This window comes from Sorex fumeus, unplaced genomic scaffold (genome assembly GCF_029834395.1).
Source record: "Sorex fumeus unplaced genomic scaffold, SorFum_2.1 ptg000054l, whole genome shotgun sequence".
Classification (NCBI taxonomy): Eukaryota; Metazoa; Chordata; class Mammalia; order Eulipotyphla; family Soricidae; genus Sorex; species Sorex fumeus.
In genome coordinates, this window is record NW_026606111.1 from 11,596,661 (window position 1) to 11,668,749 (window position 72,089).

The following is a 72,089-nucleotide window of genomic DNA, read 5'->3' on the forward strand; positions in this document are numbered from 1 at the left end:
GTTTGTTCCTGAGCAAAGGCATTGGCCACTTATAACCACATCTATTAATCATTGGTTCTTTTCACTCCTGGGGTTATAAGAGAGTGTAGTCTATAGTGTAAAAGAGTGTAAGTTTCACTTGGTGTAATTCTCTCCTTTGAAGGGAACGAACCAGATCAACCGTTCATCTGTACTTCAATTTTCAGAGCATACGGAAAAGAAGATGAAGGTCACCAAGTCAATATACTATAATCACTTTGACCACTGAGATTTGATTGTTGTACTGGGATTGGGAAAGAAAAACACAGAATAAACAGTAATCTGTTGAAATTTTTTAAATGAGCATGGATTTAACTGGTATCGGGCTTAGAACAGTAGGCTCAAAGGAAGGTTGAGATTTAGAGAATATTTTGGAAAAACAGTCAATAAGAACTGAAGCAAAACATGAGGATTAAAAATAACTTTTATTACTACTTATTTAGATATTTCCATTTAAAGACAAAGTTTATGAGTGAATAACCAAGAAATATACACCGAAGATCTCTCAAGATAATTTCCTTTGTATAAAGGCATACTGCATTCTCTTCTATCACTGAAAGAATATTTAAGAAGAATATTCAAAGAAGGTTCAAGGTCCAAGAGGAGGAAGAAAAAATGAAGGGAGGTACAAGTCAGAAAATGAAAAGTAATTAAAGAATAAGGCAAAGAATATTAAGTAAGGGAAAGAGGAGCAAATGAAAATAGGCATGGTATGGATAGGAAAAAGAAAGGAAGAACGATGGATAATAAGTATGAGGAAGTCAAGAAAAAAATGTAAAATGAAAATAGTAGAATAATTATAGAACTCTGGGTTTCAAAGTGTGATCAGAAAATTTTTGGAGTCTCTGAGACCTGTTCATGGGTCTATGAGCTCCTTCTCTGTTCTATTCATATGTATTTGAGATCATGCTTTATTCAGGCTGGAGCCATTATACTTTATTCAGGCTGGAGCCATAGCACAATGAGTAAGGCACTTGGCTTGCATGCGGCAGACCGGGGTTCTATTCCTCCATCCCTCTCGGAGAGCCCAGCAAGCTACCGAGAGTATCCCGCCCGCACAGCAGAGCCTGGCAAGCTCCCCGTGGCGTATTTGGTATGCCAAAAACAGTAATAAGTTTCACAATGGAGATGTTACTGGTGCCCGCTCGAGCAAATCAATGAGCACTGGTGAGCACAGTGCTACAGTGCTACTTTATTCATGCATCTTAATCCAGCAACACATTCAGAAGGTTGACTATGGAAGCACATATGAGAATTCAGTTATATTTATAAGCTGTAGGCATTACAACTTTGCAAAAATGACAATAACTTCTATGCTTATAACTATACTTCTTAAAAATGTAGATGCATTTTATTACATGTATCCATTTATTTAATGTGAAAACCGTCATTATTTTAGAATCATATTTTATAAACTTATTGTTTATCATGGTCACGGTCCTCCCATTTTTCATTGACTTGCTTGAGCGGACTCAGTAATGTCTCCATCATGAGATTTGTTGTTACTGTGTTTGGCATATCGAATACATCACAGGTAGCTTGCCAGGCTTTGCCGTGCAAGCGAGATACTCTCAGTAGCTTGCCAGGTTCTCCGAGAGGAGTGGAGGAATCGAACTTGGGTCGGCCATGTTGGCTGCATGCAAGCCAAACGCCTTACCCGCTATGCTATAGCTCCAGCCCTTATTGTTTATATTCTCTAATAAGGGAAATATTAATATATTATCAACAGAATAAGAACTTTGTATTACTAAGTCTAAAGAGGAAGATGAGGTCCAGTGTCCAAAAATTTTGAAACTCAGTATTAAAGAAACTTTCTGGTTTTACTTTCTGGGAGTGAAGATAGATGGTCGGCAACTACACCACCTCCGCTTTGCTGATGACATTGTTTTAATAACACCAAACATCAGCCAAGCGGCACAAATGCTGGCCGACTTTGACCGTGAGTGTGGAAAGGTAGGACTACAGCTGAATCTTACGAAGACAATGTTTATGAGAAACAGCCTTGTTCCTGACGCCCCATTCGCTCTCAATGGAACGACCATCTCCGAATGCAACAGCTATGTGTACCTAGGTCGAGAGGTCAACATGAGAAATGACCTGGCACCCGAGCTGCGCAGGAGGAAGAGAGCGGCTTGGAACGCCTTCAAGAACGTCGAAGAAATAGCTAAGAGGACGAAGAACCTCCGGCTCTGGGCACATCTCTTTGATTCCACTGTTCTTCCTGCATTAACATATGCCTCAGAGACCTGGGCCCTACGCAAACAAGATGAGAACGCCATTCAGGTCTCCCAAAGAAGAATAGAAAGAGCTATGCTTGGAGTAACACGTTTCACTCAAATGAGAGAACGAATCCGGAGTTCTGACATCCGTCGACGATCAAGGATCAGGGACGCTGTCTCATATGCCAAGGTGTCGAAAATCAGATGGGCTGGTCACGTAATGAGATTTAAAGACGACCGTTGGACTAGAGCTGTTACCGACTGGATTCCACGGGATGTCAAAAGACCGCGTGGCCGCCCACCTACCAGATGGTCAGACTTCTTTGTCAAGATCATGAACGATCAGTTTGAGGCCCTCCATGTTCCCGGAGCGAAGAGATGCCATTGGGCTACACTAGCACGCGACAGGGACAAATGGAGACGTTACTGGCGCCCGCTCGAGCAAATCGACGACTAACGGGAAGTTAAGTGATTAAGTGATTAAGTGATCAATACATTTTACTAAGCTTCTGTTCATTTGGAAAAATATATTATCATATGTTTATTTAGTAATCATTTAGTGATCACATTTCTAAGCAAATGATTCAAAGTTATTAGATAAAAAGTAAAATACTTGGATTGTCAGCCGTTTCCCTGAATCTCTGCCAAATCAAAGTCTATTTACTGAATGTGTCCAGTAAATATAGGAATAGAACCAATATCACAGAGTATTGTGTTTTCTTTTTTTGATCTTGCCTGCTTTAGTGTTCCTACTGGAAATGATAGAAATATTTTAGTATTTGAAACACAGAAGGAGATCAAATAACTGAGGTTAACATGGATGAGTGGACAGAAAATGAAGAATCATGTGCTGCAATGGAAGGCACTTTTGCATTTCGAAGTTGAGCGTGGTGTGTTAACCTTGATCTCCTAAAACTACAAATATTTACTCTCCAGTAAACCAATGTACCTTAATAAATTGTTTTTAAATCAATAAAAACAATTTGAAATGTTTATATATAGATAAAATACACATACATACATATTTATAATATAAGTTATATTTGTTTGCATACAGACAGAGCCCGGGGTGCTTAGAGGTTATTCCCACCTCTGAGCATGCAGGTTGTGCTTAGAAGTGCTCAGACTATTATGTGGTTATGGAGATCAAACCTGAACCTCCATCATGCTTTGAACTAATGAAATCCTTTGAGCTATCTCTCTGGACCCTGAAGTGTCTTTACCAATAAAATGTTAAACAATTCAATGAAAAATTTTAAAGCACTGTAACACTGTAGCACTGTCCTCCCATTGTTCATCAATTTGCTGGAGCCGGCACCAGTAACATCTCCATTGTGAGACTTATTGTTACTGTTTTTTGGCATATTGAATATGCCCCGGGGAGCTTTCTGGCTCTGCCATGGGCAGGATACTCTTGGTAGCTTGCTGGGCTTTCAAAGAGTGGCAGAGAAATCGAATCCAGGTTGGCCAGGGTTGACCATGCGCAATGCATATGTAAAAATATCTTAAAATGCCAAAGAGAGAAAAAGAGAGAGAAAGAGAGAAACAGAGCTGAAGATAAGAATTTATTTAATTCAAAGATTTTAAATATGGTAGAAATTCTTTAATATAAGAACAACAATTGATATTTTCTTATTAAATGTAGATATCAATAGAAAATTTGGCAATTGGAACTATCTATGTAATTATGTGACTAAAGGCAGACCAGCAACTATGAACCTAAATAAAATTGCTGTATATCAAATTTTATGGTGAATTTTGCCAAGAATATATTTTGATACTATTTTATAGAGCCTTTTGTTCCCTTAATTATTATCATAATGATCCCTGAAAAAATGTATTTGTCATAAAAATAGGTACATACAGCCACCAATAATGCCTTTACATTCAGATTTACAAAACCAGGTAACCTCCTATTCCGTTATACTAATGGAATGTTAGATTTCATTTGTGCAAGCATTCATTTTAAGCCATGTCAATGAACTTTTCCTCCCAAAATTATTTATATTTCATTGGCTTATAATAATGCAATTTTCAAGTAGCCTACTAATATTTGATATATGTGTATGTAGTATATCTTTAACTTATTGCCATAAAAATTATTTAACAAATTTACCAAATTTACCACTGCATATAATTGTTGTATGTAGATGTAGATGTATGGGATAACACTAACTATCCAAGTTCATAACAACTTTCAAGTGTTTAGTACAATATCATTAGTCATAGTGACCATGCAGTACATTGCATCTTTAAAACTTCTTTATTTTATAACTGAAAGTTTGCACCCTTTCCCAAACACTCTTATTAATTCCAACTTCCATGCCCATTCCTTAGCAGCCACCAATCTACTTTATATGAATTCAACTTCACTAATCTTTAAAAATATAGTAATCAATTAAATATTTAAATAATATATTTTAGACATATTTTAACATATCATACTTTTGATTGATTTTGGACAATAAAATCATTAACATAGTAAATGATCAAAGGGAAGAATTTTAGAATTATAGAAAGATAGAAATCTATTCTTAATAAAGGTAGGTTGCAAAATATTCAATAAAAAATGACTAGCTGAGGAATATATAATTTCATAAGATTAATTTATAGTAACTAAACTAAAAAATGCAATTCAAAATATATTATTTTAATTCAAGATAGCTCCTTAGCATTCATAATGCATTCTTTGCTTTTTCTTTAGTTTCATATATCTTATTTAAAATATTATAAAATTTCCATAAGCAAAAATTTACTTTGTATTGTTTTCACTAAATTGTTGAGAGAATTAATGAATTTTAATTTTGAGGAAAACAATACAATTGTTTGGCTATATTACAAAGAAGCTATAATTGGGAGAGTAATAAAATTATTTTTAAATAAATAGTTACTAGTCTTCTCATTAATTCTCACTATTGTGGGAAATTTTCTTGTTCTTCCTTTTTCTCTGTCTTTGTTTCTCTCTCTTTTGCTGTATTTCTCTCTCTGTCTCTGTATCTCCCTTTTCCTCTATCTCTTTCTCCCTCGTCGCTTCCCTTTTTTTCCTTACCTCCATCTCCAATTCCCACAATTTCCTCAATGATGACATGTGGAGATAAAGGTTCCTATAGTCTAAGAACAGCCAAAGTCACATAGTTAATCTCACATAAAAAAAATCTGCTTCATGTAAACAACTGTATTTTTTCTTGCTTTGTAATGTAGTTCATAACAGCAATTCAAGAGACACCTGTTTTTGGAGGTGGAAGATTTAGCTGTAGAAACTATTTGTTTTTGAGTTTATAGCTTTTTGTTATGAAATTGGTGATTAATATTACTTATTTATAAAATCATGAGGATTAAATTTCAAAATTTATTTCTTTCTCAGAGTTATTTTTCTTGCTTGAAAAAAACTTGAAAAAATAAAAATTGAGGTTTAAAAAAATGAAAAATAGCCCATTTGACTTGTGCAAGTAGAATGTAGCTGTATCAATGAAGGGTTATGGCTGTGGTTCCTCACCTGGACAGTGGAGAGCCAATGTTATCTGTTATAAGCAGATTTGTAATTTTTATTCATTTATGTATTTATTTGGGCTGGAGTGATAGCACAGTGGGTAGGGCATTTGCCTTGCACGTGGCCGACCCAAGTTCGATTCCTTCGTCCCTCTTGGAGAGCCTGGCAAGCTACGGAGAATACCCCATCCACATGGCAAAGCCTGGCAAGCTATCTGTGACATATTCGATATGGCAAAAACAGTAACAAGTCTCACAATAGAGACATTACTTGTGTCCACTCAAACAAGCCTATGAACAATGGGAGGACAGTGCTACAGTGCTATTATTTATTTACTTAGTAATTTATTTATTTGCCATAACCGGTAGTGCTCAGGGTTTATCCTTAGCTCTATGCTTGAGGAATACTCCTGGCAATGTGCTGGAGAGCATATGGAATGTTAGAGATCACTGTCACTGTCCTCCCATTGTTCACTGATTTGCTCGAGCGGGCCCAGTAACATTATGAGACTTGTTACTGTGTTTGACATATGGAATATGTCACGGGTAGCTTGCCAGGCTTTGCCATGCAGGTGAGATACTCTCAGTAGCTTCCCAGGCTCTCCGAGAGGAAGAGGAGGAATCGAACTCGAGTTGGCCAAGTTGGCTGCGTGCAAAGCAAACACCCTACCTGCTGTGCTATTGCTCCAGCCCAGAGACCAAACTCAGGTCAGTCATTTGCAAGATAAGCGTTCTACTTGCTACCCTACCAACCCAGCCACATAAGCAGTGTTTCTTACACTTGTCTTTTTAGTAGTGAGCAGTGATATCTCCCTGATCAAAAAAACAATTTCTTGTTACTTAAAATATTGCTAGAAAATATTTTTCTAAATATTCTATGCTGTTAGCACATATCTACATATTTTGTGACAAATAACACATGCTTATTATCTTTTTCATCAATTTAGATATTTGTTTATGGTTTAGGTTGATCTTCTTCTCCAAGTATCACAAACAAGGCTGGCATCAAGGTGTTTATGGGACTCTCACCTTCTCAAAGTCCTCTTTTTGATTATTGTATAGATCCTTTTCTTGGGGAAGTATGTTAGGGTTCCATATCTACCCTGACTCAAGAGCCTGTTCAACAAAAAGGCAACTTGATTTCAAGGACAGTAAGCGCATCTACTCATAATTATCCTTTACTTCTAATTTATCATTTCAGTGACTCCTCTGTGGCTTGAGTGATAGTACAGCATGTAGGACATTTGCCTTAAATGCAGCTGGCCAGGTTCTATCCCTGGTACTCCATGTGTTTTCAAGAGCCTGCCAAGACTGAGCCTTGAGCACCATTGAGTATGTCCCCCCCATTAAAAAAAATGTCTCCTCTCATCAGTTCGAACTTGCTTTTGATTTATCAGAAATTTAGTATATTGGAAATCTTAGTTATACGTGTAAATTCTGTTTATCTTTTTTTTTCATATGAAACAACCTAATCACTGTGGAGGTATCACTATCTTATAGGTCACATGAACAACTTAAACTGAGGCATCATAAAACACAGTCAGGTTACAATACCACTGATTTGATATGGAGTTTGTCTTTCTAATTATTTCACTGTTTATATGTCACTGTCCTCCCATTATTCATCAATTTTCTCGAGCGGGTCCAGTAACGTCTCCATCGTGAGACTTTATTGTTACTGTGTTTGGCATATCGAATACGTCACAGGTAGTTTGCCAGGCTTTGCCGTGCAGGCGAGATACTCTCGGTAGCTTGCCGGGCTTTCTGAGAGGGGTGGAGGAATTGAACTCGGGTCGGCCATATTGGCTGCATGCAAAGCAAACGCCCTACCCACTGTGCTATCGCTCCAGCCCACTGTTTATATGTAGCAGTCATATTTTGAGGAAAATGTTTTGTGTCTAGGAGTAAGCCTTGGTTATATTCACAGTGCAAGCACCCTTTTAACATGCTTAACATATAATGGAAAAAAATGATCACTTATTTATCTCTAAAATCATACATGCAAACATAACTACCAAATGAAATATCTAGGATTACTTTGTATAGTTAGTTGCTATTCTATTCTATTCTATTCTATTCTATTCTATTCTATTCTATTCTATTCTATTCTATTCTACTCCATTCTATTAATTCTATTCCATTCCACAAATTAACTGCTTCTGGACTAAGACAATCATTGATTAAATCCCCTTAGAAATTACTGTTGTGAGAAAGCTCTCTATGCATCATAGCTCTCTAAAGAAAAACAGACTAAAAATACAGAAACAATCCTAAAAAGAGGTAATATTAGGGAAACTGATCACATGTGAAAGCAAAACATCAATAGAATTTGTAATGAATGTAAATTCATGTAAGATATTTCTTAAAAGAATGGAAGGCATATTATAAATTAATACTGTGCTATCACACTATGGCCACACTAGAATTTTATTGCATAAGCTGTGCCAAAGTTGATGTGTCTCTCTTTATTCCTCTTATTAGAGTAATTTAAAATTGTGCCTGAAACCTTGTCTCATTTCATTTGTTTTATCTTACCATGCTTAGGAATACAACATGAGTTTTGGGAACTGGAGTCATAGTACCATGTGCATAGTAACTCTATCAGTTGTCTGAAATTCAGATTAGAGTTTCAGATTTGAGTGCAATGAAAAGTAATTTTAAAATGTCAATCTTTTTAAATTCATTAAATTATGATACTTAATTAACATCAATGTCAGTGAAAGAAAAAATATGCAAGTGTTCCTAAAAGCTGTTCATATTCAGTAAAAGTTGATTGATAGAAGCCTATTGTTTCCCAGTGCCTGGTAATGTTCCTCACTGCATTTATTACCTGAAGATTTCACCAAATACCAAGATATTTGGAACTCATGAAAAAAAAGCTTTGTTATTAGAGAAAAGCATGGTTTTATAAGCAGATCCAGTGGCTCTCCATATCCACCATTGAGTATGTATCTCTGACTTGATTGATTTTGACACATTCTTTGCCAGTCAGTTTTATTCATGTTCACAGAGTCCCATGAATAAAAATCAGAATGTATTTGTTGGTTGGCATATCGGAACATACTAAGGCTTAACTTAGAACTATTATTCATTTCATTTCTATATAATATGGAATGCTAATGAGATAGTAACTGTTATTTATTAATCTAAACATGCTTATCCAAAATAATTTGAAGTGAATTCGCACTTAGTAATCTATAAGTATATGACAAAAATAATTATGGCAGCAATAAGGCTAAACATTTAAAGAATAAAAACCTGCTCTCATGTAAAATAGTGAAGAAAATATGAATCAAGTCATCTCTCACAAACATGATATTTTTACATAAAATACAGTTGTTTTATGATCTTTATTAATAAAATTTATAAATTTCTGCAGAATAAAAATGCATAAGATAAAACATCATACAGTTCAGATTAGTTATAATGATTAATTTAAATGTATTATTGCATAATTTCAGATAGGTTGGTTATAGTATTCACAATAATCCTGTGACAAGATACAAAGTAGAGAAGAGAAAATAAAATAAATAAAACTATAATGTACTTATAAGCATTCACAAACTACAAGAGATTCTTTTATTTGGCTTATAAGTAAGACTGTTTATCAAGTTTTTCAGCATCTCACAAAAATGCTTTATTTCTGTCTCTGATCCTAAATTCTCTTAAAAATATCAAAAAAGAATACAGCTGTAGAGAATAGGATTAAAATTTTTAAAAAGCTAAAACCATAAGCAAGATAACATATAAACCAGAAATATTAGTCTAACTAGATAGAAAAACTATGAAATAGATAGAAATAAAAGCTTCAGTTACAATATAATATTAACCAGCAAACAAAAATGTAATTAAGCATAGAGCCAGGTCCAGCTCCATAAATAGCTATCCATAATCATATACAATTGGCATCTCATTATTTTCTATTAGGAAAAGAAGAGTAAATGAGAATAAAATGCAATATTATATGTCTGATAGAACTGAGCTCCTAATTAAGTCCTCAACTGAATTAGTATCTCTCTTTCACTTTTTCTTTATTTCTCGTGTATAGGCAGTTTAAAATGCTTTGCATAATTATAGTCAAAATAGATGTATTTTTGCCTGTTCTAAAGAACATGAAGTTTGGCAAGATATGAGAAACCCAAACTGCAGCCAAATCACTGAATACTTGAATTGCTTATATCAGTAAGAAAAACCTGCGTTCTCTTAAGCAAAAAATAATAATAAAATAAAAATGAAATCACACATTTGTAGTCTCTTCTCTGTCAAGCACATAGTTTACAGCAACAACATTACACATTAAAAATATAATTTTACTGACAGAATTTTGCAGGCAGTAGTTTAACTGCCTTAACATGCAACTTAAAATCCTCACTAATATTTCTTATATTACTGTATTAGTAAGTTTTTTAGATTGCTTAAATCCTTCTCCGCTTGTAAAGTCTGACTTTTAACTTCAAATTGGTCACATTTAATTGAACTGTTACACTTTGTCCTTTTAAAAATAAGCTTAAAATCTCTATTTTTCATTCTAGGAAGTCTCAATTTTGTGGCTGAGAGAACACATAATGAGATGCAACCTTTCCTGTCTTAAGTTTTATATTTATATCCAGTGTCAATTGTCCATAACTATTATTATTACACCTCATGATATATAGCATTTCTACAAAATATTTGGTTGTGTTGATTTAATTTCTAGTGAACATAATACTTGTATCACTTCAAGCTGAAGTCATATCTGAATGAAAGTCTTACATGATTGTATAATTAAATGGGTTAAGATGTAAGCTATACCCTGAAACTAGTTGTATGTACCAGTCTCAGAAGCTTTGAATCTGTATGCTCTGTTGTATTTTCTAATAACCCCAGTAAAAAAGTAAATAAAACATAATACATTATAACACAAGATTATGTATTCTGTATTACAATTATGAAAGAATTTGACTTGATTTGAAACTCTCAAGAAAACTGTTTTAACATTTTTTAAATAAATTATTGAATTATTGTGAGATATAAAGTTACAAATTTCTTCACTATTGAGTTTCAGTCCTACAGTATTAGAGCAAGCAACCCTTCACCAGTACCCACTTCCTGTACACAATGTTCCCAGTTTCCCTAGCCTAACTATGTGGCAGATACTTTTCTTTTTCCTCTGATTCCCTTTAGACACTATCATTTACAATGTAGTTACTGAAAGGTTATTCATGCATATCACAGTACCTCCTTACAGCACCCAGTTCTGGTCCAGAGAGATAACCTATTTACATAGGAATGCTTTAGCTCTGTTCAAAAATATCTAGTTTTCTTCTTCACTGTCACTGTTCTCCAGTTGTTCATCAATTTGCTGGAGCGGGCCCAGTAAAATCTCCATTGTGACAATTGTTACTGTGTTTGGCATATTGAATACATCATGGGGAGCTTGCCAGGCTTTGGCATGAGGGCGAGATACTCTCAGTAGCTCGCGTGGCTCTCCAAGAGTGGCGGAGGAATCGAACTCGGGTCAGCCGTATTGACTGCTTGCAAGGCAAATGCCCTACCCACTGTGCAATAGCTCTAGCCCAGTTTTCTTCTTATAGAGTATATTTTCCTATCATAAACACTGGATATATATATATAACAACCCATATATAAAGGAATATATATTCATATATATGAATATATGTATATATAAATATATATAAAGGTATATATGTATGTACAGGAGTATATATATGTATATATTTATAGCATATTATACATATATTATAATATACATATTTATATAATATTTGTAAATTCAATAAAGAAATATTTTAATATATTACAAAGTTATAGTATAATTACACATATTATACGGTGTAAATATATTTATATTACATATAATATATATAACGGTATATATATAAAGGTATATATAGCTTTACAAGAGTAAGTATGATTTGATAATAAGTCACGCTAAATAAACCTCATAGATATCTTGATTTCCCCCAATTTGTTTAAGAAATTAAACTATAAACATTTGTATTTTGGATCAAGGAAGAGAAATTGTTGCTCAGGTTTCATAAAATAGATCAAGTTGGGGAATGGGTACAAAAACTGGAAAGCCACAAAAACTCAATCTTAACATTTTGCACAAAACAGTTGCTTATTCAAGTAATAATTTATATTCACACAACTCAAGCTCTGGGCACCATAATAGGGTGAACTTAGATGTCATAACATACAAAATGCTGTGGAAGGTAATCCACTTTCCAGTTCCACCAGTATGTAACAACTTTGATAACCAATTCAGTCATTAAATGGGAACTTAAAGAATTTGTATTCATGTCATGTCAGTGTTATTATGAATTAAGGACATAAGCAAAAAGTTCTTACCTAGGCAGATATTAAACCCTAAAAGATATGTTTTAACTGCCTCTGGTAAAAATAAAATATTTTATCAGGAACATAATTTAGAACTTCACCAGTACTCACGATTTGAAACAGATCCTCTAGGCATGTGAATAAGAAACAAACAAGTTAGGCATAGATATTAGAGTAATCTGTACTTCACAGGATGGAGAGAAAGTTATGTCAGTGTTAACAGACAAAACTGCAGATGTAACTGAATGTTATCTTCATACTAAAGACAGTGGAAGTGGTATGTAAGTTGATGGAGGAATTAAATGAGAATTAGATCCATTAAAAGTTACCAAAGAATAGTTTAGATCTGTACCATAACCAAAATTAAGAAGATAGCAATAGAGGATTTAGCATACCTCATTCTACTCCAACACCACTGCAGAGACTGATAAAAAATTAAAATTTGATTTTAGCTCCTCATTTTAGTGCTATAGATAATACAGGGGATAAGATAGGGTGCATGGCTTGCACTTGGAAAAGTCAGTTCAATCTCTGATTCCTCATATTGTCCCCCTGAGTACATCCAGGAACATCCCTGAGGGCAGAGTAAACACTGAGCAGTGCTGGGTGTGGCCATACCCCCCAAAAGAAACAAAACATCATATGCCTCTGAACTCTAGTCAAAAGTGTCACCACAACTTACGGTTTAAAGAAAGTAACTTAGATGAAGCTATAACAAGTGTTCAATATCTCTTTAATAAAATCATGGCCTTTGTATCATTCCATAAATAAAATGGAATATAAGCCAAATATAAAAATTAAGAAAATACATTTATGAACCAAACCTATGAAGATGTCTTCAAACTTATTGGCTTTCCACTCAAGTCTCACTCTTGTGCGCTGTGCAGACTATATGGGGAGTTGAAGATTGAACCCGGGTAGACGGCATGCAAGGCAAGCACCCTACCTGCTGTACTATTGCTCTTCCCCTGGTGGCCTGAAATTTTTGTAGATTTTGTAAAGGATTGTTATTCAATTGCTAATTACATGCCCTTGAAATTGGTACATTTTTATCAGTTCCTAGTTTATTTATAGTAGAACAGTAGTAGAAACAATCAAGACAAACTAAAGATATGAAAGTGAAAGAATTGCAGTGCATTCATTCAGTGAGTATTACTCAAAAAGAGAGAATTGAAAAACCAATACATATAACCTCAGGAATAATGCTAAACAAGCAGCGTTTAGTTGAAATTATCCTGTAACAGGAATGTTTTGTATTTATTTTCTTTTTAGGTAAACATGGGACAGAAATTAGTATATGGTGATAGACTTTATAGAAATGATCATCCTTCTGAAACACAACAGGAAGGGGGCTATTAGAAGAAGGAAATACTCTAGCGTAATATTTTATATGTTGTTCAGTAATGTGCTTACACAAATGTATTCCCATACATGATTTCTGGGATTTTTATAATTTTTAAAATTTATTTTAATATAGAAAAATGCTATAACTATTGATAAAATTTTAGAATTAAAATTGAGTAGGTAATAAACTTTAATATTAAATCAATAAATTGATAATTATAAAAAATCAATTCATGTGAAAATTGTTATATCTCATGGTGGGGTTAATTTTTGTCTAAGAATTTATTAAGCTCTTTGTTGTTAGTTGAGTCATCTATGTTATATAGATTTCTATATTACTTTCCTAGGATACTCTTGAGCACAGTGGGTAGGGCCTTTGCCTTGCATGCAGCCAACCATGGTTCGATTCCTCCCTCTCTCGTAGAGTATCCCACCTGCATGGCACAGCCTGGAAAACTCCATGTGGAGTACTCGATATGCCAAAAAAAGTAACAACAAGTCTCACAATGGGGACGTTACTGGTGCCTGCTTGAGCAAATCAATGAACAACGGGAGGAGAGTGCGACAGTGCTAAATATTATTTCTCCATTTAATAGAATTTTGATATTGCGAAGTAAAGAGGTGTCACCTGGCTGCATAAGACTTCAGGATCTATGGTTTAGGCCAGTAAGTCCATATGGCTCTGGCTGTGGAAGATGGTGTGGCTGCCAGGGCTTCAGGAAGTTTGGGAGGTTAACGGGAAGCTACTTATACTGGCTATGAAAATCATAAGAGTTCTTAGTCTGGACACTGGATACCTGAGATTGTCCGTAGTTTCTTGTCTCTTCAGAGAATATTTGTGAAGCAGTGGTTTGTTGTGGCTGCATTGGTGGGATATGGTTGCGGATGCAGTAGCTTCAGCTGGGCTGGTAGCCCTCCTGCCTTCGGACTGTGCCTTACAGTTTTTAACTGTGATTCTATAAATTTTAGCTGCCTATTGTGCATCTACTGGGAGTTGGGAATCAGTAGTGCAAGGCTGATGGGTATGTCAACAAGATCACCATCATGTTGACTTTATGAGATTTAAACATGTTTAAAAATAAAATAATAGAATAAAGATGAGAATTAGAAGTTTATTAACATTATTGAGGAGGCTTTTTTACATTGAATATGGCAAAACCAATATCTATTAGAAATAAAAAAATTGCAATTTTAGTATAATTAATTAAAAATAAACAAGATGAAAGTCATTGTCAAATTATATTACCCACACAAGGGCAACAAAAAAGACAACTAGACTAGTGTAAAATTCTTGATTGGTATAAAACAAAGTAGTAATAGAGGGTATTATGAAGAAAAATTACTATTAGAACAAATAAAAATAGAACTGTTTAGCAGCCAGAAAGATACTCTAAGAGGTATAGTACTTGTCCTGCATGGTACTGAACATGGTTGATCCTTGAAACCCCTTTGATTTTGAAACTTCCAAGGAGAGATCATGAGCACAGAGCCAGGAACTAACTACAAACACATCCGGGTGTAACTCAAAAAACAAAGAGAAAAAATTAAAAATGAAAAAAAACCTGTTTAATCTAAACCTACTTAAAAATTGTGCTAAGCAATGCTTGGGGAAAACTATAGACCTAGGTCTATAATCTATTATCTGAAGTCTCACCTTTTCATAAATGTTCAGAGTCCATGAACAATTAAATTGAAAAAGAAATAGTTGTAAAGGTCCAGATTTCTTTCCAGTGTTTGAATATTTGTCACAAATAGTTATATTATACATTCATGCTCTCCTTTAGGAGTATTAGGTGGAAAAACTGGACATAAAAATAAAAAATACAACTGTTCATAAAAGATAAATGTTATAGAAATTTCTGTCCTCACATTGAGATTATTTATTATTTATTCTTTGTTATGTGTTTTTATACAGAACAACAATTTAGTTAAGTAAGCATTTGTGTATAAGAAAGTATATAGCAACATATTATTACTTATTAAGCAGCATAAACCATACTGACTCTAGTATGCCTAAAGGATTTTAATGTGATTTTAATATAAATGAGGGTTAGTGAATACAAAAAACATAGTGTGAAATCATTTAGTGTGGAATTTCTGTTAAGGACCCTTTTAGAGAAAACCAAAATAGTTAAAAACTTATCCAAAGTCCTTAACAAAATGACCGCCTTATTTTTCAGTTCATGTTCCCATCTAATAGAACTCTTGGGACTGTGAATTTTTCTTTCTAGTTATTTTATGTTATAGTATAGGGTTTTTTTAAAAAAAAACCCAAGTACTTAAATGCATAATATTCTGTAATTACTCTTATAAAATTATTATCTGATAAACAATTATTATTAATTGTGAATGTAATGGTATTATTTTCCAGTGGAGAGATATTAAAGGAATTGAAAAATGATGAAAAGAAAATGCAAAAACATAGTTAAATAAGATAGAGAAAAGAGAACTTTGCAATGTTTAAAGCAAATTTTTTTTCAGTATCTAAAATATGAACAGCTTGGGAAAATATGAACAGCTTCTAATCTGATAGTATATTACTTCTCATTGCCTCAGCAAAACTATTTTTGTATCTACAAAGCTTTTGCCACCATCCTATTCATGGGAGATCTAACACAGTTCTGCAAATCACTCAAATGTTGCAGAAAATTATAATGCTGTAAATGATCACAGAAGGCTCCATTTTAGTTTCAGCCTAGTTCTGTTCTTGGATATCAGAATATCTTGCAGGTGTTTAATATTGAAATGACTCTAAAAATTGGTTTTTATTACCAGTGAAGTAGTCATTCCCTTTTAAAAGTATTGCATCTCATTCCAAGCATATGACTGTATTTTATACACTTTATATGTCAATATTTAAAATATTTATTTTAAATTATTAAAATAAATATGAGGGATGTTTATATGGAGGAATAGGGTCAATGGACATATTGGCTCAGAGCTTATTCCTTCCTCTGTGCTCAGGTGGAGTTTGGGGAACGATATGAGTGCTTTGGAACAAACTGAGATTTGTTTTGCAATGCAAGCACCTGAAACCCTGCACTATTTCTCCAGTCAAAACATAGATAATTTTACAATCTTGCTCATATTTTGATAGTAATATAAATATTTTAGTACTTCTAGCCTAAATATGTCTTAGATAACAAAATACAAGGAAAGAAAATGAGACAAGAGTAAATAGACAAACTGCAATAACACCCAGAATCCGTATAAATAAGTGACAATAGAGTATTATTTATTCATAATTCAACTAATTTCAATGACTTTAACATCAATTAAAACTGCAATAATAAGATCTAAGGGTAATCGCTGAAATTTTGTAATGCACCTGTTAAGTTGACAGGCAGAGGTGGAGTGGAGTTGGGATGGGTAGGGAATCTGGAAACACCAGGAGAGACAAATTGAGAGTGGTGGAGGGATCGGTGTTGATTTATTGTATCCCTAAAACACAACTCTCAATGACTTTGTAAATCATGTCTCTTTAACATAAAAAATTTTAAGTGTGTAAAGCATAAAGTGTAAAAAAAGAAAAGAAACTTGACTGGATGTAAGGTTTTGAAAATTATTTTGAAAAAATAAAACAAGCATTAATTATGAGAAAAAAGAAACTACATAGTGACACACTAGACAAGAAAATAAAATTCAGCTTGTTGATGCCTATTTGCCATTCAATAATAGACACAGTCTCAAAATAAAAGATTAGATAAAAATGATACAGATAAATGGCAGCCTTATAAAAATTCTTACAACCACACTTATGCCAGATAACATAAGCATCAAGTTAGAAAATTGGCAACAAATGACAGGGACACATAGTATACACTGTTGTATAATGGACACTCATTAGATAATGATTAAAGAACTGTTCCATCAAGAGAATTTAACATTAAATAACAAACATACAAAATGAAAGGACATCAAAATATGTAACAAAATCATTAATATACATTCAGAAAAAGATAGTGAGACAATAGTAGAGGATGACTTTAAACATATTTAAACATATCTCACCAAGGAAGAGACCACCTATACAGTAAATCAACAAAAAGAAAACACAACAACTTTGAGTGAAATGTGTCAAATGTGTTTAATGGAGCTTACATGCTTTTCTAGTTCCCTGAAAATTAAGGATAGTTGTTACTTCAAGAACACATAGGAATATTCTTGAGATAAATGGTGCATGCTATGATACAAAATAAACATCAATAAATTTCAAAATAAATTGGAATCATATTAGTTCCACACATGTGTAGAAATGAAACAAAAAAATTATAAAAAAATAAAAAATAAAACATATGGAAACTAATCAACATGCTATGGAGTCAACTATTGGATCAATAACAAAGTAATGGAAAAAAATTCTTGGAAATAAATAAGATCAAGGATAAGAAGATAAGGGTCCCAGATCAAGAAAAAGAAAAATGAAGCTCATACAACAGAGGTTTTGCATCAAATAAAAAAAAAGTATCATGTGAACTATCTCACCTACTATATAGAGAAGTAGATAAAGAAACAAAATTCAGCAAAAGGATGTGAATAATAATTTAGGGCAGAAATAAACAAAATAGATACAAACCTACACTATAGACTGTCAGTAAATTTAAGAGCCTTGTTTTTAATTGATAGGCTTTGTTATAAACTTATAACTAGACTCATGAAAGAAAAAATAGAATCCTTATAATATATTGAGTTAGAAAAGTTACATTAGATTTACCAGAAATACAAAGAATTTTGATACCACTGTAAATAACTTTATTTCACTAAATTGGAGAACAAAGAATAGACAAGTTCTTAGATTAATACCACCTCCCAAGATGTACCAGGAAAAAATATAAAAATAAACACACAAATTATGAGCAATAAAATAAAAAATGTAATCACAACATATCTTCAAAACTATGAACCAGAAACAGATGGTTAAATTAGTGAGTTCAACAAAGTTTTTCAAACTAACCTACACTGATACATTTCAAACTTTTCTCAAAAATTAAATAAAAGAAATCTGCTAAAATAATTTTACAGGGTTCCCATTTTATAAGTGCTGAGGAGCCAAAGATCACTCCAGAAAATGCTCAGTCCAGTGGTGCAGTCTAATAATTTGCTGCTAGGAGATTCTGTATTCTTCGAGAACCACCAAGACCATATCTGTACACTATGGGTTCATGCAGTGTAAGAGATAATACTCAGGATCTTCAACACACTATACATGCTTTCTACTACACTATTTATAACTCGAATCCCAAATACATTTTTGAGACCCCTTACTCTGATATCAGAAGAAGTTGGAAGCATTTATGCATCAAAAAATAAAACTACAGACCAACATACCTAATTAATAGAGATGAAAGGATACTCAACAGAATCTTAGCAACCAAATTCAGCACCGTATCAAGAAGATAACATATCATCCATCAACAGCTGATATTTATTGCAAAGATGTGGGATGGATTAGAATATGGAAATCAAATCATCTTAAACATCTTATGCGTCAAAATTAGCTAAAAATAATGTAATCATAACATTTGATGCAAAAAGCATTGTATAATATTTAAAATTGGATAATGTTTTAGCAATCTGGGGATAGAAGGAACGTGCCCGCATGGAGGAGAACTTATACAACTTACAAAACAAAATATCAGATTAAAATTGTCCACAATTATAAAAAAATTACTTTATTTCTAAGATGGCTTATCACTTGATGACTTGACATTCTGTTACTCATTGATTTGCTCAAGCAGGCACCAGTAATGTCTCCATTCATTCCTGTTGTGTGCTAGTGTAGCCCAATGGCATCTGCTCACTCTAGGAAAACGAAAAGCCTCAAACTGACCGTTTAGGGTCTTGATGAAGAAGTCTGTCCATCTAATAGATGGGTGGCCACGTGATCTTTTGGCATCCCATGGAATCCAATCAGTAATGGCTCTAGTCCAGCGGTCGTCTCCAAATGTCATTATGTGTCCAGCCCATTTGATTTTAGACAGCTTGGAAAATGAGACAACATCCCTGATTCTTGATGGTCGATGGAGGTAGGAACTCCGAATTCTTTCTCTCATTTGAGTGATGCGTGATACTCCAAGAATAGCTCCTTCGATTCCTCTTTGGGAGACATGAATAGAATTCTCATCCTGTTTTCATAGGGCCCAGGTCTCTGAGGCATAAGTTAATACAGGAAGAACAGTGGAATCGAAGAGATGTGCCTGGACACGGAGTTTCTTCATCCATTTAGCTATTTCTTCGACACTCTTGAAGGTGTTCCAAGATGCTCTGTTCCTTTTGCACAACTCAGATACCAGGTCATTCATCATGTTGACTTCTCGACCTAGGTACACGTAACTGTTGCATTCAGAGATGTTCATCCTGTTGAGAGCGAATGGAACATCAGGAATGAGACCATTTCTCATAAGCATTGTCTTCTTGAGATTTAGCTGTAGTCCAACCTTTCCACACTCATAGTCTAATTTGGCCAGCATTTGTGTCGCTTGACTGATGTTTGGTGTTATTAGAATGATGTCATCTGCAAAGAGGAGGTGGTGTAGTTGCCGACCATCTATCTTCACTCCCATCCCTTCCCATTCCAGTCATAGCATGATGTTCTTGAGGGTGGCACTGACGAGTTTCAGTGAAATGGTATCACCTGGCCGAACCACTCTCTTGATGTTAATGATCACATTCCTGTAGAATGGTGAGATCCTGGTAGTGAATCTGCAATACAGCTCACAGAGGATCCTGATGTATTGAGTTTGAATGCCCTGATTGGCTAGGGCTTTGATGGTCGCTTCCATCTCAACAGAATCAAGGGCTTCTTTAAATCAATGAATGTTAGACAGAGCGGCATCTTGAACTCCCATGAAACTTCAATGAGCTTGGTTATCGTGTAGATATGGACGATGGTGCTGAATCCTTTTTGGAAACCCGCTTGCTATCATGGTAGTCCTTCATCTAGTGTTCTGCCAATCCTCTTCTGGATGTCTCAAGTGAACAGCTTTTAGACGACAGACAACAGGCAGATCAGGTGATAGTTGCCAATGTCGTGGATGTCTCTTCTTGTAGAGTAGTATAGTCCTGCTAGTTTTCCATAGGGACAGAAACTTGCATTCATACAGGTAGCATATGAAGAGCCGAGCCAGTGTATTGATGAGTACTGACAGGAGGCTCTTCAAGTGTTAGGGTCTGACCTCTTCTGAGCCAGGTGCTGTTCGTTTCTTTACCAATGAAATGGCGTGTCAGATTTCAGAAGGGAGAACATTGGGTATGACCAATTCCTGCAGAATTTGGTATGTGGGCAGGTGGACATGGCTATCGAAGAGATCTGAGTAGAAGTCATGGATAATCTTCTCCATTGCCCTTCTGAAATATGTGATAGATCCATCAGGACGTCGGAGGGCAGTCATCTTGGTCTTGTAGTTAGCAAAAGACAGGCGGGTGTTGCAAATGCTTTTCCCAGCTTCTGTTGCATCTGCCAGCACTGCTGCTCTTCTCTCTTCGAGGTCTTCCTTTATCCCTTCTCTGCACTGCTTTGTAAGCTCGAATGTTCGCTTGTGGTTGCCTGAGGCTTGTGCCAAGCCATCTTGGCGAATGAGCTCAAGAGTTTCAAAGACAGGTATCTTTTTGTGGCTCTCTCTCTCTCTCAGTGTTCTTCGTACAACATGGAAATGCTGAGCCAGTCTTTCATATTCCTCATCAATGTTATCAATGACAGCATCTTTCCATGTTGCCGCAATAGTGCCAAAGAGCTCCCAGTTGGTGGTTGTTCTGGGAGCTTTCTTCTTAAACTTTGCAGCCATTTCTCCCCACTCTGTGAACTAGAATTTTGCACAAAGGAGATGGTGGTCCAATCTCGTTTGGAATTTTGAGACAACAGTGACATCAGTGAGGCAAGACCATTGATTCAATATTATGTAGTCAATTTCATTGTGTAGCCGTCCACTGGGAGACTCCCATATTCAATGTTTAGATTCGGCCTTCTGGAACGGTGAGTTACCATGGATGGTCTTGGTCGACATGATGAATTCAGATAGTCTCTCACCCTGTTTGTTCCATTCTAAGCCATAGGTCCCAATGTGGAGTTCTTCAGCTGATCTTCTTGATCCTATCTTGTCATTATACTAACCAACAATGATGTTGTAGAAGGTGTGGTCTTCTCTATAGAACTTCTCCAGCTCCATTTAGAACTTCACAATTTCTCCTTCATCATAATTGGATTTTGGTGCATAGACAACAAAGATGAAACTGCCAGCAGTGAGCCACATCTATTCAAGTGTAATTGTCTAATTCTGGTTGTTAAGCATTCTAATGAATCAATATTTATGGCCATATTTGTGTTGACAAGGACACAGACACCACCAATGCCTCTTTTGTCACATGTTCTGAGGAAAAGTTCTTCTCTAGTGTCAAAAATGGCGTGATGTGATTGATGACTTCTCATTTAGGTCAGACCAATGATGTTGTACTTGATCTTTCGCGCTTGCACCATCCAGACCTTGATGGTTCCATCCAATGCCAGCGTACGTGCATCGAAAATACAGACCGTCATTTTTTTCTTTCTTTGTTTTGGCAGCCTACTTCCACCCTGAGATTTTATCATCCTCTCCTACCTCATCCTTCTTAACGCTGCTATATTGGTGGCTCTTTCAGGGTCAGGGGAATGAGACCCATTGTATTTACTGGTTTTGTCATATAGAATACACCGCGAATAGTTTGCCAGGCTCTGCCGTGTGGGTGGGACACTCTCGGTAGCTTGCCAGGCTCTCCGAGAGGGATAGAGGCTTTTAAGGTGGCCTCTAATCATCCTTGCACTTGTTCCCATAGTTCAAACAATATTTGAACTCCTTCAAATATGGTGTGGTAATTTTGTATTTTTTTGATTCTGTGTCATGTGGCCACAAAGCGGCTGCGTAGTTCAGAAAGCATTCTGGAGCATGGCCACGGCTGCGTAGTGGAGGTAGCGGAGGTCCTCCAGGCTTGCTGGGAGCAGGCAGAGAATCTCTGTTCCAGGGTACATTAAGCCTGGAGTCCAAGGTAACAGAGTTTCTAAGATCAGGCACAAGAAAAGAACATCAATTATTACCACTATTATTTATTATAGTATCAGTAGTTCTAGAGAAGAAATTAGGGAAAAGAAATGGGAAGTAAGGGAGAAAGGGAGGACCCAGCTTGGAAAGACATATTTGGCCAACAGGTACATTAAAAATACTCAACCTACTATCATGTTGTTACTAATTTTTTAATCTTCTATTGAAAAAAATATGGAGAAATCAATATTCACATGTGATTCAGCAACTCCACTTCTTTCCAAAAAAAAAAAAACCCAAAAAAGTGGTTAAACAGCCATATTCATTGCAGTGTTATTTTAAATTTTCATATGCATATGGAAATAAGTTACAAGCACAATATCATATGAGAAGATAAAGACTCATAGGCATATACTATTATACTGATTCATAATAAAGGATGGGCTAGATATATAGTGCAGGTGTTAAGCTCCTTGCCTTGTTCAAGATTGACTCAGTCTCTGGAATCCTCTAAGCACCACCAGGAGTGTTTTCTGATCAGAGTCAAGGGCAAGCCTTGAAAGTCAGATGTGCTTCTAAGAAATCAAACAGATGAAGTATTTCCACTTGTATCAATCAAAATAGATATGACTAAAAGTAAATACTAAGGAAAATAAGTCAGAGAGAAAATCAAATGCTAGATGATTTCACTAATATGTGACAAATAAAGCAAAGAAGGAAACCAAACACAAAGAAACAAAGTGTCTTTGCGCTCTTATCAAGAACAAATATTACCAAAGCAAAATGGGAGAGAAGATTGAAACGGTATAGGGAAATAAATTATGGTGTGCACATTTGTAGAAGACAGATTTTTGAATCATTTGCTTTTATTTGGCACTATTCAAGCCTTTATGCTCAAGGATGACTCCTGGCAGTGATTAGGTGACCATATGTGTTGCTGGGGTAAACAGAGCTCAGCTACAGGCAAAGGAAATGTCTTGACCCTATATTATCTCTGGCCTTTAATGAATAATTTAGAATAAATATATTTGAAATACTATACCTATTACTAAATAAATATTTTTGGAAAGAAATTGTTCATATTAGTAAAATTTTATAGTGAAAAGTGAACAACTACTGAAAATAGATGTCAAGTATATGAATGCTATAATTTCTGTATGTCGAACATCTCATAAAATACTTGGAAAATTAGTATTTTTACATATCTTTGAGTTATATTTTTAGAGATATTTTCATGCTGACTAGAGATTGGCAGAGATTCTTACATCAGAATGGGTGTGTTTCATTGTGTGCTGAGATTTTTATTTTGAAGTTTATATTTTTCTTCAAATTCTTACTAATATACATAGAAGTAGTGATATAATCCATGACTTGCATTACTAAAATATTATATATTCCATGAAATAATGTAGTTGGTTTCTCAATGTCATATTTTCATTGAACATAATCATGTTGCATAACTGCAGATTAAAATCTATATTCCATATAATACTATTTGCCAATTAGCTTAGACATTATTTGAGAAAAAAATTCATCAAAACCTTCTAAAGAGAGAAAATGTGGGCTTTCATATCTTCTTGATAAGAGAATGGTTCTAATTTTTTACTGTTGTAATTTTTATTTTCTTATCTCCTCAGCATTTAAAAAATATTTATTATTAGAAAAATTCTGATTTAACTGATCAAATTGATGTACTGTTCTTTATAGTGGGAGTTTTTCCTATTTGCTCATATGTACCAAGATAGAGGATATTAGATATTCCCAATATGAAACAAACCATAACTGTTTGTTGGAAAATCTTTAAAAAAAAGAGAGTGACTAGTGACTGGAAAAAGTGATGAATATTTTCAATAACTTGCCAATTCAACTACTGTTAATACCATCAGTAAACAAAATCAGTTTTATCCATGACTTCAACTGAGAAAATTAAAAATATTATGCCTGTATTTGCATGAATTCAGAACATACTTCATAGTGATTGTAAAATATTTTGCAAACACTGATTGTATATCCTTATAATCAATATCTGTAAGCATAGGCTATACTGATTGCTTTATTTCATTAATAGAAGTAAAACCTTAGACCTTCAACAAATTGTTTCAATAAAGGAGTTAACTTATATTTACTAAATTATTAGCATATATTATTTAACTCATAGGTCAGCTTTGGAAGCTCCTTGAACCTATACAAAGATATGTTAATAGACTTATATCTGCTACAGGAATGTGAGTAAAGAAACTTTATACTTGGGAATTTATCTGAAGTACTCATATTTACAAGTAAGTGTTTACTGCTGAAAAAAAAAAAAAACCTCAGCAACTTCATGCATCTTGAAGAGTGCTCCATTACATGAATACTAGCTTTATTCACCTTGCTCATATAGACTTTGTAATTAAATTAAGGAAACTTAGCAAGTATATCTAAAGATTGTTTATTTTTGTAAAAGATTAATCCCTTACCAACCTTTATGATTAAAATTAATTGCACAAGGGGTAGAGGAATAGTAGAGGAATCAGTGTGCCTACTTTGCATGAAACCTACCCAAGTTCAACCCCTGGCACCTCAAATGGCCTGCCAAAGTCCTTCAGGAGTGATTCCTAAGGAAAAACAAACAAGAAGAAAAAATTAATTAAAATTCATTGAAATCATATCAATAAGATCAATCTACAATATATAGGAAAATGTTATTGTGTGTGATAAAAATTAGTCTTTCTCATGCAAGGGTCATATTTGACTCTCAGAATAGTCCAAAGGGACAACAGCAAAAATTCTACTTAATGGAGAGACAGGATCTAAGTGGTATTCTGATTTCTGAAACAGGGGGCAACAAGAAGGAAAGAAAGTTAGAAATAATCCACAGTCAGTAAAAGATTGAGAATCGCAGAAATAAATTATTGAGTTATCAAGAAATGTTTCAGGGTCTAGAGCCATAGTGCAGTGAAGTTCTTACCTTGCATGCATTCTACCTGGGCACAATCTCTGACACCCCATGTGGTCCCCTGAGTCCTACCTTGAGTGATCCCTGAGTTAAGAGCTAGAAGTGGGAACAGCCAGATATGCACCACTAGCCCTCAAAGAGAGAGAGAGAGAAAGAGAGGAGACAAAATGAGTTTTTTAGGTGTAATGTATAATAATGTTGACAAATAGGACTATTTTGGAAGAGGAAGAGGAATAAAAGGAATATCATAAATATAAGCATCATAAACTAAAAATTTGTTTTAAAAGACAATAGGTTGAAACCATTTACAAGTGATCTATGAATAGAGTAAGGAAAGCATATCCTTTCCACCTTCATTTGTTGAAGATGTTATTCTCTGTGGATTAAGAAAAATTATGCTGTAGAAACATAATAAATTTGAAAAAGCCTTTATTCTATGTTATGTAACCAAATAATTATTTGAGAAAGATATGCATGAGTTTTTTATTAAGTTAATATTATTTATTTTTATAAATGTTAATCAAATGTTGAATAACTTTTTTTAAAAAAAGAATTAGGTGACTTTCACCTCTGCACTATCATAGCAAATGATTTTACTAAATAATATACTCTTTGATTTTATATTAATTAAACTAAACCTTACTAATTAATGTTTTTAAAATATTGAATATTGCATTAAAAATAATTGTCCTTTAGGTAAAATAGATTTATTAGTATTGGCTTGCACAGTTTAATAAACAAATTTACTATACATATCTTCATCATCACCAAAGTGACCCAGAACCATTACAACTATATTGATGTCACTACTAATACGCCTAATTCCTCCTCCTTATTTCTACTGCTTAGTAATCTCATTCTGATATTAAAAGGCTAATATTTTTTCTCATTAAATATTTTCCATTACAGTACTGTATCAATATATCACAGAGTAAGATAATTTGGTAGTTTTCTTTTACCTCTAACTTACTTATCTTAACATGATGCCCTCCAGTAACATCTACACTGCAGAAAATGAGTCTTTTATCTTTATTTACAATTGCTGTGCTATCACTTCAGCCTGTTTAATAATTCTGAACAAATTGAATAATAACTATACATTCAAAAATGGGCTAAAATAGTAGCTTCTTATATGGATTGGAGAATGAGATCAATTGCAATGGGTTGGGGTTTGTGTCCATAAAAGCTTAGGAAGAGCAAAACTTTCAATCCAATCTCCCTTAAACTAGAAGATGTTACTAAGAAAAGTTTCTTTTTCATGGACAAGAAAGGAAAGCAGTAAATAGAAAAAGACAAGGCCTTTGGCATTGTGTTACCTGTTCAGAATTGAGGAAAAAGATGTGTGCTCAGTCACTTAGCGATGAAAATAAACCATTAGTACTAAAAGATGGTTAAAAAGTGTACCTTTCAGTTTTGTAAGTGGATGGCTATTTTTACACAACTATGGTCTACTCTAAACTTCTGTCTCATTCCAATATTAATGTTTTCAGTAAAAAGTCAATCACTGTACTATTTTAATAGATTATTTCTGAAATTCTGAAAGACTAATTTTTAACAGAATCTATAAATTTTTCTTCTATGCTAAGATATGATAATCCTTTCTTTAAAAATAGGTGTCTCATTACATCATTTGCCTTGAATGTCTTTAGAACGTATGGGCATTCTTATTATTAGTTATTAATACTAGTTATATAAAAAGCTTTTACATCTGTCCTGTTGACTTAGCATGACTACTTTGGTAAATAATAGTCCGCTTTTATTTTGTACCCTGTGAACACGTCAAATATATGAGTATTTTATAAAATAAAAGCCCACTATATTACATTTAATCAAATTTCCAGTTAATGATACCATTTAAAATTTACTAATATATTTTGATATTATTGTTATATCAATAATTCACAACACATTTATTATATGCTGAAGCTAAAAGTACCTATAACAGACTAAATTTATGACATGTGATTAAATCTGAAAAAATAACTTTAGTTCTGTCATGAAAAAATCTGACATAAACCAGCTTTAGCAATACAGAAATTTGTAGGCTCATACTTTGTTATTCACAGAAAGTATAGACTTCAGGGGAAGTTTACAACACAATCATTCTTATGAGAGGTGAGAGAGAGGAGGGGAGGGGTAGAGGGAGAGAGAAAGAGTGAGAGAGTGTGCAGACTTGAATGAAGCAGCATTTCTTGGTGTAGCTACATTTTCACTTTGGAATACTTTGCAATGCAATGAGTTTAAAGTTTTTGGCTTAACATTTATAAATCTGAAATTAACTACAGTTGGAATTTTAGACCATCTATATAGAGTGATAGCACAGCAGGTAGGGTGTTTGCCTTCCACACGACCTACCAGGTTTTGATTCCTCCGTCCCTCTCAGAGAGCCGGCAAGTTACTGAGAGTATCCCGCCCGCATGGCAGAGCCTGGCAAGCTCCCCATGGCATATTCAATATGCCTAAAATAGTAAGAATAAGTCTCACAATGGAGATGTTACTGGTGCCCTCTCCAGCAAATCGATAAACAATTGGAGGACAGTGCTACAGTGCTACACTGTTATATGACTTGATGTTAGCCATGGAAACAAAACATATTGATTTGTTTTAGTGAAACAATGCCCATCTTGGAGAATAAGAGTTTGGCTAAGTTCCACCTGAGGCTTGACAATGTGCTAAAACATATACTCATACACACATGCACACACAGGCACATGCTATTTAATCAAATAAAGATTGTGATTAGTTAAGCAGATAAAGCTGCTTGTAATCCAGTTCCTACTACAAAAAATTCACTTTTGAAACATGTTTTTGATTCAGTGCCTTTCTTTCTTTCATCGATAGCAGTTTTATTCCCATGGTCACATTGGCATATTATTTTCACTTTACAAATCTTAAACTCTTAGGCTACTATTTGATGTCTTAGTCTTTTCTATAAAAGTATGCCATTAGATGATCAAAGACAACACTTAGATTATTAACATTTATCAATTGTATGTCTAATAAATTCATAGTGGTGATGAATCTGTTTCTAGTCATTTCTACTCAAATGTGATATCTTATTCAGATTTGCTAAAACTTTGTTTCCAAAGTGATATTTTATAACTATTTATCAAATAATCAAGTTTCTCGTTCCTGAAAAAGACAGTATAGGTGGAACTTAAAAATACCAGTTCTGATGTTAAAGTAGAAACTATTAAAATAGTATCTGTTGCTGCAAGGTTAAGACTTGTTGCATTTTCAGTTTTTTATTTTTTAGAAATGTCAAATAAATTATGTTTATTAACAAAAATGAAATACAAAAACATACCAACAAATTAATCAATGTTTTCTAACATGCTTTTATAGTACATTATATGTTTTGAGTTTTGATTAATAGTTCTGTAATTCTCTTGCTTCACTTTAAGAAGATCCAGAGAGGTAATACAGGAGGTAAGGGGCATGCCTTATATGCTGCCTACCCTGGTTTGCTGCCCAGCACTGCAGCTGGTCTGCTGAGCACCACCAGGCAGCTCTCTTAGACAGAGTCGGGAACAGTTCCTGAGCACCATTAAAGTTTAATCAGGCTACAGGAAATAAGGGTCTTTTTGTTGTTGTTGTCTTCATATAGAAAACATCAGGCAAGTAATGAAGCTTAAAAAATTATATGTAGATTAAAAACCTGCAACATGGTCTTATAAAATTTGACCTATGGAATTTGAACTATGATATAAATCAAAGACAGGTGTTCTTTTTTTGGGTACAGGATTAAGTGGAGAGTGAGGATTGGACATTTCCCATAAAGTAAATATGAACAAATAGTATTCTATGAAATAGTTGCTTCCCTAACAAGTAGTGAGGAGATGAAATTCAAACAAAAAGTAAATCTTGAAATGGCTGGCTTTGTAGAGCTGTGGGACTCCAATTAATATACCCACAACAATTTTTACAAAGCCATCATATAAGGCAAAGTTATTTTCAGATACGATGTCATTGATAGTTTAGATCTAGGAATATTATTATTTCGGATCATAATGCAATCTTGTGTAACTCTTTGAAAACTACTGACACATGATTGAAGAAAAATGTAGGAGAGAAGAGAAACAATTATCTTGGGCACAACCTGATTTTGATGTAGAGATACTGATAACAGATCTTAGTCCTCTAAAATTCTGAAAGATTAAATGTTTCTTGTTTTCAGCTACCACCTTTATTATGAACATCACAGAATTCACATGACAACATTCTGTGGAGAGATAATTGCTTTATCATTATGATTATTCAACTCCTATCTCAATTCTCAATAATCAAAAATAGCTGACCTATTTTTCTTAAAGCATCTGGAAGTTTTAAAAGACATGCCACATGGAATTTGACATTCAGGCTATATGTATATAGTTTTATAGAGTTTCTGATCCTTCTGTTTATTTATAAAACATTGTCATATAATTTTGTGGAAGAGAATAGTGTGAGAAGTTCATGGTATTGTAATGATGATAAATAGTTCCAGAGTGACTTCAACTTGTTTAATTGTTTGATATTGTGCATGTTAATTAACTCTGATTTGTATATATATGCCTTTCATTATTATGTTAATGAACATTTCTATAGGTAATTGAGTTACTTTATAAATTAAACATTATTTTATGTATCAATTAACTGTTATCTTTCTCTACATGCACACATAAAAATATCCTCTTTTACCAAGGGTAAACCTGTTTCTTAAAATGTTGCACTCAAGTAAGTGAATGATAGCTCGGCACAATATGTGACAATTGGCATCTGTTTAATTAACAAATAATTTTTATATTCCATCAATTGGAATATACATGCACACACATTTTATTATAATATGCTTCAAGCGATCATTAACTTATATTATACATATTAATGTACATGTATAATATGTATAACACATGAGAACAGTGAAGTAAAGGCCCTCCCGTTGATCGTCGATTTGCTCGAGCGGGCCCAGTAACGTCTCCGTTGGAGACTTTGTTGTAACTGTGTTTGGCATATCGAATACGTCACGGGGAGCTTGCCAGGCTCTGCCGTGTGGGCGAGATACTCTCGGTAGCTTGCCGGGCTCTCCGAGAGGGGCAGAGGAATCGAGTTCGGGTTGGCTATGTTGGCTGTGTGCAAGGCAAACACCCTACTGCTGTGCTATCGCTCCAGCCCATTGTTCTCATTGTTTCACATGAGAACAATGGATTCTAATATTTGTCATTATTGCCACATGCAAACTTTTTTGTTTTTAATACCTATAGGGAAAGATTGACTTGAAATTGATATATTTTAGTTTCTTACACTCTCTGGTTACTTATAAAAAGTGTATTTATAAATATAATACCAATATTTTGTATAGCTCAATGTATAAAAAGTGGTATAATATATATAGTGCTTAGTAATTTCCTGTGTAGAGCACCTGTCACTGTCACTGTCCTCCTGTTGTTCATTGATTTGCTCGAGCAGGCCCAGTAACGTCTCCACTGTGACACTTGTTACTTGTTAATGTGTTTGGCATATCAAATATGTCATGGGTAGCTTACCAGGCTATGTAGGCGAGATACCCTTGGTAGCTTGCTGGGCTCTCCAAAAGGGGCAGAGGAAACAAACCTGGGTTGGCCCCGTCAGAAGAGTGCAAGGCAAACGCCCTACCCATTGTGCTATAGTAATTTCCTTTATTTAGTCAAAATTATTTTTAATTATATAGCTGTTTGTCACTGTCCACTGTCCTCCTGCTGTTCATCGATTTGCTTGAGCGGGCCCAGTAACGTCTCCATTCTTTTTTTTTTTGAGACTTGTTGTTACTATTTTTGGCATAATGAATAAGTCATGGATAGCTTGCCAGGCTTTGCCGTGCAGGCGAGATACTCTCAGTAGCTTGCCCGGCTCTCCAAGAGGGGTGAAGAAATCGAACCCACCTCGGCCGGGCTGTCTGCACATCTGCACAGAAGGCAAACACCCTACCCGCTGTGCTATCACTCCAGTCCCAAAGATATAGTTATGCTTAATAATGTTAACTTTTTATTTTGATTATTTTGTATTACTTAACTCTTTGTTGAATGCATATAATCAAATCATTTATTTATATGTTCCCCTACAGACAAATATATAGGTTTCTTCAGGCATTTCCCTATTAGTAATTTAATTAACTTGATCACTTGAGTGGGTGCCATCAACGTCTCTATTTGTCCCTGTCATGTGCTAGTGTAGCTGAATGGCATCTGCTTGTTCTAGGAACACGAAGAGCCTCAAATTGATCATTCAGTGCCTTGACGAAGAAGTCTGACCATCTCATAGGTGGGCAGCCACTTGATCTTTTGATAGTAATTTAATCAACATATTTAAATATGTTCCCTTTTACAGTTTCTGTACAAACAAATAAATGTAAATAACCAAGTAAAAAAGAAATACATTTGTAACATTATTAAATACATTAGATTGCTTTATAAATAAATTACACTTCATTGTTTGACCTATAGAAATCCAAAAGATATTCTATGTCTTCACAACTTTAACATGACCTTTTCAAATTTACTGTTTTGAACATATGTTTTTCATAGCATCTTGAAATTTTTATGTGAAACTTCTGGATATTTATGAAGTTGAACATATTGAATGTATTGCCAATCTGATTTTTGTGATTCATAAACTAACCTTCTATCTCTTAGCATTTTTTGGATATGGTATAGTATTTTTCCTTATTATATTTATAGGATTTTTACATTCTTTAATTTTATATCTTGTATTATTTATATTTTATAAATATTTCATTAGAGATTTTTTTGTTTTTTGTTTGGTTGCTGGTTATCTTTGTTTATGTATTTTTATTAATACCATTTAAAATGATCAAATATGAGGTCTTACGAGATACCCTGTCACTGTCACTGTCCTCCAGTTGTTCATCGATTTTCTCGAGCGGGCCCAGTAATGTCTCCGTTGGAGACTTTGTTGTTACTGTGTTTGGCATATCGAATACATCACAGGTAGCTTGCCAGGCTCTGCCGTGCGGGCGAGATACTCTCAGTAGCTTGCCGGGCTCTCCGAGAGGAATCAAACTCGGGTCGACCATGTTGGCTGCGTGCAAGCCAAACGGCCTACCACTGTGCTATTGCTCCAGCCCTATGAGATACCCTAAATATAGAAACTATATTTAAATAATAGTTATGTTTATATTTTAATTTATTTGAAATTTATGAATTAATTTGGATGAGCAGTGCATAATTTAAAAAGTTCCATGTCTTTAAGCTATTTCATTCTTCTCCTAGTGTTCGTAATTTCAATTGCAATTTTTATGTGTCTATATCTAGATTATCTAGTTACCTATCCTATTTTTCTTCAATGTTTTAAAAATCAACCTATTTTTTTCTCATTTTGAGATAGTGCTAGATAGAAAGGAGAAACACATGAGGATCTCACTTATCTGTGGTATATAGAATAATTAGAGGAGGTGATGCAATGCAGTAAAAATGGGAAACCTGGATACAATTGACCCCTTAATATAGGGAGGAGAAAGATAGAGAAGAAAAAAATTTAAGGGGGAAGAAGAATGAAGATGTAAAAGGGAAGTAAATGGGGAGCAGGGGTCAGGAACCTTAGGTACATTGGTAATACATGGGAAAGGAATAGCTATATAACCAAACCGTAGAGTCAACAGCACTGAAAAAATGAAGCCCAAACTACAACAACCAAACCTTAAAATGTGCCTGTCAAGGTGGCAGGCTGGTAGGACAGGAAGAAACTCAGTAACATCGGTGAAGGGAACTTGACACTGGTTGTGGGATTCATGCTTGAATATTATATGCCAAAAACTCAGCTATCAATAAATTTGTAATCATAGTTCCTTAATTAAATAAAAATTTAAAAAGTAAATTAAGAAATATACATCTTATAATAGCTTCAGAAGTTTCTAATCTTGGGATTTTGAAAAAAAAATAACGTATATTAAATTTATTATTTAACTTAGGAAAAATGACATTTTATAATTTGAGTCTTGCTGTCCATGATTATATTATAATCTATTCATTGATTTTCCATTTTTTTATACTCTAAAGAGGTTTTCTAATGTTTTTCATAGACAATTGTACTTCTTTGGTTGGCTTCCCAGAAATCTTACAATTTGTGTTGATACTTTAAATGTCATCTTTATTGTGTTTATTTATTATTTTTTTTTAAATAGTGCTACTGATTTCAGAAATTCTTCCAAGCCATTCCATTTGATTAACAAGAATAACTATCATATATGAAAACAGGTAGATGGAACCCAATCGTGAGCAACTTTGTAACTGTGTATCTCACTGTAATTGAATTGTCACTGTCACTGTCCTCCCATTGTTCATCGATTTGCTCGAGCAGGCCCAATAACTTCTCCATTGGAGACTTTGTTGTTACTGTGTTTGGCATATCGAATACATCACGGGTAGCTTGCCAGGCTCTGCTGTGCGGGAGAGATACTCTTGGTAGCTTGCCAGGCTCTCCGAGAGGGGCGGAGGAATCGAACTCGGGTTGGCCATGTTGGCTGCGTGCAAGGCAAATGCCCTAATGCTGTAAATGAATTAAAAACTTTTTTTAATTAATTTTTATTAGTGAAACACCATGAGGTACAGTTGTAGATTTACAAATTTTTGTGCTTGGGTTTCGATTATACAATGATCAAATACCCGTCCCTCCACCAGTGCCCATTTTCCACCACCATGGATCCCAGTATCCCTCCCACACACATCCCCCCCATCCCACCCTGACTCTGTAGCAGGGCATTCCCCTCTGTTCTCTCTCTCCTTTTGGGTGTTGTGGTCTGCAAAAGAGGCATTGAGTGTCAATCATGTTCGGTCCATAGTCTATTTTCAACATGCATCTCCCATCCTGGGAGGATCCTCCAAACACCCTTAATGTGGTACTCTCTTCTCTATCTGAACTGCCATTTCCCCTAGAATGCCCGGCTGGTCTCTAAGCAATGGAGTAATCCTCCTGGTACTGATCTCGGCTATTCTTGGGTATTAATCTCCTATTTTGTTACTTTATGTTCCCCAGATGAATGCAATCTTTTTATGTCTATCCCTCTCTTTCTGACTCATTTTGCTTAGCATGATACTTTCCATGTAGTACCACTTGTATGTAAATTTCATGACTTCACCTTTTCTAACAGCTACATAGTACTCCATTGTAAAGATATACCAAAGTTTCTTTAACCAGTCATCTGTTCTTGGGCACTCAGGTTTTTTTTCAGATTCTGGCTATTGTAAACAGTGCTGCAATGAACAAACAAATGCAAATGTCACTTCGACTATACATTTTTGCCTCTCTGGGATATATTTCCAGGAGTGGTATTGCTGGGTTAAATGGGAGCTCAATTTCTAATTTTTTGAAAATTGTCCGACTGTTTTCCAAAAGGGCTGAACCAGTCAGCATTCCCACCAACAGTGAAGGAGGGTCCCTTTCTCTCCACATCTGCGCCAGCATTGGTTGCTTTTGTTGTTTTGAATGTGGGCCAGTCTCTGAGGTGTGAGATGGTATCTCATTGTGGTTTTGCTCTGCATCTCCCTGATGATTAATGATGTAGAGCATTTTCTCGTGTGCTTTTTGGCCATTTGATTTCTTCTTTGAGAAAGTTTCTGTTCATTTCATTGCCCCATTTTTTGATGGGGCTGGATGTTTTCTTCTTGTGGAATTCCACCAGTAATTTTTATATCATTGATATCAACCCCTTCTCAGATGTGTATTTGCAAATGACCTTTCTCATTCTGTAGACTGTCTTTGTATTTTCGTCACTGTTTATTTTGAGGTGCAGAAGCTTCTTTAGTTTAAGATAGTCCCATTTATCTATCTCTATTTTCACTTGCTCAGCCAGTGGCATGACATCTTTGAAGATACCATTAGCTTCAATGTCATGGAGGTTTTGCCAACTTTGTCTTCAATGTATCTTATGGTTTCCGGTCTAATCCATTTTGTTCTTACTTTTGTAAATGGTGTTAAGCAGAGTACTGAGCCCATTTTTTTGCATGTAGCCGTCCAGTTTCACCAGCACAATTTGTTAGAGAGGCTTTCCTTACTCCACTTCACATTTCTTGCACCTTTATCAAAGATTAGATGATCATATGATTGAGGGGATTTGTCAGTGTATTCAACCCTATTCCATTGGCTGCAGCTCTGCTTTTGTTCCAGTACCATGCTGTTTTAATTACTACTGCTTTGTAGTAGAGTTTGAAGTTAGGGCCCTAGCCAAAATGGGTATAGAGGGGACTTTCCTCAACATAGTTAAAGCCATCTACCACAAGCCTACAGCAAACATCATCCTCAATGGGGAAAAACTGAGAGCCTTCCCTCTAAGATCAGGGATGAGACAATGATGCCCACTCTCTCCACTGCTGTTCAATATAGTACCGGAAGCACTTGCAATAGCAATTAGGTAAGAAAAAGATATTAAGGGCCTTCAGGTAGGAAAGGAAGAAATCAAGCACTCACTATTCGCAGATGATATGATACTCTACTTAGAGAACCCTATAACCTCCACCAAGAAACTCCTAGAAACAATAGACTTATATAGTAAAGGTTCAGGCTATAAAATCAATACCCAAAATTCCATGGCTTTTCTATATGCAAACATTGAGAGAGAAGAAAGTGACATGAAAAAAAAATCCCATTCACAATTTTGCCCCAGAAAATCAAGTACCTAGGAAAAAGCTCAACTAAGGAAGTAAAAGACCTGTACAAAGAAAACTACAAAACGCTATTTCAGGAAATAAAAGAAGGCATTTGCCTTGCACGCAGCCAACATGGCCGACACGAGTTCTATTCCTCCGCCCCTCTTGGAGAGCCCGGCAAGCTACCGAGAGTATCTCACCCGCACGGCAAAGCCTGGCAAGCTCCCCATGACGTATTCGATATGCCAAACACAGTAACAACAAAGTCTCCAATGGAGATGTTACTGGGCCCGCTCGAGCAAATTTATGATAAATGGGAGGGTCTTTATTTATTTTTTATTTATAAGAAAATGGAAATATATCCCCTGCTCATGAGTCAGGAGAGTTAACATTGTCAAAATGACAATACTTCACAAAGCATTGTACAAATTCAATGCAATCCCTATAAGGATACCCATGACATTCTTCAAAGAAATGGAGCAAACACTCCTGAAATTCATATGGAACAATAAGCTCCCACGAATAGCTAAAGCAATTCTTGGGAAAAATAAAACATTTTTTTAAAGTTCAAATTTTCATGATGTGTGGAAGGTTGGGAAGAATTTATAGTACTGTAATAAGAACCAGAAAGTTCAGTTTGGAGACAAGGTTATTGGGGTACAAAATGGATAAAACTGAAATCATCTGCCTTTTACAGTCTTGGATGAATGTTTTTTCCTAATATGATGCTGGCACTGAGTTTGAACACCCTATTTGGCTTGGCTTTCGATGACCTTTCAGTATCATCAGAACGAAAGGCCATCTTTAAATTGATGAATGTTAGACAGAGTGGCAACTTGAACTCCGGAGAAACCTCAATGAGCTTGGCACCAGTTGATATGGTCAATCATGCTGAATCCTTTTCAAAAACTGGCTTGCTGCATGGTTGTCCTTCATCTAGTGTACTGTCAATCCTATTCAGGATGAGTCGAGTGAACAGGCTGTGGATAATGGACAATGGGCAGATCGGGCCATAGTTGCCAATGTCATGGATGTCGCCCTTATTGTACAGTAGAATGGTTCTGCTGGTTTTTCACTGGGATGGAAACTTGAATTCAGACAGGTAGCATGTGCAGAGCCCAGTCAGTGTATTGACAAGTACTGACAGCAGATTCTTCAGCTGTTTAGGTCTGACCTTGTCTGGACGGGATGCTGTATGCTTCTTTACTGATGAAATGGCGTGTCGAATTTCAGAAGGAATAACGTTGGGAATGACATATCCATCATGCAGAATTTGGTATGTAGACAAGGGGACATGGCTAAGGAAGAGATCCAAGTAGAAGTCATGGATAATCTCATTTTTCTTCTGGAAGATGTGATAGATCCATCAGGACATTGGAGGGCAGTCATCTTGGTCTTGTAGTTGGCAAAGCACAGGTGGGCGTTCTGAATACTTTTCCCAACTTCTTTCCGCCACACTGCTGCTCTTCTCTCTGAGGTCTTCCTTTATCGCTTCTCTGCATTGCTTTACAATTGCGGACATTAGCTTGTGGTTGCCTGAGGCTCGCACCCGGCCATGTTGGTGAATGAGCTCAAAAGTTTTCAAGGACAGGCGTCTTTTTGTGACTTTCTCTCTCTGGACATTTTTCGCACAATCATGGAGGTGCTGAACTAGTCGATCATATTCCTCATCAACGATGTCTTTGATGGCATCTTCCCATGTTGCCACAATAGTGCCAAAGAGCTCCCAGTTGGTGGTCGTTCTGCGAGTTATCTTCTTAAAATTTGCAGCTCGTGTAGTAGAATTTTGCACAAAAGAGATGGTGGTCCGATACAATTTGGAATTTTGGGACAACAGCGACATTGGTCAGGCATTGATCAGGACATTCAAACTCAGTACATCAGGATCCTCCTTGATCTGTATCATGGATTCACCACCTGGATCTCACCATTCTACAAGGGAGTGATCATGGACATAAAGAGAGCGGTTCAGCAGGGCAATACCATTTCACTGAAACTCTTCAGTGCCACCCTTGAGAATGTCATGCAACGACTGGAATGGGAAGGAATAGGAATGAAGATAGACTGTCAGCAAGTACACCACCTCCACTTTGCTGATGACATCATTCTAATAACACCAAACATTAGCCAAGTGACACAAATGTTGGCCAACTTCGACCATGAGTATGGAAGGGTCGGACTATAGCTGAATCTCAACAAGACAATGGTCATGTAAAATAGTCTTGTTCCTAACTTTCCATTTGCTAACATGAGAATGACCATCTCCGAATGTAGCAGTTATGTATACCTGGGTCCAGAACTCAACATGATGAATGACCTAGCACCTAAGCTTCGCAGAAGGAAGAGAGCAGCTTGGAATGCCTTCAAAAGAGTTGAAGAAAAAGCTAAGAGGATCTAAGAACCTACTGTTCTGGGCACATCTCTTCTATTCCACCATTCTTCCTGCACTAACACATGCCCCAGAGACCTGGGTCCTATGAAAACAGGATGAGAATGCTCTTCGGGTCTCCTAAAGAGGAATGGAAAGAGATATGCTTGGAGTATCATACTTCACTCAAGTGACAGAAAGAATCTGGAGTTCCGACCTCTGTCAACAATCGAGAATCAGGGATGCTGCCTAGTTTGCCAAGACATAGAAAATCAGATTATGTGCCCAGATGGACTGGGCACATAATCTGTTTTAGAGATGACCGCTGGACTAGTGCCGTTACTCACTGGATTCTACCGGATGTCAAAAGAACACATGACCCCCCCCCCCCCCAAACTACGAGATGGTTAAACTTTTTCATCAAGACCCTGAATGAATGGTTTGAGGCTCTTTGTGTTTCTGGAGCAAGCAGACACCACTGGGCTATACTAGCACGCAACAGGGATGAATGGAGAGGTTTACTGGAGCCTGTTCAAGCAAATTTTTCAATCCCACTCATTATCATTGTATTCAAAAATTAGAAAAAAATCATTCCACTTTTTTCAAATTTATGATAATAGTAAATTTAAAAAGCCTTTCTCTGGAGCACAATAGAATATACAGTGGGATGTCAAGTAATCAAGTGATCAAGTGATGCTGGCAATTATAATTTTCAGTCCTTAAAATGGATCTTCCAAGGTAATTTCAATGTATAATGTCCAGTTGTATCATTTAGGTATGCTGTATTTCTGTTCATTTTCAATTGTTCTTGGCCTGTGAATTATTATGCCCTAAATCAGAGAATGGCACTTTATTTTTTATCATTATGAATATTATGACAAGTTTTTTATATAACTTTAAACAAAGAAAATGAAAATACACACTACGAACATCAGTTTGACTGTGATCTCAATGCATAAAAAGGCTTAGTTGACCATAAAATTTAATACAAAATGGGATACATGTAAAGTATAACAATAGCCAGTAGTTAATAAGCACAAAATACGTGGAAGAAGCACATAGGAAGAATGAATCTAACAAATCAAGATCCTAAAATTCTAAATTAATTAAAATATATTTCACCTTCCCAAAACATCACTGGTCTGTCAAAAATTGTCATTTTCCTATATCACCTGCAGTAACCTATGTGGTTTATATTTATGTCTGACTGCTCAGTGACCATGCATCTTTTACATTTGCTGACACAAAGGATATAACTAAAATATTTGTACTTCATTCTTTAAGTGCTACATTATAATGATGTCCCTGTCAGGTTTTATCAATTATCATACTATTTTATAGTAAACTGAACAGCACATAATATGTCAAATGATATATAGTATATCAAATCACCACAACAAAACTAGTTAAGTAATCTTAACCCCTAGGTACTTCGGTAAAATGAAAGTCCAACTACACTAATTTTATAGAAATTCTTAACCAAAATAAGATATAAACAAAGTACCTCAAAATACAAACTAGGATATATTCATCTCTCTGCATACTAGCAGAAAGTACAAAAAATAAACTTTGGCAAATCCTGATCATCTATAAACTGCATACGAATAAATGAACAGGACTTTCTTTTAAATAAACTTCATATCTATTATAACTCCGTTAATAAAAATAGGCATAATATGTTTGCTGTCACATTGAGGCTTTATAATAAAAGGATTTTTTAAATCACTTTTCATTGCTTTAACATGAACAAAATCATGTATGAAGTTTATATTTGTACAAATGTTTAAAACGTGTATATACTATTGTGCTCCAGAGAAAGGCTTTTTAAATTTACTATTATCATAAATTTGAAAAAAGTGAGAATGTTGTTTTCTAATTTTTGAATACAATGATAATGAGTGGGATTGAAAAACTACAATAAAATGTAAATATTTGTGTTATTTCACCTAATTTAGAAGAGAAGTTAGGCATCTAGAAAGAACTAATTGCAAACTGAATTGCTACCTGTGATTTGTAGGTTGTGACAGAAACTCATACTGTGAATAAATGACCAACAATTTTATGCAAAAGGAGGTTGTGGAAGTTTGGCCACACCTGCTGGTACCCAGGGACTATATCTGGCTCTGAGCTCAGAAATGCTTGGGGCCCATATGTGATGCTTGGGATTGAACCCAAGGTCAGCTGCATGCAAGGTCAGTGCTTGCCTTCCATATTGCCACTCTGGCCTCATGAGAAACATTGTAAATTGAAATAGGACAACTACACCTAGGAAATGTGACCTGAAAAGGGAATTGAAGGTCAACACAACATTCTCAATTTATTCATTAAATATTTAACCTAATCAGAATTAATTTTAATTTCACAAGTTCTAATCACTTTGCTTAACAAACAAGTTTTCTGCAAAATAAAGACCTATTTTCTGATGGAATTCAATGTGATTCAGTGTTTTAAAGTGATTACCATTTTAGGAGTGAATATTGTATGTGGCAAATTTATCAATGCTGAATTTATGGAATTATAAATAGTGAATTTAAAATAACTGAATGCAGAATATAGCTTACCAAAACAGCACTCTAGATTCAAAGTATATGGGAATTATGGGGAAACAAATAGTAAATCCAAAAAGTTTTATATGTTTTATTGCAGGTAAAAAGGTTGAGTATTCCATACTCAAGAATTTTGTATAATGTTTCAGTGTCATTGATAATCATTTTGCCTTTAAACTTTATTGCATTGTTATCATTTTAGCAACTGTTCCTAACTCTGATATTTACCCACATTATTTTATATTTTTCACAATCATTTTTCTGTTTACATTTCTGTCTTGCCAGGCACCGCAAACTGCCGTGTAATCAAGGCTTCCTATTTATTCAAGAGTCCAGGAATTAAGCTCAAATTCTCAGACTTGTCCTAGGTGCTTCCTGAGTCCTTGCTTTCTGGAAACCTTTAATAGCAAAACTGTCAGAATTGCCTTCAAGAGGAGCGGCACCTACATTTGAACTCATGATTTTGTACTTGCTGGGTAAGTGCTGTGAATCACTAAAGACAACTTCAGGTTCCTTTGTGATGGGGAACAATAACTGTTGGACTGTCCAGATCACCTAGTGCATGCAAGTAGTTCTGAGGTTTGATTCATGGTTTTGTTGTACTGATTGGATATTTGCTTTAAGTCATTAAGCCATCTTTTGTCATTTTGTTATTATGTTTTATGTGTGCTACTTGTACACATCATAGAGCGCATTTCTTTCTATATTCATCCTGAGAGCATCTATCAACTATTAAAATCAGTTTGTGACTGCCAATGGTTTTGAATTTATTTCTGTTGTCATATTTTATAATTTACTTTTGCATGTGTTTATTTCTTTTCCCCTTTCTAATCTAATACACAAGTTTTTAGAGAAATTTTAGTTTCATATCCAATCTAAAAGCAGTTACTACATATCCTATAATCACACACAGGCACAGATTCCTCAGCATTGATAATACCCACCAAGGTGGTATATTTGTTACCATTGATAAAACTGCATTAATACATTATTAATAAACAAAGTTCCTAGTTTATGTAAGGTGGCTCAGTTCTTTCAGTGTGTTTTAACTGAATGTCAATGGTTGAGTGACTTTTAGACAACACATTTATTTCTTACTATTCTGAAGTCTGGGAAATTCAAGATCAAGGTGTTGACAGATTCACTGTCTGATCAGGTCAGTTTTGGCTCTATAGATTTTCATCTTTCCATTGAGACCTCTCAAGGTGAAAGGCCTATAGGGTCACTTTATAATCCCTGTTCTAAGGATTTTTGTTCTATTTATGAGGGCAACTGTAAAATATCTAATATTTTGCTAAGTATTATCAAACTAGGAATTCAATTTCAACATATGACTTTTGTTGGTACAGAAATATTCTGCCTAGTTAAGATCAATTGCAGTGTTATATATTTTATGGGTTTATTATAATTCTCTTTTTTTTATAGGGAGCACACCCAAAGGTACTCAGGGCTTATTTCTGTATGCATTTCTGGATCAGTCCTGATGGGCTTGAGACCATAAGGGTGTGGAAGACTAAACCTGGGTCAGCTGCTTGTGGAGCAAGTGCCCAACCCACTGTACTATTGTCCTATGCTTTTGACACTCCTTTCTAAAAATTCTTGACAATACTATTTTGCTGTTGTCATATATCCTCTTTATTTCCCCAATTCTCCCACTACCCTTTCCATTCTCTTCTGATAACTACTAATTGATCTATAATGTAAAGTTTATTTTTGTTTTGATTCACCATTTTGTTATTTTATACTTTGCATATGTATGAAATTATATGCTGCTTGTGATGTTCCATTTAAATTAGTTTAGTAAACTTAGTATCGTCTATTCCTGTGTTGTTGCCAATGTAATGTTTTATCATTGTTTACAGTCAATAGTATTCCATTATGTGTGTGTGCATATTTGCATATATATGTGTGTCTGCACACACACATATATATTTATTCTATATACATCTGAATATGTTAATTAAGTTATAAGTTGATGAGCACATAGAGTATTTATAGATCAGGTTAGTGTCAATAACATTTCAACAGACATGGGAGTCATATTGCTTTGCCAAATTAGAATTTTGAGGTAAATACAAAAGTGGAATAACTAGATCATGTGGGTCTTCTGTTTTCAATTTTCCATGATTTCTCCATTCTGCTTTCCACAATGTTTACACCAATTTAATCAACAATAGCATTTGAGTGCTTTCTTGTCTTCTATCCACTCAGCCATTTTTTTTGGTCTTTGATAAGCAAGTAGCAATTCTCATAAGTGTGAGGTAATATCTCATTGTTTATTTGCATGTACCTATTAAAATATGATGACTGTCTTCTTAGGAGTTTATTGGCCATTTGTAAATATCTCATTTGAAGAAGTGTATATTCAGATCATCAGATTTTTTTTAAAAAAACTATTCCTTGGGTTTTATTGTTTAATAAATAAGAAAGTTTAAGAAATCTTTGCATATTTTGGATATTTATATCCAATTAAGCTTGTGATGTTCTAATATTTTCTTCTATTCAGTAGAAAAACTATTTGTTTCAATGCAGGTTCATTTTTGTTCTGTGCAGAAGTGTTTTCAGTGTAATATAGTCCCACTTGGTTACCTTTGATTTTTTTCCCTTCCTTGCATTTAGAATCAAGTACCCAAACACAGATTTAAGAATGACAAGGAGGCAATTGTCAATGTTTTCCACTCAGTACTATGCAGTTAAAGGTCTTACATCTAATTCTCTAATTTTTTTTCAATCAATTTTTTGTGGTTGGTGTTAAATATTAATTTAGATTCACTCTTTTTCTTGTGACACAGATTTCCCAACATTGCATAAAAAGTTTTTACCTACTCCATGATGTAGGCATCTTGGATGAATGTGTTGTATGTAGTTTTACTTTGGGGCTATTATTCCCTTTACTCTTATTCAAGTGTTACTTATTATTCTGATTTCATGTCGCTTTTTTGTGTCCTGTGGGTTTACTAATCTATTTTGGGGGGGAAGGGTTGGTTTTAGGGCTACAGCTAGTGGTGCCAGGGCTTTCTCCTGGTGAGTTCAAGAGCCAATTTGGTGTGCTGGAAATTGAATCTGGCTTGGCCACATACAAGGCGAGTGCCTTACCCACTGTACAATGACTCTGGCCCTGGTCACATAGTTTTAATAACTTCACTTTGATAGTTTTAAGTCAGAGAGGATACTTCATTTTCTTTCCTTTTTTTTTCAGGAGTCTTTCTTGCTATTTAAATGTATTTTATACAAATGCATTTCAAATGCTTTTTGGTCTATGCTATTAAGCTTTGGCATTGTAGTTTTTCTGAGATATTGATTTAATTGGTTTAATGATTTTTGATAGCATGATCATTTTAGAGTGTTGTTTCTTCTAAATTGTGAGCATATCCCACAGTTTGAGCATAGGGGCATATGTCTCACCTGTTCTTGTGCTTTATTTATTTTTAACAATATCTTAACTTGTTATGTATGTATATATATGTAATAAAGTATAAAAATGCAATTGCTACTTTAGACATTTTATGACTATGATCCCTAATGACTATATAATGAGAATTGTAGTGGATACTCAAGAATTTGCTCACTTTTATATGGTTTCTGCTATTGTATAGCACTGATATTCTAACACTAAAATTAAATTTATAATGACTATCTTTGCATTACATGTGTCTTTTACTTATATAATTCCTTTATAATATAATTTGCAAATTAATTTTCTTGACATAATGAAGATATACATAATAAATTATGCATGGGATTTTGTTCATATCTTAGTTATTGGGCATTATATTTTAAACTTTCATTTAAGTGCATCTATATTGTCTGTCTTTCTCTTTATTATACAAAACATTGTTTTTTATTATATCATGTTGTTCTACAATGGAAACAATTAAAGGACAATAATTTAATTTAATTGAAAAATAGTTACTATGTGATGAAGACTATGTTTATATAATGCTACATAACAGAATAAGACTAAAAGTTTGCACTAGAAGTTTATGATAGTCTTGTTCAAGGGACTAATTTTTTATGAAACATGAAATAAAATTATTAATTCATTTTCTGGAATTATAATTTTGTAATAAAATTGAAATAAAAATTCTGTATTGTTTTATATATTTGTTTGGATCTTTTATTAACATTAAATAATAAATATCTAAGCAAATGAATTTTAATAAATTGAAACAAAATTTTTTCATACAACGAGTTTTAGAAGTTATCGTGTGTATTGATTCAGCAAAAGAGTATCTGCAAGACATATGGGCTTTCTCTATTCCATTGCATTTGTGTATTGGCTTTCATTTTTAGTCTTGTTACCTTACAGTCACAAAATTAAGACTATAACTCAGAATGTCATGATTGTGTGATGAGACAGAAGATAGGTAGTAACAGAGAGGAACCAGTTGTGGATATTACTTCTTATCAGGAAAGAAATAATAGTGAGAAAAAAAGATAATTTTCCAGATTAAGATCCTGAATAGAGACATCCTAGTCTGTGCCTACCCTATACCCTGGACCCCCACCCCTAACCCCCCCAGCACTCAATGGGCCCGGCCCTGCTCAGCCATCTGCAGGGTCATTCTTCCACAACTCCACAAATTCACAGTTCTCCGAGGTCTACCAGCACTATAGTAAAGATTCTCAATAAGTCATGAGGGAGACATTGTAATCAACATCTAAAAGATATGAAAATGTTTATAATTTCCTAGAAAAAGGAACTGGACATTATATTTTAGCAATAATTGGAGAATATGATAGGAAACTTACTTATTGACATAGTGTACTTTTGTAATCTTTGTGTAGTATTTGTTAGCTAAATGTCCTTTTTCATGAATTCAAGAATAAAAATATTCCAGTGGGAATGATGGTGGGAGGATTGTCTATGAGACCCACATGAATGAGATTGCTACACAAATTGATGCAGAAAAAGAAGTTTGAGAGTAATAGCTGGAGTTCCAACTCTTGTGGCTTCTCAGGTGCATGAGTAGAGTATGAATCTTCCTGAAACTCAAAGAAATATTAAGATTAATGACATCATTCTAAAATTGCCTAAACTGATGTCTTTTAAATAAGTTTACAAGTTACTCCCAGACAAAATCCAGTGACAGAATAGGTGGTGGAGAGTCATTTAACTTTAGCATGTGATTTTTCACACACACAAAAATAAGAGGGGAATGTCTTAAATTCTGTTCTTGAATTCATAGCAGTTGTGTAAACTCAGTATGGAAGTTCAGTGTTCTTTTCTTGTTCAGTGATTTCAAAGAAACTGAGTAGTTCTGATATGATTTTAGCTTCTGTATTGCATTCTTCTGCTCACTTATGGCATGCCTGTACATGTTGGCTATTACAGTAGTTTGAAAAGTGTTTGTGACATTTCTTTCAATTATTAAAAAAAAAGATAGTGTTTTGTGTGGTTCAAAAGTGAGACATACACTTTTTTTCTGTTATTTGTCGTGGTTTTTTTATTTTAAAAAATTAAGGTGTGGAAACATTATGCTCTTTTCTCTTAGTTTTAATAATCCCAAGGTAACCAGACTTCTAAAGTGCTTTCTGCTTGTCTGATATCTTCTTTAGCAGTAATTACTTTTATGTCCTTCTGACTCAAAAAAATAAATAAAGTATCATTACTATTTAAAAAAAAAGAAAGAAAAAGAAGCATGGCCAGATAAACAGTATTAAGATTAAAGAGTTTTTTGTGACTAATCCCAGTTTGTTCTCTAGCATCAACAGGCACCAACATCAAAGCACAAAACTGAGAGCAGGTACTGAATATTACTAGGTATGAGCCCAAAACTCAAATATCAAAAAAATATGCATATAAAATAACTTTCCAGAAACCCTTAGTTATTTACAATTCATTGACCAAAACAAATTAAAAGAAAAAAGTTTGGTCTACTTTATCTGCAAAGGATATGATATGGCAAATATTTAGATACACACATTATTTTTTGTCCTGAACTAAATTATTGTTGTGTTGATAAAGGGTAAAATAAAATAAATAGTAGAAAGAAAATTTATTTATTCATCAAATTCAACATTTTTAAAAAAATCTATGTAAATATTAAAAAACTTCAAATATCAGCAAGGAGAGTTGCAGTGTGGGTCTTTAGTGTGACTTAGGGGTATTTTGCAAGCTGCTGGAACCAGCTCCCCCTTCCTTTGAGCTCTGCCTCCCCTTAGAAATAGGCCCAGTAATATGAGCCAGAGACCAGACTCATTTGGGATGGTAATTTTTTAAACAACATTAGTCTTTAATACATGCATTTACATGCAAATGCAAAAAGAAAAAAACCTTAAGAATGATGATGTGGAGGAAACAGCTATGTATAAGAAAAGGATTGTGACTGTAAAATGTAAGGTGAAGGGTAGGTGGCAATTTCACAGGGTGACAAAGTCTTGCAATTGACCTCCCTAGAAAAGCAGCCCTTTGAGGGGAGGGACTTCCCAGAGTAAGGCATCATATTAAAGGTCCACACCATAACTCCTGCCTGACCTTCTATTTGCTGCTCCACCATCTCAGGTGAGTCTGTGTCTGATATCATTGGGCCTGTTCTGAACAGAAGCCAGAGCTCCGACAAGAGGAAGAGCTCTTCCCCTACGTGGGTCCCAGCAGCCTCCATACCCGACCTGCAGTCATATTAAGGACCCACACCACAGCTTCTGAAGTGATAGATCTATGCAACTAATTATATACTACTCAAAGTGATTCTTCTTGTAATTCTGTGAGTACAGGCAGAGAAGACAGAGAGCAACTTTTAGCTAATCCCTCACCACCTTCCTGGAGGTGGAGGTTACGGTGGAGTAACCTGGAGGTTACTACTACAAAACTCACCCCACCACAAAAAGAACATTAGAAGACCAATGGGGAAACTTGTAGAAACCCAAAAGCTCAATGAGCAAAAACAATAAAGACATAAAAAACAGCAGAATATCCTCAGACAGAGTCTTTAACAGTTCTATCATGGAATATTCAATGAGTTTAAAGAAATGATAGCACAGGATCAGTGTAACAACAGATGGATTTTATTATTAGATGACATTTTCCTAAATGTCAATTAGGTAAAGTTGTTTGAAGTACTACTCAGAGTCTAAATCCTTTTTAATCTCTTAACTACTTTTATAAGTCAAGGCTTTAAGGGTATTAACTATTTGGCTATTGTCAATTTTTATATTTCCACAAAAAAACTTATCAGATTTCTCTGCATATTTTTGAAACTCTGTCATGTGCATACACATATGGATTTTTATGCTTATTTTTGAATGATCTCTTTTATAATAAAATAGCATATTAAAATTAAAAAAATGATAAGACATTAATCAGAGCACAAGTATGAAACTCAAAATGAACAAGCTATTATAGTCAGAAATGACAGAATTGAAAAACATCATAGATGGTATGAAAAAGTCAATAGAAGTTCTGAACAACAGGATAATAGAAACTGAGCAAAAGTTTGAGGACCTCCAAGATGAGAAGGAGGAAATCAGTAGGAAACAGAAGTGGAAAATAGTCTGAAAGGAAATGAACAGCATACTAAAGAACTATGGGACGATTTTTACAAGAGCAATATAAGAATCATTTGAGTCTCTGAAGAACAGGAAGACAAATGTGAAGAAACAACAGTTAAAGAAATAATTGATGAGAACTTCCTATAGTTGAGAATTACAGGCAATGAGATCCCAAGAGCCTAAAGGATCCCTGTGAAAATAATCAATTAGGGAAACTTTAAGACACATTATACTCAAAATAACAAAATATAAGGATAGAAATAGCATATTTAAAGCAGTAAAATCAAAACAGGTACTTATATAAAAAAGAAAGCCCATAATATGTACGCCAGACATATCAAATGAGACTCTAAAAGTCAGAAGAATATGGAAAGATATAGTTCAAAAACTCAACAATAGGAACACCTTACCAATAGTACTCTATTAAGCAAGATTATTATTCATATTTGAAGGAACTATACAGTTTCATGGGTAGGCAACTAGCCCTACCCATGGAATTCATTGTCCTGAAACCAGTTTTGCAAGAAGCATTAAAAGAGCTCCATGGGAGGACAGGAGAAACTTATGTGATGTTAAATACGCCACTCGCTAATGGTATATGTGATTGTACTCTACTAGATGAAGAAAGGTTAAAAGCATAAGCAATAAATCATTACAAGTTGACTTTTATTTACTTATTTTTTAATAATTGAATTTGCCATTCTTTTAATTTTTTTGGACCAAGTAATATAAAATAGGTAAAGGTAAAGGCCCTCCTGTTGATCGTCGATTTGCTCGAGCGGGTCCAGTAACGTCTCCATTGGAGACTTTGTTGTTACTGTGTCTGGCATATCGAATACTCTCGGTAGCTTGCCAGGGTCTCCGAGAGGGGCGGAGGAATCGAACTCGGGTCGGCCATGTTGGCCGCTTGTAAGGCGAACACCCTACCGCTGCGCTATCGCTCCAGTGGGGGTAATATAAGTAATATAAGTAATATAAAATAAATTTCAAAAATAATTCTATATTGTCTGTCTGTCTGTCTTCCAGTTGTTCATCGATTTGCTCGAGCAGGCCCAGTAACGTCTCCATCTTGAGACTTTGTTGTTACTGTGTTTGGCATATCGAATACATCACAGGAAGCTTGCCAGGCTCTGCCGTGCGGGCGAGATACTCTTGGTAACTTGCTGGGCTCTCCGAGAGGGGTGGAGGAATCGAACTCGGGTTGGCCATGTTGGCTGCGTGCAAGGCAAAAGCCCTACCACTGTAACCACCCATATTTGAATTTTAACTAGATAACTATTATTTCTCATATATGGCTAAACCATGGTGAAAAAATAGTAGAACATACTGATCAAAAATCAATTTTTAATTTTTATTGAAGACTTTGGATTCTCTTAGAATAAATATTTTGCTTAAGATTGATTCAAGTGTGAGAAACTCATCCTTGGCAAAAAACAGAAAAAAAGTCTTCATATTGGTAATTGGTGTATCAAATTCTAACACTGTTCTGAAACCTTTATTTATTAATTTACTTATTTTATCTCAATCCAAACTAAACCCTTCCTACCACTGGAATTTTTCCAAGTGAATTTGGAGGCATGTATGAAGGATATGATTTTAAATGGTACATTATTTATAAACAGATGGAAATAGTACAAAAGTGGATTTTCCTGCACTGATGGGTTCTTGAGAATTGTATGAAAGATATGCATATAGGCTTAGAATATTAAAATTAGAGTTTATTGTATAGTTTAAATAAATGGGTTTGGGTTTCTCCCCTTTTGTCCAAGCCTTTTCTTTATCTGTGAATGACATTGCTAGTCCTGTCCCTGGTACTGCCTGTTTTGTGTACCAGTCCTATCCCAGATGCTCTACTAGCCTCCAGTGTAGTGTGGCCAGGTCCAGTCCCTGTGTGGCTCTCTATCCTGTCCACACTTTTGTAATCTAAAGATATGTCTATGTGTCTTTTCCAGACTCTACCGCCATGAGCCCCTGACATCTTGTCTTAGGTTTTCTCAATATCTGCCACAGTTATGTGCACGTGGGCAAGATCTCTGTAGTCAGTAGCTGGTCTTCTTACTGTACCCCAGCAGTTTCTGTCATCCTGTCCTGGTTTTCCTAGTCTTTGGCCTTAGCCATGTGTTCATGGATTAAATTCCTCTCCTTAATATCTGTTGCAGCCTGGGCATCCAAGCACTGCCTGAAACTGATTTTTCCTGGGAATCTGGGACCTAACAGTATTCTACCCCTGTCTGGGCCTATGAAGACTGATAGTACTTGGCCATCTCTCTGAGTATAGGCACCCTACCTGATCCTGCAGTCTACTAGGCATGTGTGAAGTGAAAGATGTAGGTCTGGGGTGAGAGATTCCAGAGAGAGAGAAAGGTGGGGGTGGGGGGGGGGGGCTTGGGGACTCCTTTTATTGGCTCCCATATCCTATACTCAGCCACTCTGTTATCTATTTTGTTTGGCTACCTATTCCATTAGTAATATTTAAAGTTACTGACTAAATTTACCTGGTGTTTCACCCATCTATTCCAGTTATATTAAATGCCATCTAAATTAATCACTAGGCACTAAGTTTTCTTCATTGAGTGTAATATAAAAATGTGGGAGGGATTCTCTACTCAGTAACATAATATTTATAAAGGTTCACTGTGCATCTATGATAGCAGGTGGTGGTAGCATCAAATATATACAAATTACTTTGGAAAATACTCTATTTGCAGGTACACACACATGCACACAGATAAACACAAATACACTTACAAAAAATAGGCAACAACGACAAGTATCAAGAGGTTAGGTAAGGAGTGAAAGGAGAGTGACTATCCACACATCTGTTGGCTAAAGTGGAGTCTTCAATGAGAAACTGTGTGAGACTCAGCAGTGGAACTGCCAAGAGGTTAAAGTGGCCTCTAGTGACTGCGATTTGCATAATCATAAGTTATGCAGATGAGGCGCACGCCATAGTGGCTCATCTCTGTTCCTTCGTGATTCCCAGGTTCTTAAAAGTATTGAGTAATAAAGATGCTCAGACTCAGAGCTGGAAAGTACAAAAGCTGATTGGAAAGTAGAAAAGAAGCTCCCCAAGTAGATGGTAAGTGGCCACAAGTTTGGGCTCAGCCACTGAGTGAGACATACAGGAATAGGACAGATATTTCAAGGTTTTGAAATTATCATTACTGATGTTGGGTATTTTTAGCTATCAATGAATATCACTTGGGGTAAAAAAGTGTAGGACTCATTTTTTTTGAATTTGTAAGTGCTAGATATATCTGTGTACTTGATGTAAGCCTGAGGATGAATCCTCTGTTCCATTCTGGAATGTGTTCACCATCTTCCCTATATAGTTGTCATTATCATGTTAGGGTTGCTTACATGTATAAGATAGGGGAAAAAAAGTAAAAAATTCTGTTATTTCCAATATCGTATATATAGCTGAAAACTGTTAAGTCAGACCAACATTAACTTCTAAAACTGAGTGGGAGAGATGAGGAGACTTTTCTGACATTTTGCCTAGAAAAAAAAATGCCAAGAGAAAGAAATTCTCTAATACTCCTCTCTTAAAGTCAGAAAAAGATGTCCTGTATCTCCTAAGACTGAAAATAAGTGGCAAATCTGAGCTACTTGAGGAAGTGTAGGATTTGAGAATCCTTCATTTGTGGCTTTTTTTTGTCATTTGTTCCTTAATCTTCCTATTTTATGCCCATAAAAATTTTTAAGATGGCTTTCATTTCAGGGTAATTGCTATCTAACAGTCTTTTAACTTTTAGTTTATAATATAAATGTAGTGGTTTTCAGTGTGCTGAGTTTTGCTTTATAAAAGCAGATATGTTATCACTAGTCTATTGTTTAGAACAAGAGGTCTAAAGGCCTAATTTGAGTAGAAGAAATCCTTCCCTGCAGCAATAGAAGGATTCAGTCTCAAGCATAATTTAAGAAAGAGACTGCAACAATAGAAGAACTATTATAATGAAAGTATACATGTTCTGACATATAAAAGTTTTCAAAAGTTTTCTTTTGTCACTTTGGTAGCACTGTAGCACTGTCCTCCCATTGTTCATTGATTTGCTTGAGCAGGCCCAGTAACATGTCTCCATTGTGACACTTGTTACTGTATTTGGCATATCTAATATGTCACGAGTAGCTTGCCAGGCTTAGCTGTGCAGGTGAGATACTCTAGGTAGCTTGCCGAGACGGGCGGAGGAATCGAACTCGGGTCGGCCATGTTGGCTGCGTGCAAGGCAAAAGCCCTACCGCTGTGCTATTTGTTACTTTGGTAATCCTCTAATGTCTCCTATGGGATAGATCACTTGTTCTGGCTTCATCATCAGTAGACTAAGCTAAAACTAAGCTAAGAGGTTGAGTACAGAATAAATCCTTGGTCAATTCATAGAAATCCAGGGGGAAATACTAACTTTTTCAAGTCCATGGTTTACTTCTATACAGAAAAGAACATATTAGCCTTTAGAAATTATGATCATACATTTATTAATAACATTGACCAAATCAACTTTAGCAAAAGAATCAAAAGGAGAGATAAAATTTGCTGCACTTTAAATGGGACAAAAAAGATGTAAGCCAAATTTTGGCTAAAAGAATTTACAGAAATTATGTTAATAATAGGTGGCATGTATTGAATTTCTCTTAAATAGTTGCCAATTACTACAAGTTTAGGGCCTTAAAATAATGACTATTATTTTATAGAGGTTTAGGTAGTTAGAATGCATTTAGATGTAACTACTCTATTAGGATTATTAGGGTCAAAAATCGCAGTGTGAATTGCTTGATTTCTTAATTAAAGTTTCCAAGTAAGAATTTACTTATAAGCTTATTTAGGTCTTTGGTATTATTTGGTTCTTTATGATTGTAGGATTGTGTTCCCTTTTGTCTTGGGTTGTTCCTGCTCCATTTTCAAGGTAGTGATCGTGTTTCATAATCTTTCTTACCATTTGATTCTCTTGAATGTCTTTACCAAGACATTTTTTTTTAGAGGTGAAAACTGCTTATTATAATTTTGAATATGACAAGATTAACTAATACATAATCGCAACTTTTCTTTTTTTTCTTTTCTTTTTAATTTTTATTAGTGAAACACCATGAGGTACAGTTATAGATTTACAAACAACCAAGACATCTTCTGATGTTCTCTCTGATGCTTTGAAAGAATGTGAAGCAGGCAGGCAGGTAAGTAGGGAAGGGCCCCTGTGGCAAGGAATTCTTTGGAAGTAACAAAACCAACTAGCCCTAAGACTGTCAGGACCCATCTTGTGGACACAGGAACTAAGGCCTGATAAGACCCTTACCTGGAGCCAGCACAGACCCAGAGAAGGCTGGATCACCCTCTCCAAGAATCACTAGCAGGAACAAAGGCCAGGAAAGGAATATCAAAGAAGATCATCAAATACTCTCAGCTCTACCCACCTCAGCAACCACACTAACAATGGACTCTTACCTAGGTAGAAAGTCCATGTGGAGCAACTTGGAATAAATCCTATAAAATCCAGATTAAAAAAAAGGATGTGCTTGCATATGCTGCCCAATTTCATGTGCTGCCTTTGCCCGTTTTGCTGCAGAGCACATGTGGTGCCCGAGTATATGTGTTGCCCTCGTCTCCCTACTTGAGATTCGTACTTTCTTCTTTTCAATGTGTACTTTCAATGTCTAATGCTGGGTTGTATGCTGGCACTCCCTCTCTATTCTATAGAAGTCCCTGTTCTCTCTTGAGGACGATATTCTTTCTCACACTCTCTCTCTCTCAATTTTCAAATCATGGTCATGGTCACGGACCTCCCGTTGTTCATCGATTTGCTCGAGCGGGCCCAGTAACATTGTGAGACTTGTTACTGTTTTTGGCATATTAAATACATCACGGGGAGCTTGCCAGGCTTTGCAGTGCGAAGATACCAAGATACTCTCGGTAGCTTGCAGGGCTCTCTGAGAGAAGCGGAGGAATCGAACTCAGGTCGGCCATGTTTGCTGCATGTAAGGCAAATACCCTACCCACTGTGCTATCGCTCCAGCCCAATTTTCAAATAAAATCTATTATACTTCACTGCTAGTCTCTTTCTGCAACTCTTTTCAGAGATGAAAATACAGGGATCTGAAAGTCCTGGATAAGGTCTAGGATTGACTTTCCTTTTCTGCAAGGAGCAAACCTCACAGTCCTAAATTTCCCCTTGAATTCCCCAGGTGACAGAGGTGAATAGAGAGAAAATGGCAGATTCACTTTTCTAGCCTGACACTTTTCACCACTTCACATATTCGTAAATCACTTGAGGACACCCACCAGCATCAGATGTAACTACGGCAAGTCCCATTGGGAATCTATAATAGTGTAATTATTTTAAGATCTCCCATTTGTTTGAAAAGTCCATTTCTTCCCATATAATGTAATTACAAATTCAGAGATTGTAAAACAAAACTCAAGAGTATGGGTGAATTCTTTCTACCATGGTTCTTTAGGCATTACAAAAACATCTTACGTGATAATAATTTAAGCAAATAATATTAATACTTAAAATTTTACATTCATGCAAAATAAGCATATCCTCAGCATATTATTTTCTCATTTATTGAAGCAAATAAAAATCTTTGCTTGGATAGTATGACTTAACACACATTATGTAATCTTCCAGTGACTCTAAATCAGAAATAATGCAGATTTGTCCATATCTAACTTAGTCAATTGATATAAGCACCACAGAAAATAAGTTACCATTAAACCATAAAGTATTTTAATAATTGAATTGATTTTTGTGCATTTTGGGAGAAAGTGTGCACCTCATGATGCTTTGGGTTTACTTCTGGCTTACTTTTCATGGATTACTCCTGGTGGTGCTAAGGGGACCTATATATCATGCTCAAGATCAAACCTGGGTTGCTTAGCCTTATACAGGGCAGGCTCCATATCCAATGTACTATCTCTCTGACCCCTAATTTCTTTCTTTCTTTTATTTTCCATCTAGATTAGACCATTCTCTGAATAAATGCTCCTGTTTTCCTTGGTTATTTAAAAAAATGTAAGGAAGAAAATGTAAGGAAAAAGCAAGTTTTAAGTGAGTTTAATTTTAGACAGCTGTGCTTTATTCATTTATATAATAATATTAATACTTGGGGTATTAGTATTTGGCATGTTCCCAACCATTTCAAGTATCTTACATTTTTTATTGAAAAAATTGCTTCCTTCCACCCGCTTCATAATGCACTTATTTCATTTTTTGTATGAAAATGAAATACAATTTTCTTTTGTATTTTATGAATACATGAAATATAAATTCATGTATTTGTAATGAATACTGGCAATATTCAGGCTACTGAGTAACCTGAGTAACTCAGGTTACTCCTAGGATGGTGCTCAGTTGCTCTTGACAGTTTTTGGGAGACCCTGCAGTGCTGGGATACAAAGCTTGCACTCATCCAGCTGATCTGTCTCTCCAATTCTGTTCTAAATTAAAAAACAAACAAACAACCTATGTTAATAGTAGTTTGACCTCATAGTTTTTGTATCATAATTGTGCTCTGTAAAAGATAGAACCATCAAGCTTATAAAAAGAAAACATGAAGCTTGTGAGTGGGGGAAAGAGTTGATGGAAAATATTTGGATAAAAAATGCCTCTTCAATATTATTTAGGTTCTTCTAAAGTTAGACTCATTTCGTGGATGAATTTTAGATCATCTACTTTTCTGAATTACTGAGAACATTACTGAATACAGTGGAAATTTAGTTTTGTGCTTCCTCCTTTAGTTTTGTGTAAAATCAGTATCCCTCAATGTATCAAAGTGTTAATCATCATTTGAGTTCACTGTTTCTTTAAAGACTGGTATGTGTTTCCTTCATTTAGAACACTTAATGTTTTCATTAGCTTGGAAGCTTGTTTTCCTTGTGGTAGACTAGAAAGAAAAGGGACAGAATGGATCATGCTGCTAAAAATCCTTTTTATATTTGGTTTTCCTTGGGGGCCACATCTGGTGGTTGTTCAAGGGAACTTCTGTACTGTTAGAGGTTGAATCAGGGTTGGCCATGTGTAAGGCAAGTGCTGTAACCCCTTTACTGTCTCCACATACCACTTCCAGCTTCTTAATTTATTTTTTCATTACAGTGGTAGGGAGTTTGCTTTGCACGTGGCCTGCCCGGCTGACCTGGGTTCAATTCCTCTGCCCCTCTCGGAGAGCCCGGCACGCTACCGAGAGTATCTTGCCTGCACAGCAAAGCCTGGCAAGTTACCCATGAGGTATTTGATATGCCAAACACAGTAACAACAAGTCTCACAATGGAGATGTTACTGGCCTGCTAGAGCAAATCAATGAACAATGGGAGGACAGTGCTACAGTGCTTATATTTAGGAATATTTAACACTTATGAACTTTGAGAATTTTATGAAAAATCCCTATAGTGCATATATATACAATTAGAATTTTTTAAATGATAATATTTATTTTTCCATTATGTGAAGAGATTATGTACTAGTTATAATAGAATCTTATATATCACACACTGTGCACTACAAAGTGATAAAGTGAAATATGAAATGTTATCCAGGGACGTAGCTCAGTGACATGCTTTGATGGCCATATTTTGATGTCCAACACTGCCCATATCACCACGTGCAATTCACAGTCACAAAAAAGTTCAATGCTTAGACATACCAACAACAAAATATTACATCTTGAAACCCAACATGGTACAGTACATGGTTTGTAGTCTGTCTATCAAGCTCTGGAAAAGTCAGTTTTGAAAGGATTTAATAGAAATCTCTAATGTACGTAAATAAAAGTAAAAATAAGCATACATATTAAAAGAATAAAAATATACAGGAAGTTGAATATTCTGTTCTTGACATCCCAATTCTAAAATTATTTCTGTGACATTTAACCTTCCACAAGATTAAGAAAACAAATCTATCTCAATGTTGCAATATTCCCCTTGCATAAGGAGAATATGGTAATAGGAGGCAATTGAATTATTTTTTTACCTTCTTTGGCCTCTATGCAGAACCAGTTTGTAAAATATTTAGGGAAAGAGATATTTTCCTTGAGAGAAAAATGTTGGATTCAAAGAAGAATTCAGTTAGTAGTGCTGTCTCTTACAATACATCTGCTTTGCCAGCTTGAAGTAAAAATTGAAATGGATATTTCAATTTATTCTAACATATTAACATGTTTTTTTCCCTTTCATTGCTATGCTTCCTATATCTTAAATTGAACTAAGTGCAGATTTAAAATTTTAAAAATCTTTCTAGAGTTTTTACTACTAAAATGATAACCTAAGATTGAGCCAGTAAAATAAAGACTGTCATAAATAAATTTGACATAGCTTTTAGTCTTTTCTATTCAAAGCCAAAACAACTTAAAAATAGTACACAAATGATTCTTAGTATTTTATTGCATTATATGTTGTATTAAAAAAGTGGCCTGCTATCAGCATATGAATAGTGGCAAATGAGAGTAATAATTGTTTTTTTTCTAGTATCTTAGTTTTTGTTCTACTTTTAATATTTTAAGGTAATTATTGCTTACAACACTATGTATATTTTAGGAGTATACATTCACACTTCTTCAAATGTATCTGTAGTTGATTTTAAACATGTTCTTGTGCCATGATTGAAATACTTATCATCAACAAAAAAAGAAAGATGCCAACATTATCATTGAGTTTTGAAATAATTCACAAAACCATTGTTCTTCCATCATTACAGATCCACCACTTTCTACACTTATCAAGAGTATTGGCATGTGTGTGAGAGCCAAAGGATTGGAATGAAATGATTTAATAAATAAATTCAAAACTAATATAAAAAATAAGATTGCAACCCAGCTGTCATGACCATAGAGAGTTGAGGGGCCAGTATGAAACATTTTGTTTTATTCCCAAAGCTTTGATTGGTCTGCCAACATACATTTGTGCTGTCACTCTGAGGACACTTCTAGTGGCACTGGTGGCAGGCAGCTCTTGATTGATGAGTGTTTGCGTCAATTTTATTATTTGTTGCATATTTTTTCCCTGACATGTTTAACTGAAAAAAATTTCATAGAAGAACTCTTACAATTATGTGAGTTAACCCACACCAGAATGCTATTTCAGTGTATACTGAAAACTGTATCAAAAGCAAACACATAAAAAAAAGTAGGTTCCTTGGAGATAAGAAAAATTGTGCCAGTTATGCAACATGATTGATATATTCTTACTAAAGAAAAAAGGAACAAAGATCTAATATCTAAAGAAGAAGTTGTAAATAAATCACATTTTAAAGACTTTTTTAAAATTGCTTCAAGCAATTTTTTTTTGGTAAAGAGCTAATTTGGTATCTCCCCATTGCAATCTTTATTTGAAAAAAGTCAAAAGACTCAAGATTGAGTCTTTAAATTGTAGCATTTTATTCTCTAAATATTAGTAAGCAGTGTGTAAAAGACTACAGTGGTTTCATACTACAAAATTGGCATTGTTATCTTATGAGTTATTGTAGATTTGTATACTGTTGGTGTCATATATCTGAGGTTGGTTCATGATGAAGCAACCATTTATATAAACTTGTATATTTTTAGTATTTTTAAAATTTGTAATCACTGTTGATTACAAAGTTCTAAAGTGATTCATTACTATTTTCAGGAATAAAATGTTCCAATACCAATCCCTTTGATAGTGTGTCCAATTCCTTCCACCAATGCACCCCATTTCTCTCCTCTCCCCTCACCTGCCTCTGGTGCAATTATTATTCCTCTTCGCAGTTTTCTTAGTGTTTCCTTCCATAATTTATCTTCCCCTAGCCTCCAATCCAGTGGTAAGTTTCCTATTGAAGAACACTTCTGCGATTCTTTTCTATTTCCTTTGCGGATTTGTTTTTCTCTTCTGAAATATCTTTGTATGGCACAGATGAGAGAGATCATTCTGTATCAGTCCTTCTCCCTCTAATGTCACTCAACATGGTAGTCTCCAGATAATCTACATAGCAACAAATGGAATGGTTTTACCTTTCTTACTGCCAAGTAGAATTCCGCTTTTTTCTTTTTATGTGTACTATGGTTTCTTTGCCCAGCTATCTCTTATTGGGCACTTGAATTATTTCTAGATTCTTACTATTGTGAATTGAGCTGCAGTGAACATAGGAATGCAGATGTCTTTTATGATTGTGAGCTTGGATTATCATCATATTTTGATGAGTGGGGATTTCTGGCTTGTATTGGAGATCAATTTCTGGTTTTTTGAGTAATGACTATATGAATTTCAAAAAGGGAGGTTAAGTCAACGTTCCCATCAATAATAAATGAGGATCCCTTTTCCCCTCACTTTCTCACCAACACTAGTTTTTATTGTTCTTTTTAATAAATGCTAGTCTCTCTGGTGTGAAGTGGCAGTACTCAATGTTGTTCTACCAGTGCTGTTTATTTTTTGGATATTAACATTTTATCAGAAGAGTGGTGAGCAAAAGGTCTTTCCTAAGAAAGAAAGAAAGGAAAGAAAAGAAAAGAAAAGAAAAGAAAGAAAAAGAAAAAGATATCAATGGTATCCGGGTAGGAAAGAAGTCAAGTTTTCACTGTTTGCAGATGATATGTTACTATACATAGAAAATCCTAAAGGCCACAAAAAAGAAAAAGCTCCTAGAAACAATAGATTTGCATAGTACAGTGGCAGGTTATAAAATCAATATGTAAAAGTTCATGGTGTTCCTTTATACAAATAATGAAAGTAAAAAAGAGATATTTAAAAAACAATCCCGAAGGCCTGAACGATAGTACAGCAGGTAGTATGTTTGCCTTACTTGTGGCTCACCTCAGTTTGATCCCTGGCATCCCATATTGTCCCCTAAGCACTGCCACTAGTAATTCATGAGTATAGAGTCAGGAGTAATTCCTGAGCATCACTGGGTGTCATAAGAAAGCTAAAAATAAGATAAAATAAAATAAAAACAATCCTGTTCACAACTGTGCCTCAGAAAATACATACCTTGGAATCAGCATAACTAGAGTTGAAGGACCTATACAAAGAAAATGGCAAAACACTATTTTAAGAAATAAAAGAAGACAAGTAAAAATGGAGACACATCCCCTCCTCGTGTTGTCAGAAGATTAACATAATCAAAAAGGCAATACTTCCCAAAACATTATACAGACTCAATGCAGTACCTATAATACTCCATGACATTTTTCAATGAAACAGATCAAGCACTCATGAAATTCATATTGAACAGCCCCACCTCCAATACCACATCAATCCTCTGGAAAAGAAGAAATATTGCTTTCCCAACTTAAAACTGAACTACAAACTGCACTTCAAAGCAGTAGAACTTAAAACAGTATGGTACTGGAACAAGGACAGAACTTCGGAACACTGGAATAAAATTGAATATTTAGATAGAGACTGAAAAGCTAAACATAGCCAGTTAATCTTTGCTAAAGGAGCTAAAAATGTTAAGTGAAAACAAGGAAAACCTCTTCAACAAGCGTTTTTTGAGAAAACTGGTTGACTACAAGTAAAAAAAATGAAGTCAGACATCTTTCTAATGCAATATACAAAAGTCAAATCAAGAAGGATTAAAGACCTTGATATCAGATCCAAATTCATTAGGTACAGAAATGAATATATTGATAGAAATCGCAATGCCATTGAAGCTAGAGTTGTATTTAAGGAAGAATTACCAGTGACCAAGTAAGTTGAAGCAATGTAAGCATATGGACCTACATTAAATAGAGAAGCTTCTAAACGTCCAAAGAAATGATTACCAGAATAATAAGACAGCCCAAAGACCAAAAAACCCTTTTTGCTCAACTTGGTCTTTTAATTTGTACTGTCTAGCTGGATAAAATATATAAAAGGTGTATTCAATCCTTGATTTCTCTATCATTTAATAATAGAAAGATCTATATGTGCTTTAGGGCATTTTATTTAAAAGGCTCTACATTTTATTTCAAACTGGCTTAGATGATAAATGATAATAAAATCAAATTGGTTATAGTTGGCTGCTTTTGACTCTTATAACTGGAAGATACTGAACTCAAGTGAAAAGCAGAATTAACATAATTTTTCTGCTAAGGGTGTTGTCACTACATGGAACATGAAGAGTCAGCTACATACATCTTTATCCTGGTTTCCCTTCTATGGCAAATTGTCAGCCATAACTTTCTCTTCATTCGCATCTATCTACTCCTCTGCAAAGACTTTGTTATAAAGACAATTTTTGTTTTCTCTAATCCACCAGAAAACTTAACTGTATTGACACAATAACATTTTCTTTCTTGAGTCAATGAAAAGAATATAGTGGATAATCACCAAGTATCAAAACAGAACTAATTTACTGAATTTTGAGAATCACGAGTTATGGATACATATCCTGATAGCACAGCGGGTAGACCATTTCCTTTGCATGCTGCTGACCTCGGTTTGATTCCTTCATTCCTCTTGGAGAACCCAGCAAGCTACGGAGAGTATCATACCTGCACAGCAGATCCTGCCAAGCTTCCCGTGACATATTGGATATGCAAAAAGCAGTAACAACAACTCTCACAATGGAGACATTACTGGTGCCCTCTTGAGAAAATCGATGAACAATGGGAGGACAGTGCTACAGTGCCATTCTGATGAACATGAGAACAATTTTGTGTAAATTGAAATTAAAAATTTTTCGTGAGGAAATAATAGTTGACTAATAGTTGAATGAATCTAGTAGAAAAAAGTGTGATTAGTTTGGAGGACTTATTGAACGTGTTTTCATGTAACCACTCCCACTAGTATCTGTGATTTACTGAAAAATAGCTTCCCTAGGGCCTGGACCATAACTCACAGAGGAAGACAGCATGCCTTGTATGTACAAAGCATGAAATTTGAATTCTGGTACCACCTGTCCTCCTGTGTATATTCATCAGTAATAACAATGGTTTATTCTCACTATCTGTGGGTGGCTGTTATAAGCCTCTGCATCACCAGGAACAAGGAACACCTCACAACTGAGTACTGAACCATCAAGTCTAAACAACTATACTGAGTACTGCAAGGAATGTTCCCCATAGCTCCAAGCATAGCTGACGAAACCTCCCAACACGTTTCCTAATTCTCAAAAAATATTACAAACCCTATACAAAACTTTTATTGTAATCGTTTCTTACTATATAACTTTCTTTAGAATTGTTATTTTCATTTAATAGATGAGGAAACTGAATTTCCGATAGATTAAACAATCTTAATTTTTATACTTTCTTTGTTACAGAGACTTGCTTATAACAGTTCATTATTGGTTTCAGGTGTTTAATACTTTGAAATTGGGTCATAGTCATATTCTTGAGACTTTTGAACTCTTCACTAAATTTAAATTTTTGTTTATTTATTTTGGTTTTCCTCTGAGCTACATTTTGTCATGCTCAGGGCTTAAATATTACTCTTTTCTCAAGGATCATTCTTGAAAGATGCAGGGAAGACCAGTTCAGGTGCTGGGGATCAAGCCTGAGAGAACTGCATGTAAAGCAAATGCTCTATCTGCTATACCATTGATCAAACTTCCTCTTTATTATTTTTTTTTGTAAAATGTTTGTTGGTTTATCATTAGTGCACAATATTAGGAATAGCAGGGGTTTAGCATCACACCTCCATACGTGAGTAAGTTATATCCATTCCACTGTTAAAATTCCAATGCTGTCCCACCACCAAAAATCACCTTCTACGCATTCCTCCCACTCTCTTCCCTTTCCCTCAGGTAACACTATCTTTATCCTGAATGTAGAAGTTTATTTTGATATTTCTTGCTAGTTCCTTTGCTTTATTTATTCACAGTCAACATATTGAGAGAAAGCTTCTTTTAATTGTCACTTTCTTTTTTAATTTAGCATTGTTACCTCAAAACTCTATTTTTGTTACCAAACACACAGTTTTATCTTTGTAAATAGTAGAATAATATTTCATCAAGTATAAATATCACAGCTTCTTTGCCCTTTCCTTTGTTGCTGCTTTATTGTGATTAATGCAAAATTAAAAACAGCAAGATCTTGTCAACTGCTTTCTCTGCATCTATTGAAAAGATTATATGATTTTTATCTTTTCTTTTATTTATATGTTGTATTATTTTGATTAACTTGAGAGTCTTGAACTATCCTTGCATCCTGGGGATGAATCCTACTTGGTTGTGGTATATGATCTTATATTTTCCCATTATTATTATAGTATTTAATTTCACTTGATCACTTAACTTCCCGTTAATTGTTGATTTGCTCGAGTGGGCGCCAGTAACGTCTCCATTTGTCCCTGTCGCATGCTAGTGTAGACCAATGGCCTCTGTTCGTTCTAGAAACACAAAGAGCCTCAAACCGATCGTTCATGATCTTGATGAAGAAGTCTGACGATCTGGTAGGTGGGCGGCCACGCAGTCTTTTGACATCCTGTCAATCCAGTCGGTAATGGCTCTAGTCCAGCGGTCATCTCTAAATCTCATTACGTGACCAGCCCATCTGATTTTTGACGCCTTGGCAAACGAGACAGCATCCCTGATTCTTGATTGTCGACGGAGGTCAGAACTCCGGATTCTTTCTCTCATTTGAGTGAAACGTGATATTCCAAGCATAGCTCTTTCAATTCCTCTTTGGAAGACCCGAATAGCGTTCTCATCCTGTTTGCGTAGGGCCCAGGTCTCTGAGGCATATGTTAGTGCAGGAAGAAGAGTGGAATCAAAGAGACGTACTCAGAGCCAGAGGTTCTTCGTCCTCTTAGCTATTTCTTCGACGTTCTTGAAGGCATTCCAAGCTGCTCTCTTCCTCCTGCGCAGCTCGGGTGCCAGGTCATTTGTCATGTTGACTTCTCGACCTAGGTACACATAACTGTTGGATTTGGAGATGGTCGTTCCATTGAGAGCGAATGGAGAGTGAGGAACGAGGCTGTTTCTCATAAACATTGTCTTCGTAAGATTCAGCTGTAGTCTGGCATTTCCACACTTACGGTCGAAGTTGGCCAGCATTTGTGCCGCTTGGCTAATGTTTGGTGTTATTAAAACAATGTCATCAGCAAAGTGGAGGTGGTGTAGTTGCCCACTATCTATCTTCACTCCCATTCCTTCCCATTCTAGTCATCGCATGATGTTCTCAAGGGTGGCATGAAGTTTTGGTGAAATGGTATCACCCTGCCGAACCCCTCTCTTGACATCAATGATTACTTCTTTATAGAATGGTGAGATCCTGGTAGTGAATCCATAATACAGCTCATGGACGATCCTGATGTATTGAATTTGAATGCCCTAATTGGCTAGGGCTTCAATGACTGCTTCCGTCTCAACAGAATCAAAGGCCTTCTTTAAATCAATGAACATTAGACAGAGCAGCATCTTGAACTCCTGAGAAACGTCAATGAGGTTGGTTATCGTGTGGATATGGTCGATGGTGCTGAATCCTTTGCAGAACCCGGCTTGCTCGCATGGTTGTTCTTCATCTAGTGTTCTGCCGATCCTATTGAGGATGACTTGAGTGAACAACTTGTAGATGACAGACAATAGGCAGATGAGAAAGAAGAGGCTAATAAAATCTAAAGGCCGAACTAGGCTGCCAAAATGAAGGAAGACAAAAATGATCATCTGTACTTTCAATGCACGTATGCTAGCATCAGATGCATCCATCGAGGACCTGATGGTACAAGCGCGAAAGATCAAGTACGACATCATTGGTCTGACTGACACAAGAAGGCACCAATCTCATCACGCTGTTTTTGACACTGGAGAAGAATTGTTCCTCGGAACATGCGATAAAAGAGGTGTCGTGTCCTTGTCAACATAAACTTGGCCATGAGCATTGATTCATTCGAATGCCTAACAACCCAAATCGGACATTTACATTTGAATAGATGTGGCTCACTGCCAGCAGTTTCCATCTTTGTTGTCTACGCACCAACATCCAATTATGATGAAGGAGAAATTGAGAACTTCTACATGGATGTAGAGAAGTTCTATAAAGAAGACACACTTTCTACAAGATGATTGTGGGTGATTTTAATGCCAAGATAGGACCAAGAAGATCAGCTGAAGAACTTTACATTGGGACCCATCGCCTAGAATCGAATGAACAGGGTGAGAGACTGTCTGAGATCATCATGTTGACCAAGACCATCCATGGTAACTAAAGATTCCAGAAGGCCGAATCTAAACACTGGACATGGGAGTCTCCCAGTGGACGATTCCATAACTAAATAGACCACATCATATTCAATCGACGGTTTTGCCTTACTGATGTCGCTTTTGTCCCAAAATTCCAAACGGGATCAGACCACCGTTTCTTTCATGCAAAATTCTACTTCACAGAGTGGGGAGAAAGAGCTGCAAAGTTTAAGAAGAGAACTCCCAGAACGACCACCAACTGGGAGCTCTTTGGCACTATTGTGGCAACATGGGAAGATGCCATTGTTGACAACATTGATGAGGAATATGATCGACTGGTTGAGCACCTCCATGATTGTGCGAGGAATGCCAAGAGAAAGATAGCCACAAAAAAACGCCTGTCTTTGAAAACTCTTGAGCTTATTTGCCAACATGGCTTGGCGCATGCCTCACCAACCACAAGCGAACATCCAAGCTGGCAAAATAGTGCAGAGATGCGATCAAGGAAGACCTCAAAGAGTGAAGAGCAGAAGTTTTGGTAGATGTGGCAGAAACCAGGAAAAGTATTCGTAATGCCCGCCTGTCCTTTGCCAACTACAAGACCATGATGACTGCCCTCCGACGTCCTGATGGATCTATCACATCTTCCAGAAGGGCAATGGAGAAGATTATCCATGACTTCTACTCAAACCTCTTTGATAGCCATATCCACCTGCCGACATACCAAATTCCAAAGGATGGATATGTCGTTTCCAATGTTCTCCCTTCTGAAATCCGAGAAGCCATTTCATCAGTAAAGAAACAAACAGCACCCGACCCAGACAAGGTCAGACCTGAACACCTGAAGAACCTGCCATCAGTACTCATCAATATGCTGGCTCAGCTCTTCACACGTTACCTGTCTGAATGCAAGGTTCCATCCCAATGGAAAGCCAGCAGGACTGTACTACTGTACAAGAAGGGAGATATCCATGACATTGGCAACTATCGCCTGATCTGCCTATTGTCTGTCATCTACATTTATGGAATTTAATTAGAAGCAATTGAATTTATCTAAGGAGCTTTGTATGGTGTAATGGGGCAGAAAAATCAACCTTGATATTTAATGTAATTCATGAATCTTAAAACACTTTTTACTTTTCCAGTCAATGAGATACTATAGGGAATGGGCTTGGCTAATCACCCCACTCAAGAAGTCCAACCTGTAAATTCTTAGTATTCGTAACATATGCTACTTTAAGACAAAATACTCTCAAGATTATAACATTTACTTTGGAGCAGGAATCTCCCAAGAGATGCTCTGGAGACATGGAGGACACCTCCCCTGAGGTTCAATGCAGCTGCCTGAGGAAGGACTGCTGTTTGGTGAGAGAGCCTTTCGGGCTACAGTCTACAAGGCTCAGAAGACCACGTAGCACCAGGAATAGAATCAAGGCATGGACTTTAATATCATCCTATCTCTCTGGTCCCCAGACTATAAATTCTTTATGACAGACAACCCCCAGCAAAACATAGCAGAAATGCTAGACTTTGCAATTGGCAACTGGGCAGTAAATAGAAAATTGCTCTATGACATCCTTGAGGTGGTAGAGAGCAGTTCCTTCAACTGCATATGGCTGTGCAGCTATTGTTTTCTATAAGATACATGCATCCTAATGTTTCTTGCACCAACCTTTGCAACTATATGCAGCAAACTCCAAATATTCACATGCAGACCAATGGGCCACCCTCCAATCCTGGAGCCGGCTGCAATGCTTCCTAGGTTTTCTGGGGATTCACTCATGGATGAAACTCACCCCAAACATGTGGAGAGTGGCTGTGAGCATGGTGGCAGTTGAGTTCTGCAAGTTTTCGGCTGCTGGTGCTGGGTCCCTTGGAGTGGTATCACTTGCCCCTCTCTGGGGTTCCCTAGTGAAACAGCCTGACTCTGCATCCAACAGCATGGTTATAGCAAGTGCCATGTTATGCTCCCTTCCATAAGAGAAGGAAATACAATTTAGATGATGGCCGATGATGAGATTATCTGGCAGCCAGCCAGAGATAGCTTACGAGCGTGACTGCTGAGTTGCTGGAGACAGGGGGATATGGGTGGAGGATCTTCATTCCTGATCCTGTTGAACCCAGAGTTCTCATTCACAAAGTCCCGCATACCTGGATTTTTCAGGGATTCATTATTTGGACGAGGCTCAGTGTGAGCATGTGGAAAGTATCTCTGAGCATGGCAGTGGTTGAGTTCTGGAGGTTTTCAGCTGCAGGGGCTGGGTCTCTTGGGGCATGGAGGGGTCCCATTCGCTCCCTTTTGGGTCACACCAAGTAAAACAGCCTGGCGTGGGGTCCGGCGTCATGGTTTTGGTGAATGCCATGTTGTGCTCCCTTCTGGGAAAGAAGGCAGTGTATAATATTTTTTGATGGGTCCTTGGATTCTATTTGCAAGTATTTTGTTGAGGATCTTTGCATCTGTATTCATCAGGAACATCGGCCTGCAATCCTCTTCTTTTGTGATGTCTGTATCTGCTTTTGGCCTCATAGAAACTGAAATTGTTTCTGTTTCTTCAGTTTCCTGGAAGTACTTGAACAGGACTGGGAGTATGTCCTCTTAAAAGGTTTGGAAGAATTCACTAGTGAACCCATATGGGCCAGGGCTTTTGGATTTCAGGAGACTTTTGATTACTATTTCAATTTACTTTATAGTTATAGGTCTATTCAAGTATTCCAAATCTTCTTGGGTAAGCCTTGGGAGATTATAGGAGTCCAGGAATTTATGCATTTCTTCAAGGTTTTATTGTTTCATGGCATAAAGATTCTCAAACAAATCTCTGATGATCCTTTAAATTTCTGTGGTTTCTGTTGCAGTGTTTCCTCTTTGATTTCTGATTCTGTTTATTAGGTTATTAGGGCTCTTTCTTTTTCCTTGTGAGTCTTGCTAATGGTTTATCGATCTTGTTTATTTTCTATGGTACAACTACACAACGGAATACTATACAACTGTTAGAAAAAATGAAGTCATGGAAGTCGCTTATAAGTGGTTGGAAGTGAAGAACATTATGTTAAATACAATAAGTCAGAAGGAGAAGGACAGCCATAGAATTGCTGCACTCATTTGTGGGATTAAAGAAAAAAGGAGCCAAACATAGTAATACACTAACACCCAAGGGCAGTAGAAACAGGGGTAGGACAAATGGTCCATGGTTGGAAATCTGCCTCAAGGACTGGAAGGAGATGGTAGTTGGGACAGAAAAGGTACCATTATGAGAATGATGGTTGGAAGGGATTTCTCCAGATTGGAGATGTGTGCTAAAAGTAGGCAAAAGACTAAACATGACAGACTCTCAGTATCTGTATTGCAAACAAGAAGAAGGAGGGAGGGACAGAGAGAGAGAGAGAGAGAGAGAGAGAGAGAGAGAGAAGTACCTGCCATAGAGATAGGCCTGAGGTGAGGGTGGGACAGCAGGAGGGATACCAGGGGTACTGGTGGTAGGAAATGTACACTGGTGGAGGGATGGGTATTGGAACAATTTATGACTGAAACTCAATCATGAAAGCTATGTAATTGCATCTCATGATGACATGCTGATTCAATAAAAATAAGTAAATAAATAAGTAAAAATATAAAATAAAAAACAAAAAAATAAGTAGTCATGCATGGGCCCTAGGGATAATACAGCAGACAGGGTCTTTGTTTTATAAGTGGCTGGTGCAGGTTCCATTTGAGGCAACACATATTGCTCCTTGAGTCCTTCTCAGCAGTAGATTTACCTTGAACACAGGGTCTGGTGTAAGCCTTAAGCAGCTCTGGGTGTAATCCTCATACCCCAAATCAAGGAAAAACACAACATAAACAGAATCCTCATACAAATGTCCTATCAATTTACTGTTTTTCTATCCTTCAAATATCTGCTTATGAACATTATTGGAAGATCATATGGAAATTCCTTTCTTTTTTTGTAATTTTTTTAAGGAATCATACTGTTTTACATAGAGTTTGCACCAAAGTTTCAATAAGTATATTAGAGGATTTTTTTCACCATTCTGTCTTCAATACTTGTTGCTTCTCATCATTCAAACATTGACCATTCTAATTCGTGTTAAATAGTGGTACTCAGGATAATATGCAAGGTGCAAAATACGAGTGCAAGCACCTTACTGGCTGTACTGTCTCTCCAGGCCAGCCATATAATCTATTTTAAGGAAAAACTGTAACTACAGAGACTATTTAAATACTTGAGGAAAAATACTGAATTACAGAATTGCATACACCGATTTTTAATAGCTATATAATTTGAATATGATTTTTGCACTTCTGTTTTCTCACTTAAAAGTCATGGTTATTTATTGTAAACAACTCATTATTCTACTGTGTTATTTAAATCATTAGCTAGGATTTATATAGATGCCAATTATTCTATCTGATTAGAATAATAATATTGAATATTAATTTTATTTTGACTACCCTCAGACACCTTTTTTATTATTCAACATACAATCATCATCATCATCATCTGGTCAAAATAGTTAATAAACATACACAAACACACACATATATGCACTGAGGTGTAGCATTTTTTTCACTAGATCATCAAATGTAAGTTCGGTGCTAGAAGCTTTGATAATTTGTATCAATTAAATATGTCTGAGAAGAATATTTGGTATGATTTCTGCAAAATAACATACTCTCTAGAGACTGTCTTTATCAGATATCATTTAAAATTCTATTTTGATGTGAACTTTGCCGAAAGCAAAATTCTGAACTGAAAGACTACATTTTATACCCAAATAGAATATTTTAAATACAATTTACCTTTAATAAACTTAGCTAGAATAAATTGCCCATTTTTTGTTTCTGAAGTTACAGAATTTAAGAATTATCTGAAATGCTTTGAATCCTGAAGATCAAATGCAATTCAAACTGGAACTGTTCTTGAATTATCCTCTTTTTTGAAAGCTGTTTGCAAACATTCTTCATCCACTAAAATGTTAAGGACATTATCAATTAATTATCAAATATAGTATGACAATGTTTATTTTTAGATGTACATTAGAACTTTTATCTAAAATTTTTGGGATTCATATATTCTCGTGGTGACATCTTAAAACCTTATAATATAGTTAATTAATGTGTATACACAGATTGCTTAAAAATTCTTTTTAAAATTCCAACCTTATATAACATAAGTAGAGTGAATATTTATTTGCGATTTAATTTCAGAGCATTGAATCATTTATTCATGGTCACTCATTTAGTAAGAGATGCACTCTATATTTTAAATCAAGTAGAACTCTAAACTTTATACTCTATGTTCTGTTCTAGAATAAATACATCCAATGCCTATATATGTTGTGTGAGTTCAGAAATAAATTAAATATCATATTTTTCCAATGTCATAATACTTTTCACAATCTTCGATGCATTTCTCAGAGTACAGAGAAAGATGATTAGAATTTTACTTATTTGAAAAATAATAAAGCTCAGAAACATACAGAAGGAGTACATTGGAATAATGTAATTCTATCCTCTGTAGGGACTTTAGTTTAATTGATTTAGGCATGACTAAAATTTTGATCCTTAGTTTCCAACTATGGGAAATTACAATTCAAATTTTGGAAAAAATATCAGAAATTATTTAAAAACTTAGGTATAATAAAATTTGAATAGAGTGCAGGGGAACTGCAAGAAATTGTGAATTATCACCAGTCTGAAGAATCTAGAAGAGAACATCTATGTATTGACCAGTTACCCTGCCCTCAATTAACTGAAGATAACCTTATAGGAGAAAGCCAACTAACCTAATTTTATTTTCCATGTAATATTTTGATGGCACAAGATTATGTTCATGCAGTCCACGGAAGTCATTTTACGAGGGAAAGACATAGAGGTAGGGAAGGTAAGAGCAGGTCTGGAGATGCAATGTAGATATGAAACTCATCGATCTTCCTTTAGAGTTATGAGAAACAATTGGATCACTTATGTAAATATATCTCATGAACTAAAATGAGTCAAAGTGCTAGTTGTTTAAAGATTAATAAATAAAAATTAAATGACTCACTGCAGCGTTTTTTCCTCAAAAAAAATCCCTGTAATTTCTCTTGCTGAAGATTTAGTTCTAATTTTAGTTCTAATTCTTCTTTATATTACAGAAAAGTATGGTCGTTTAGATATTTATTTAGACTCTCTCTTTTCACTGTTAACTGAACGACATCCTAGTTGAGGAAAAATTCACAAAAAAACGAAAGGTGTGTGTGGGCTGCAAATATCTTCATCTCTGTCTTCCAGTCCTCCCCAACTATTTTAATAATCCATAACTGGGCTAGAAGAATATAATCAACCACAGCACCCTAAAGTGCATATAAGAACAAAATAAAATGACTCAATTTTGCACTTAGAATAAATCGAATATTACCCAGCCTTTCACTCCCTCTCTTCAAATAACAGGGAGATAAGTAAAAGCATAAAGACAAAAATAACTTTGAAAAGACTTGACACAAAATAAAAAGTAATAACCACTGATATATTTATTTAATTGCCACTCCATATATTTGCACATAGAGAAAATGTATGGTTATTATCAAATATAAGAAATAGAAAGAAGAGACTGGAAAAATTTGCAAATACATTTTGTAATAGGAAAATGTAGGATTTTATAGTAATGCAGGATAATCTTGATGCT